The following is a 66,268-nucleotide window of genomic DNA, read 5'->3' as shown; positions in this document are numbered from 1 at the left end:
ACGAGTGAGACACGTTTCATTTAACATTTAACCATGCTTGACTACACAGAGTCACACACATTGAACCACCGCCTCCATCACTCACTGTGCAACAGTCCACAGGCAGATCTGTGTAGGCTATGCGCATGGGAAGTGAATGGGCATGTCGAACGAAGTTAGGAATGAACTATAAACTCACTCCACAGCTAGCTCGAAATGTTGCGGATGGAGCCATTCAGTTGTTACCTTTTTGGCGGCTCAACCCGTTGGAACGTTGTCAAGGAGGGCAGTCACGTTTGTTACGAAGCAGAGGATCACTGGTTTTAGCCCAGTATGGGGCAGTCGAACAGTGGAGGAAGCTAAGCTGTTAGCAACACACTGACCCCTCCGTGACACATGTATGCGCTTAACAATAAACACATCAGGAGACAATCGCATCATTTTCGGAGACATGTTATTTATTTTTTTAGCAGCTTTACAAACATAGCTCTAAGATTATTTTCTCTTTCATGAGATACAGACAGTTGCTTTGCACCATCTCATTTTGTAACTTTTTTTTGTGTAAAAAAAAAATCTTTATTTCATATTCAATAGGCTTGTTTTTTTTCTTCTAGTTTTTGGGATCAAAAGTGTTGATTAACATCAATACAATACATTATATCACAAATGACTGAGAATTGATTTGATGGAATTCACAATAACAAGAATATCACATTGTTCAACCCTTCCACATTTCATTTCAATGCGTCTTCTCCCTTTTTAGTTTAGTTCGAACTTGCCTCCCAGGCGTTAGCTTCTATTACAGTATTAAGATAACATTCTATAATGACCGTATACCCTATGGATAGAAGTTCCACCACAGACGTTCCTTTTACTCAAGAGTCTACGTTTAAAAATGGTTTAGTGTTCTTATAAAAATGTCTTTCAATTAAAAGCCACAGATTATGCTTCAGGATGTTAAACTGGTGTGGCCTCCTAAAGAAAATACTGGGTGACATCCTATGTAGGGCTACGTTTCACATCTTTTCTTTTTGCATTACCTGTAGATGGTGAGGAGTGACGTCACTTGACCGGGTTGAGCAGTCGTGCTGGCCATCTCAGAAGGGGTGGACGGCAGGGGGTGATCTCTCATTGTCCTCGTGTCTCTGGCTCCTTCTGGGTCCACGTTGGAGGACCGTTCACATATATTAACCTCGCTCTCAGGAAGAAAAGAGTCGAAAATTGTCTTCTTTTTTTGCGCTCTCACTCTCCTCGCCCGATGACTGTAATGGTCTCTCTCAGATTTCTTGTCTTCGGCCTTCTGCTGTTTTTTCATTCCTGTTCTGCTGATTCTTCACTGGAAACTGCCTGTCTTAGGAGTGGCCATTTTTATCACATAAGGTGCATTTTTGCTGGTGTTTTTATATTCTCTGGCTTTGTGGCCAAGGGATCCACAGAGCCAGCATTTGATGGTTGTACATTCTTTGGCTTGATGCAAGGTTACAGATGAAGCAGCTACCTGTCTGGTGTAGAAAACCCTACCACTGTAGATGCCCAAAGCGATTGCATTCGGCACCTTTAACAGCTCTCCTGTCCTTCACCTCCACCCTGTACTTTCTCACACCGTACCAGATCCCATACTTATCGACGGGCTTCACAGCTGGCTGGTAGAATGGTGCGATATCTTTTGATGAAGGTTCTTCTCACCGATGTTCATTGAGGATTCCACCTGCCAGTGCTTCCACTTCTCATCCTGTGACTTGGTAGCATAGATTCCAGGAAGCGGTGCAAAGACGTCTCTGCTTTGAAAACTAGTTCACGTTCTTTCCTATTAGCTAAGGCTATGAAACTATAGATGTCACTGGCATTAATCCAATAAATGGAACAAAAAATAATACAATTGTGCCATCTGGTTTGCTTAATATAAGGAATTTGAAATGATTTATGCTTATGTATATTTAATCAATTACATTGATTTTTGATACTTAAATATATTTAACATTTTTCTCAAGTAGTATTTTACTGGGTGACTTTCACTTTTACTTGAGTCATTTTCTATCAAGGTATCTTTACTTTTACTCGGGTATGACATTTGAGTACTTTTTCCACCACTGAGAATTAGTAGAATGGACATCCCCATTCAGGTCAATTATGCCATGATGGGTGGACTGGTGGCCATTTTGAGTGTCCCCATAGTTTTTCTCATTCTATTTCTATGGTGAAACCCAAGTGCAAACATCTCAATGTTCTCAATCAGAACTCTGTGGTTATTGGCTGGACATTCTCCCACATGTTGAGGCTCATTTCCAGCTCAGCATCGGAGCAGAGTATCAGGCCAGAAATGAAATGACAGCGGTTTTCCTCTGAGATGGTTAGGCTGCATCCCAAATGGCACCCTAATTCCCCAAGTGTGTGTTGGTGGACGATGTAGGGAATAGGGTGCCATTTGGGACATATCATTTGTCTCTTATGCTAAACCTTTCAGCAGCTACTCTCACAGACCTCCTCCTCGTTCTAATGGCGGTGTTGAAAGCTCTGCAGTCCACTCCGTTGCATAATGGTCAACGAATCAATCGTGTGGTCAATCCTGGACTGATGGATGTTCCTTAGTTCATTCGTTCCCCGCCCTGGGGGATGTGGAATACATGGAGCCAGACCCAAAGCCAGTCTGTCAGTCTGCTTTTCTGCCTGATGTTCCAAGAAGTTAAGAACCCTTGGCCTTGAGTCCACCAACACACACACACACACAGAGTCGAGTTCCGTTTGAGTTCTCCAACCAATATGGCCTGGCGAACGGAGCGTCGGTCCATAGAGATGATTACTGTTTTACGAGACACTTTATATTCTCCACGCGGGCCGAGGTGCGAAAAGTTCATCCAAGTAGATGGGGAAAGAAGTGGGCCACAGGCCTTGAGGAGGGGAGGGATGCCAGGTAGCACACGAACAAACACTAGTGATGTGTGGATTGACACATAAAATCCGCAGTCATATCGAGGCGGGCGTGTTTGGGGTCATGAAATACTATGTGGATGAAGGGTGCGTGGGTGGGTGGTTGAATGAAGAGGAAATAATAAAAATGTCCATAAATGTCAAATTCTTGTGAAATGTATATCTATTGGCTACATTGAGGTTTTTCTTTAATTCTTTTTAGGCTATCTGGCATTAGTGCCTTTAAGGTTTAGGGCCTAAATGTACGCGCGCCAAATAGCTTACACTTCAAACGCCAAATGCTTTTGGGAACGGGCAGAAAAAGTTAATGTCGATCCACTGGGGGGAAAAGCATAACATCAGAGTTGAATTCAATAAAAGAAAATCTGCAAAATGGAAAATAATGACAGGGGGGGGGGCAGAAACTTAATGTTTGGGAAAGATTTGGTGAGGTGGTAAAAGAGGATGATAGCAGTGTTATGTATGATGATGATTATTTTCATTATTTTCCGTTCTCCATTTCGCAGCTTTACTTTGAGGATTTCCTGCTTACCTCCAGAGCATTACTTGAGCAGCTTGCTCCTACCTTTCCGATTTGGTCCTACATACCTACACGTACGCTACAGTCACAAGACACTGGAGGCAGGGCTTTCTGCTATAGAGCTCCAAAACCTGCTGTTTTCAACTCTCTAGAGACAGCAGGAGCGGTAGAGATACTCTGAATGATCGGCTATGAAAAGCTAACTGACATTTACTCCTGAGGTGTTACGCCAAGCCCTGTACAACCACTGTGATTATTATTATTTGACCCTGCTGGTCAGCTATGAACATTTGAACATCTTGACCATGTTCCGCTATGATCTCTACCCGGCATCGGCATAAGGGGACTGGCCACCCCTCATAGGCTGGGTTTCTGTACAGCACTTTGTGACATCAGCTGATGTAAGAAGGGCTTTATAAATACATTTGATTGACTGATTGATTGTGAGGCGCTATACAAATCGCTGTACAAATTCAACAGTCACAGGACGGGGACTTCAAATAGGCCTTATGGCACGTCAAGGGAACTGTAGCTTACTGAACAGGTGGGTTAATTTGAAACTGAAATCTGGACACTGACTGAAGCTCTATAACCTCTCACATAGCCTTAATATTAACTTCTGCAGAATTAAGCATTTCTTGCAGTAAAATTGTACACTAAATGTAAAGTTCTGACTAGGGAACAGGAGTGGAGAAATAGGATTTCATTCTTTCAACATCTGTAGAGCTGCTATCTTTATCAGCATCATAAAAAGCTGATAGTATATCAACCACATAAAATGTACATCCAAGCTGAACTGAAATATGATCAGAAAGATGTCATTCCCACAGCTTTTTATTTCCTTACAACCGATCAAACTGATATCATTTGGAAATGGTTAGAATGAGGTCAGCTATTTTCTTTTATTATTTTGAATTGATCAAAATTGAGGTATTTAGAATACCATATAGGTACAGACCATTGAACAGAACAAGGCTGATGCAGATAGAACAACAATGCAGATAGAACCTTATCATCCCAAGCTCTTGAAATAGCCTACCAAAATGTTGGAGATTATAAGCAGAAACATATCTAAATTAGTGGGTTAGGGTCAGGTGCGGGCCTCAGATTTTCACATATAGTCTGGCGGTTGTGGATGGATTATTAGCAATTGCGGGCGGGTGCGGGTGAACGAACACCTGACACGCGCACCACTAACACACACACACACACACAGAGGTAGGGAGTGAGATGATTGGTGAAAGGGACAGTACCTGGACCTGAAGGTAGGAGCTGGCAGCAGTATGGAATATCTGAGGAAGCGTTTATCTGTCACGTCTCGTAAATAGCAAAGACATATGTGGAATTTGGACATATTGTGCTCGAAGGATGTCCTGGGGCCGCGCCTCAATGGATGTTCTGGGGCCGCGCCTCAATGGATGTTCTGGGGCCCACCTCGATGGATGTCCTGGGGCCCGGCTCGATGGATGTCCTGGGGCCCTGCCTGGGAGGATGTCCTGGTGCCCCACCTCAATGGATGTCCTGGGGCCCACCTCAATGGATGTCCTAGGGCCCGCCTGGGTGGATGTCCTGGGGCCCTGCCTGGCTGCGCGTTTATTTTATTACCGTGCAACCAGGGGGGCCCCAGGACCGAGTTTGGGAAACCCTGCCCTACGGTACTGCCCAGGGATATAGAGATTTATGGCAGGCACCTGTCACAGAGAAATGCATACGCCAGCTGGTTGGCAGAGCGCCGGGCCATCTCATTGCGCTTGTTGGCGTCCTCCTCCCACTGGAACATCAAACTCCTCCACTGTGTGACCACCGTTGTCCAGGGGAACATTTGGATGACTACCTTCAAATTAACTCTCATCTGACGCATCAGGGCTGTCCCCTTTGTGTGTCCTAAATTGTTTACACGGAGGTGGATGACTATGATATATTCACGGTCAGAAAATATTTCAGAACCCTTCCGCTGAGAACAGCTCATCCATATTTCACACTCCTGTAGTCATCTAGCCAGCTACATTGTATAACTGTGTAGTAAGTATTTGCTTCAGTATTTGTTTCCTTGCTCTCGCCAATGATCAGTAGGATTATGAGCTGGGATTTTAACAATCAACGCATTACATTGTGAGTGTTCAAAAGCTGTTGCTGTATTATATAATGTATAATAATGTTGCATAATCATCCTTCCGGTGTAAAAACCATGGAAATTAAAAATAAATGTTAACACTATCTTTTCACCTGTGAGGAGAATAACAAATCAAAGTTTATTTGTCATGTGCTCTGAATACAATAGGTGTAGACCTTACAGTGAAATGCTTACTTACATTTCAACCCCACATTCCACAATTCCACATCTGAAAGTGAAGTTTTCACAGTTGGAGTTTTCTTAAATATGAAACTGCAAATTAGATTTTCACTTTCAAATGCGAGATTACATGTGAAAAACAATCACATGTAAAAAACTAAATTTGCAAATGTTAAATTTACACGTGACTGATTTTCAAACGTGAACTTGCAATGTTTTTCACATGGATATCTGATTTTCACATGGAAAAGTTGTTATTAACATGTGAAACTACCAATTTCACATGTGAAACTGCAATTCACGTGTGAGGTGAAAACATGTTATTCTCCTCACATGTGAAAGTGGTGTGAACTCTAAATGTAATACATGTGAATATGTGGTTTTACGTGTGAAATTCAAGCTTAAAATAGCTTGTTCACATGTTGTCACATCCTGACCATAGAAAGCCAGTATTTCCTATGGTAGGGTAGGTCAGGGCGTGACTAGGGGTGTTTAGTATAGTTTATTGTTTCTATGTGGGGTTCTAGGTTTATTTTTCTATGTTGGTGTTTGTGTATGATTCCCAATTAGAGGCAGCTGGGAATCGTTGTCTCTAATTGGGGATCATACTTAAGTTGCATTTTTCCACCTGTGGGTTATGGGATATTGTTTATGTTTAGTTGCCTGATCGCACTGCATTGTCGTCACGGTTTGTTTATTCTCTATTTGTTTTGTATTTACTTACTTTTAATGAATAAAGTGAAACTTAATGTGGAACTCAAAGTACGCTGCGCCTTGGTCCGACGAACATCGTGACACATGTGAAAATGTGATTTTAACACGTGAAACTACAAATTTAACACGTTTTTTGATGTGCTTCTCCAAAAATGATTGTTGGAACTTCAATGTCTCCCTCCACAATTGGCTTTTTTTGCCACTATTTTTCCACACTTGCAATCCCCCCATCTGTCTCCTTCTGCAACTATTCCATTGTAAACAGGAGGGGAAAGAACAGGAAAAACCAGAGACAGTATTTCAAGCATGGAAAATGGATGGAACACAGTGGAGCAGAAAATTATAGATATCTGAGAGAGAGAGAGAGATAGATATCTTAGAGAGAGAGAGATCGAGAGAGAGAGAGAGCGAGATAGATATCTGAGAGAGGTATCTTAGATATCTTAGAGAGAGAGAGAGAGAGAGAGATATATATCTTAGAGAGAGAGAGAGAGAGATATCTTAGAGAGAGAGAGAGAGAGAGAGAGAGAGATATCTTAGAGAGAGAGAGAGAGAGAGATATTCTAGTGCCGTCATAATCTCCTACATTGTATGCATACATGTCTTATACATGACATGATCAAGATTAATCAGCTTCTACAATGTGATGGTTGTGGGAGGGAAAGGTTGTGTTTAGTGTGTGATATAGAGTGTGCTGCATTCAGGAGGGAGTGTATTTACAGTGTGTGGATTGAATATGCAGATGGGGAAAACAATCTGCCCCAAATGGCATCCTATGCCCTATACATTGCCTTGCAAAAGTATTCAACCCCCCTGGCGTTTTTCCCATTTTGTTGCATTACAACCTGTAATTTAAATAGATTTGTATTTCATGTAATGAACATACACAAAATAGTCCATATTGGTATAGTGAAATTAAAAAAATTACTTGTTTCAAAAAATTATAAAAAATACAAACCGGAAAAGTTGTACATGCATATGTATTCATCCCCTTTGATATGAAGCCCCTAAATTAAGATCTGGTGCGACCAATTACCTTCAGAAGTCACATAATTAGTTAAATAAAGTCCACCTGTGTGCAATCTAAGTGTCACACGATCTGTCACATGGTCTCAGTATATATACACTTGTTCTGAAATGCCCCAGAGTCTGCAACACCCCTAAGCAAGGGGTACCATGAAGACCAAGGAGCTCTCCAAACCGGTCAGGGACACAGTTGTGGAGAAGTACAGATCAGTGTTGCGTTATAAAAAAATATCAGAAATGTTGAACATCCCACAGAGCACCATTGAATCCATTATTTAAAAATGGAAAGAATATGGCACCACAACAAACCCGCCAAGAGAGGGCCACCCACTCAAACTCACGGACCAGGCCAGGAGGACATTAATCAGAGCGGCAACAAAGAGACCAAAGATAACCATGAAGGAGCTGCAAAGCTCCACAGTGGAGATTAGAGTATCTGTCCATAGGACCACTTTAAGCCGTACACTCCACAGAGCTGGGCTTTACAGAATAGTGACCAGAAAAAAGCCATTGCTTAAAGAAAGAAGTAAGCAAACACGTTTGGTGTTCGCCAAAAGGCATGTGGGAGACTCCCCAAACATATGGATGAAGGTACTCTGGTCAGATGAGACTACAATTGAGCTTGTTGGCCATCAAAGACAGCGCTATGGCTGGCACAAACCCAACACCTCTCATCATCCCGAGAACACTATCCCCACAGTGAAGCATGGTGGTGGTGCATCATGCTGTGGGGATATTTTTCATCGGCAGGGACTGGGAAACTGGTCAGAATTGAAGGAATGATGGATGGTGCTAAATACAAAGACATTCTTGAGGGAAACCCGTTTCAGTCTTCCAGAGATTTGAGACTGGGATGGAGGTTCACCTTCCAGCAGGACAATGACCCTAAGCATACTGCTAAAGCAACACTCGAGTGGTTTAAGGGGAAACATTCAAATGTCTTGGAATGGCCTAGTCAAAGCCCAGACCTCAATCCAATTGAGAATCTGTGGTATGACTTAAAGATTGCTGTTTTTTTTGTCTTGTTTGTTAATACAATAAAAAATATTTTGCATCTTCAAAGTAGGCATGTTGTGTAAATTAAATTATACAATCCCCCACAAAATACATTTTACTTCAGGTTGTAAGGCAACAAAATAGGAAAAATGCCAGTGGGGGTGAATACTTTTGCAAGCCACTGTATACTGCACTTATTTTGATCAAAGCTCTGTGGGCCCTGGTCAAAAGTAGTTCACTATATAGGAAATAGGGTGCCATTTGGGACACAAGATACAGATGCTGTGGGGCTGTGGGAGGGTGAATGGGAGTCATTTCACAGAGCCAAATCTTTGGGTCTCTGTACTACCTACCACTTGTATTGATGAAACTAGCTGCTTAAGTGTGTGTGTGCCTGCACATGCGCGTGTGCGTGTATGTGTCCGCACGTGCCTGTCTTCTATTTCTTTTCGGGAGTTCCTATGCTGATTATTGGCTGCAACCAATTAGAGGCCTGAAGAGAGGAGAGGAAGGGCGATGTGAAGGTAGAGGAACGGGGGATGACTTTTACTCCTTTGTTTAGATCTAGAGTAACTGTCTGAATCCCATTACAGCATTAGCAAACCCGGGGGAGAACAGCTGAATAAAAGGCAGAAAGAGACATCCAAAGGGATGGAAAGCAGGCGAATGAAAGACAGATGTGGAGATAGATGGATGGCCAGATGGCACGGAAGAGAGACTATACGATAAAGGTGTATCAACCTCACGTCACCATTACAAAAGGATCTAGACACTAAACTAGAAGCCCAAAGATCTATATCGCATGTCAAACTCTCCACCGATTGTCTGCGGGATTTCACCACTCCCTTGTTTGATTGATGAATTAAGGTCACTAATTAGTCAGCAACTCCCCACATCTGGTTGTCTAGGTCTTAATTGGAAGGAAAAAACAAAAACCTGCAAACACTAGGCCTTCCATGGAATGGGTTTGACACCCCCTGGTCTATATAATCGAACAGGAAGACTCCAACAATATTGATGGACTGACCAAACTGTCCTCCTGGACATTTTAGAGTATAGAGCCAATGTAAAGACTGTGAAGACAAAGTATAGACCAAGTTGTAAATAAACCTCTAGAAAGCTCTGAGAGTAAGCCCCAATGATGTTTATAATTATGTACATAAACTGACTATATGTATAATATAGTTCTTCAGAAAGGAAACACCACGTGCACGTTTAAAGATGCACTATGGAGAAATCGCTCCGCCGTTTCCTGGTTGCTAAAATGCTAATAGTTTGCCTAATTTCAGTTTATGTGACAAACAAGCACGTAGGCTATAGTGTAGAGAATCATTGTGCCATCTAAACCGCTGTGAAATATATTTTCCATAGCCAAAAATTTATTTTCAGCTGTTCCAAGTTTGTGTACAAAACCGAAAGTAAAAGACGCAAAAACAAAACGTAAGAACTGGAAGCATTGAAATAGCGCACAAAGAAAATATATACCGCTTCTTAGACTTGCTTTCAATGAGAATGACAGATCTATAACACACATTTCTATGTGAATTTGGTCAGGTTGCCCAAAAAGTTACATATTGCAGCTTTAACCATTTATTAGGAAAGATTACAATACATAGTCTTGGCGTTGAGTCTCTGCTCCTTCAGGGTAGCTCACTGCCAGAGCGACGCGTGATATTCAAATAACTACAGGCAGTGAGCACAATATGTTATACCAAATCCCCTGAAAAGAAGAAACACAGAACCCAGACAGGTGGAGGTTGTGGTAGGATTTCAGAAGAAAACAAGCATAGTGAGTAACTGCTAGTTATAGCTAGTTAGCAGCAAGAGACACCAGAACTGGTCAGGTTAAGTAGACTGCATATACAGTGCCTTCAGAAAATATTCATAGCCCTTGTCTATGCCCAATTTTTGTGTTACAGTTTGAATTCAAAATGTATTACATATATCTCACCCATCTACACTCAATGCCCCATAATGCCAAAGTAAAAACATGTTTTTAGACATCTCCCATCTGGTGTTCCCAAGTCTCCCAAGTTTTGCCTGTGCTTAGCTCCAGTCTGTTTATTCTTTATCCTGAAAAATGTCCCAGTCCTTAACGATTACAAATATACCCATAACATGATTCAGCCAACAGTAATGTTACGAAGAAGTAATGGATAAGAAGTTAATGCTTTACTGCGTTTTATGCAGTATTACTTTAGTGCCTTGTTGCAAACAGGATGCATTTTTTTGAATATTTTTTATTCTGTTCAGGCCTCTTTATTTTCACTCTGTCAATTAGGTTAGTATTGTGGCGTAACTACAGTGCTGACTGTTTTAAAGTCACCATTGGCCTCATGGTGAAAGGCCTGAGCGGTTTCCTTCTTCTCCGGCAACTGAGTTAGGGAGAACGCCTGTATCTTGTAGTGACTGGGTGTATTGATACACCAACCAAAGTGTAATTATTAACTTCACCATGTACAAAGGATATTCCATGTCTGCTTTTTTATTTTATTTTTTACAAATCTACCAATAGGTGCCTTCTTTGCAAGGCATTGGAAAACCTCCCTGGTCTTTGTGGTTGAACCTATGCTTGAAATTCAATGCTCGACTGAGGGCTCTTACAATTATCTGTATCATTGTAGTCATTCAAAAAAGTCCATGCAACTTATTATGTGACTTGTTAAGCAACTTTTTACTCCTGAACTTATTTATGCTTGCCATAATGAAGGGGTTGAATACTTACATTTCAGCTTTTCATTTTTTATTCATTTGTAAACATTTCGAAAAGCATAAATTTCACTTTGACATTGTGTATTGTGTGTAGGCCAGTGATGACAAATCGAAATTTAATAAATTTTAAATTCAGGCCGTAACACAACAAAATGTGGAAAAATGAAAGGGGTGTGAATAGTTTTTGAAGGCACTGTAAGTAGAATGTGAATTCAATAGGTGCAATTCCCGCTAACGCGATCAGCTGATGCCACCACACTCAGGTTTCCCTACTGAACCGGCTTTGCTTTATTTCCTGCCAAAACCAGCACCTGGATCTAGATGCGCTGCTGTTTTTTGTTTTGCACTGAATATATACATGTATTTGAATGTACTTTATGATTAGCCCTCCTCGTAGGCTATAACCTGGGGTTGATTATCGTACGCGTCATCGAACTGAATGAGGGAATGAACAAATTAAATAATGAACGAATTAATGACTGATCCAAAAAAAACAAAAAAACAACCAAGAAATGAATGAATAGTTTATTTAATGGTTTATGTCAAGTCGACTTTAGCTACCCATTCCTTACGTTCTATCATGAGGTTTTGAACAAGCTAATTCATCTTTGCACAGGTTGTATTGCTACATAGGTGAGTGGTGTGTTTTGTATCAGAAATATGTTCACGTCTGTAGGCTACGAGAGGTGACAGGAGGCGGCAGAATGTTCAGACCAATGTTCCATCTGGTGCCAAGATGTGTGTGTGTGTGTTCCAGTGTGTACGGTACATGTTCCACATACAGTCCACATACTTCTAATATCCAGAGTACATGTAGGTGAGCGCTGACATAATTCACTTAATTATGATGATGATTGTGTTTGCTTATGAGTGGAGGTGGATAATTTGGCTGTGGTTGAATGAGAGTGTTGTCAGTGGGAGCCCTGAGCGGAACAGGAAGAGACAAGGAAAGAGGGAGAAGGAGAGAAAGGGAGTGGGGTGAATAGTGCTCTGTTAGGGAGGGGAGAGGGAGACAAGAGAAGGACTCTTGTGGTATTTTTTACACGTCAGTGTGGTTCCAAGACCGAGTGATAATGTGTGTGCGCTTGTGCCTGTGCGTGTCTGTCCATCCGTCTGTCTGACAGTGTCTCTGTCTGTGTGCCTCTGTGTCTGCATCCGTGTGAGTCTGCGTGTGTTTATGTCTTGAATTGCTGGGTTCTCCTCTGGTGTATAATTTATTCCAAACCGTTACGCCTAATGTTCTAAATGTCACCCGGTGATTGATTATGGCTTAATTCTCAGTTCATAATTCAACGGACGTCCTTAGAAATGTCTGGCCTATGAAAACAAGCCGAGGTGCGTTTAAAGGCCCAGTCCTGCGTTTTCCACTATTTTGACTTACTATGGGACAAAGTTACAGGTAACTGCCAAAATAATGTAAATGAGGGATACAAAGTATATTGAAAGCAGGTGCTTCCACAAAGGTGTGGTTCCTGAGTTAATTAGGCAATTAGCATCCCATCATGCTTAGGGTCATGTAAAAAAAAATGGGCAGGCCATTATTTTGGACATTATTTTGGCTAGCGTGGCTATGCCCTCATAGGATGACAACGCCCCCATCCAAAGGGCACGAGTGGTCACTGAATGGTTTGAATAGCATGAAAACAATGAAAACCACATACCATGGCTGTCTTACTCACCAGATCTCATTCCATTTGAACACTTATGGGAGTTTCTGGAGCGATGCCTAAGACAGCGTTTTCCACCACCATCAACAAAATAGCAAATTATTTAAGAATGGCGTCGCATCCCTCTATGTCAAAGTGCATTGAAACTGTTCTGGCTCGTGGTGCCCCAACATGACACTTTATGTTACCTGTACATACTAACACTCTCCCACAGACCTTGTAAATCTAAGCTGTATTTGTCTCATTAGTGCTGGTTTTGGATGGAGAGACTGGGGCCGCATCCCAAATGGCACCCTATTCATTATTTAGTGCACTACTAGTAACAACAGAGCCCTATTGGCCCTGGATAAAAGTAGTGCACTGAATACGTAATATGGTGCCATTTAAAACACAAACAACAGGGCTAGCCGACAAGAGGTGTCGTCAAAATAGAGAAAGGCCATCTTGACGAACTTTCAGGAAATTAAACGTAATTACAGAACAGACATTACTCTGCAATTACCCTATCTTAAGAGAAATCAATGTGATTTTCAAACATTACATTTACCATGCTTTCATAGCACTGCCATCATGCAAAGAAAGCATAGGCTACATACATATACCATAACTGATAATACGTTTTGCTTTAAAGGTTTTTATCAGCAAATAGCCCATCTCAGGCCAACATACGGGCTTTGAAGTGAGGTTAAACAATGTGGGAACAATTTATGTTGTTGAGCAGATTTGAAAGTTTCCTGAGTCCTGGAAGAGCTGTTTCTCATTATTCAACAGCAGAGAGGAAAGGGGAAGGAGAGGGTCGGAGGGAGAGAGGGGGATGAAAGAAAGGAGATTGAGTGAAGGAGGGAGGCTAATGGAAAGAAACCAAGGCGCTATACAGAGCATCAAAAACACTGAATGGACAGCGAGCGGTTTTGTTTGTATTTTATCTGGAAAATGTAGTGGTTGCAGTATGTAGCGATACAAGGTTAAATGGAAGAGAGATGGGGGGGATATATAGGGAAGGGGAGAGAGAGGGGGGAGGGAGAGATCATGCAGCGCAGCGCACAAGAGAGGAAGAGAAATAGATGTATCAGCAGAGAGAGAGGGAGGGGGAGAGAGAAGGAGGGAGCAAGAGGGGGAGAAAAAGAAAGAGAGTGAGAGAGAAAGTGACAGAGATAGAGAGAAGCAGCAAAAGAGAGAGGCAGTGAATGAGGGAGAGGGAGAGAGATTCTGTTCATCTCACATTACAGTCAATGAAACATTAAGTGTGTCAGGCAGCATAGTTTATTGTGTGTTAGTGTTGGGATCAGTTTAGCCTGTTACTGAATAATGAATATGATTACATGGACAGGGGTGACTTGATACTAGATCAGCACTACTACTCTGAGACACTCACTCTGGGCCCTGGGTTCAAATAGCATTTGTTTTCCTTTCAACTATGTCAAGCGTTTGATTGCTCGGAGTGCCAGATGAGATGTGTTGCTTTTGCACTTTTGGGACTATTCCATTGGTTCCTTTGCACCAGCCAAGCTCAATCAAGCACAGCACAAAACATTTGAGAGAAAACCCGTCCCATTTGAATCCAGGTCTGAACACAACAGAACAATATTAATCCACCCTGTGTCACTGATCCCTCTCGCCATTGACATCTCCTTCTCTCTTTCTCTCTCTCACTCTCTCTTGCTCTCTCTCTCTCTCATTCAGATCTACTTTCAGAGAACAGCAGCGTGATGCCAATCTGAGGAGGGAGGGATGTGTACAGTATCTGTAAATGAATGTGTTTATGATGACTGTCCCATAAACCCTCAGGGAAATATGACCCCCCTAGTTCCCAGGCCAGGGTGTTTGTGTGTGTGTGTGTGCTCACACATGCTTATGTGTATGCGCACGTGCGAGCATGTTTGTTCCCAAGAAAGAGAGGTCCAACTGAGGATATAGGGTTCAGATCCTGTTAGGTCCTGGCTGTGATGGAAAAGTACCCAATTGTCATACTTGAGTAAAAGTAAAGATACCTTAATAGAAAATGAGTCAAGTAACAGTGAAAGTCACCCAGTAAAATAATACTTGAGTAAAAGTCAAAAATGATTTGGTTTTAAATATACTTAAGTATCATAAGTAAATGTAATTGCTCAAATATACTTTTACTTAAATAAAAGTAAAAAATGTAAATAATTTTTAAAATCCTTATATTAAGCAAACCAGGCGGCATGATTCTTGTTTTTTTCTCCAATTACGGATAGCAAAGGGCACACTCCAACACTCTGACATAATTTACAAACAAAGCATTTGTATTTAGTCCGTCTGCAGATCAGATGTGGTAGGGATGACCAGGGATTGTCACGCCCTGACCATAGAGAGCCCTCGGGGTTCTCTATGGTGTTTTAGGTCAGCGCGTGACTAGGGGGGTTTCTAGGTATTATATTTCTATGTTGGTGTGTGTGTATGGTTCCCAATTGGAGGCAGCTGATGATCGTTACCTCTAATTGGGGATCATACTTTGTTTTGTGTGAGTGCCTATGTGCGCCACGTATTTCACGATCGTTATGTCTTTGTTGTTTTGGAAGTCTCATGATCATTAAAATGTGGAACTCTACTCACGCTGCGCCTTGGTCCAATTATTCATACGACGGTCGTGACAGATTTTCTCTTTAAGTGTGTGAATTAGACAATTTTCCTGTCCTGATAAGCATTCAAAATGTAACGAGTACTTTTGGGTGTCAGGGAAAATGTATGGAGTAGAAAGTACATTATTTTCTTTGGAATGTAGTGGAGTAAAAGTTGTCAAAAATATAAATAGTAAAGTACAGATAATAGGATAATAAGATAGTACTTTACACCACTGGCTATGACCAGGCATTATGTCCTCAGGTCTAACAGTGAATTGTTTGTAACTGTGCATGATGTCTCCATGGATATTTGTAGTCACATTTAGAGTTGGGGGATTCTCTGGTGGTAAACTGCTCTCTGATTAGAGCTGTGTCCGAAATGGCACCCTATTCCCTACATACAGTAGTGCACTACTTTTGTCCAGAGCCCTATGGGAAAAGGGTAGCTTTTCAGATGAAGCCTAGGCCTTGTATTACCAGTAGAGCTGGAAAGTGAGCTCACAGACACAGTTAAGATTTGATTTGATTTGACTTACACACACACATTGCATGCAAGCATGCAAACACAGAAGTGGAAACAGACACGCACACAAACACACGCACACACACACGTCAATAAGGATAGGATGAGCTCCGGGGCATCCTTTTTCCTTGAGATGTTCCTACAACTTCGAGTCCACCTGTGGTAAATTCAATTGATTGGACATGGTTTGGAAAGGCACACACCTGTCTACATAAGGTCCCACAGTTGACAGTGCATGTCAGAGCAAAAACCAAGCCATGAGGTCGCAGGAATTGTCCTTAGAGCTCCGTGACAGTACTGTGTCGAGGCACAGATCTGGGGAAGGGTTCCAAAACATTTCTGCAGCATTGAAGGTCCCCAAGAACACTCCATTATTCTTAAATGGAAGAAGTTTGGAACCACTAAGACTCTTCCTAGAGCTGGCCGCCCGGCCAAACTGAGCAATCGGAGGAGAAGGCCTTGATCAGGGAGGTGACCAAGAACCCGATGGTCACCCTGACAGAGTTCTTGGAGATGGGAGACACTTCCAGAAGGACAACCATCTCTGCAGCACTCCACCAATCAGGCCTTTATGGTAGTGGCCAGACAGAAACCAAGCCTCAGTAAAAGGCACATTAGCTTGGAGTTTGCCAAAGGCACCTAAAGACAAAACAAGATTCTCTGGTCTGATGAAACCAAGATTAAACTGTTTGGCCTGAATGACAAGTGTCACGTCTGGAGGAAACCTGGCATCATCCCTATGGTGAAGCATGGCGGTGGCAGCATCATGCTGTGGGGATGTTTTTTCAGCGGCAGGGACAGGGAGACTAGGCAAAGATGAAGAGAACAAAGTACAGAGAGATCCTTGATGAAAACCTGCTCCAGAGCACACAGGACCTCAGATCAGGGTGAAGGTTCACCTTCCAACAGGACAACAACCCTAAGCACACAGTCAAGACAATGCAGGAATGGCTTCGGGACAAGTCTCTGAATATCATTGAGTGGCTCAGCCAGATCCCGGACTTGAACATCTCTGGAGAGACCTGAAAATTGCTGTGCAGCGACGCTCCCCATCCAACCTGACAGAGCTTGAGAGGATCTGCAGAGAGGAATGGGAGAAACTCCCCAAATACAGGTGTGCCAAGATTGTAGCGTCATACCCAAGAAGAGGATGTAATCGCTGCCAAAGGTGCTTCAACAAAATACTGAGTAAAGGGTCTGAATACTTTTTATTTGTGATAAATGGGCTAAAAACAATGTTTTTACTTTGTCACTATGGGGTATTGTGTGTAGATTGATGAGGGGGGGAAACAATTTAATAAATTAGAATAAGGCTGTAATGTAACAAAATGTGGAAAAAGTCAATCTGTAATGCAACCAGGTCATTAAAGATTGATGTCGAAATTGGACGTCTTTCAAAACCGGCTAGTAGGGGCAACAGTGAGCACTATTACATCAAGTATGCCTGGGATTTGTTAGGGCGTGGTGGATGGGTGTACTCCCATGACTCTGGATCAGAAGTTTGAGTGTTCAATCCCAGTCATGGACACCGTTTTTTAGTTTTCTTCTCTATCCCAAATACTGACCTTAACCATTCGGTACGTGTGCCTGAACTTAACCATTAACTTCTAAATTTGATGTTTGGAGAAATGGAATGACACTGGGCAGCAGGAGCAACAAGAATAGTTTGAAATTTGATGTTTGGAGAACGTGGAGGAACGTCTAAATCTGCAGTGAGACTGTGAGAGCTTGTTGAAATATGTGGCTTCGTGACCTTGGATTAGCTGTTCTCCCTGTGTGGATCTGAAGAGCAGAGCAGTGGAACTATAATAAAAATAGAACTACGAGAAATGACAAAGCCATCATGGCATATTGATTTGAACGGAGATGTCCATTCTAGTAAATCATTTTCTTATGGGAACTACTGCTGTGTGTCTGACAGTTGTAAAGTAGTTTTTCTGTCTGTCTGAATGGCCCAAGCTACAGACTGCCTGGAGGACTGGGCTGTTCTAAATATAAATGTGGTTGTTATGATTATTGATTATTGATGGTTACTTATGCACATTGAGCATGGGAAATGCACTCTACAAATGAAATATTATTATTATTAGACAGACAGACAGACAGACAGACAGGCAGGCAGACAGACAGACATGGAGAGACAGACAGACCTGATAGATATATCTGTTGTTTCAGACGTGAGACAACTTGCTCACTAAACTGCAGACACAATAACAAGATTGGTATTGCTATACTGTAAGCCTAATCTGCTACTGGAAGGATGTCCACAGTCATGCAGTATAGTAAACAGTCTATTAGTGAGAACATTATGTCATGCTAAGTTAAGCATGTAAGCAGTTAGCATTCATATGCTGTAATGCGGCAGTCATGTAACAAGACCGTTCAGATAGGCATGTATAAGATGTAAGGCTGACTTAACACAAGTCAAGATAGAATGTCAGTCACTGTGGTATCTGGACAGTTCCAGACTGAAGAACCAGAGGTTAGGAAACCTGCAAAGTGATGACTCAGTGGTAGGCCTGTTTACCAACAACAACGATACAGCCTACAGGGAGGAGGCGAGGGCCCTGGCGGAGTGGTACCAGGAAAATAACCTCTCCCTCAACGTCAACAAAACGAAGGTGCTGATCGTGGACTTCAGGAGACAGCAGAGGGTGCATGCCCCTATCCACATCGATGGGGCCGCAGTGGAGAATGTGAAAAGCTTCAAGTTCCTTGGTGTTAAACATCACTGACAATCTAAAATGGTCCACCCACAAAGACAGGGTGGTGAAGAAGGCGCAACAGTGCCTCTTTGACCTCAGGAGGCTGAAGAAATGTGGCTTGGCTCCTAAGACACTCACAAACCTTTACAGATGCACCATTGAGAAACATCCTGTCAAACTGCATCACCTTCTGGTACAGCAACTGCTCCGCCCGCAACCGCAGGGCTCTCCAGAGGGTGGTGCAGTCTGCCCAACGCATCACCGGGGGCACGCTGCCTGCCCTCCAGGAGATCTACAGCACCCGGTGTCACAGGAAGGCCTAGAAGAGGACCTTAGCCACCTGAGTCACGGCCTGTTCACCCCGCTATCATCCAGAAGACAAGATCAGTTCAGGTGCTTCAAAGCTGGGACAGAGAGACTGAACAACAGCTTATATCTCAAGGCCATCAGACTGTTAAATAGCCATCATTAGCCGACCTCCACCCTGCCCTGAACTTAGTCACTGTCACTAGCTGGCTGACACCCAGTTACTCAACCCTGCACCTTATAGGCCCTATGAGTATAGACATGGAACACTGGTCACTTTAATAATGTTTACTGTTTTACCCATTTCATATGTATATACTGTATTGTAGTCAATGCCATGCTATTCAACTATTGCTATACACATACTATTCTGTCCTACGTATTTTTCTGATATACTATCCACATACTGTCCATAATGTCTATACATCACACACATATATATATATATATATACATTACTCGTCCTAATATTTCTATATTTCTTAAATCCATTCTTTTACTTTTAGATTTGTGTGTATTGTTAGATACTACTGCACAGATGGAGCTAGGAACACAAGCATTTCGCTAGGCCCACAATAACATCTCTAAATATGTGTATGCGACCAATAAAATGTTTTTTGATTTGACATTAGCTTTTCATGAGGCATTCCAGCAGCCGGTGTGTGTGTGTGTGTGTGTGTGTGTGTTTTTGAGGCACCCCAGCAGGGCAGGCTAGTATTAAATGCTTTGCCTAAATAATAAAGAGACAGGGAAAAAATGAGGGGAAGGGGATGAAATTAGACTGTGGGTCTTTGTGTTTTCAAAGCCCTTGTCTTTTGCTACGGCTCGTTTTAGTGGTTTAGTTGAACAGGGATTAAGCCAAATCTGATAAGCATAATAATACAAAATCCCCATCAAAATGTGTCTGTTTAAACTAGAGATATCTTCGTTTTTGCATGAGTTGTGTCTCAATTCTGCAACAAGCTCTCACAGTCCCACTGCAGAATTAGATGTTTATCCACGTTCCTCCAAACATCAAGTTATTCCAAACGTCAAATGTTGAAGTGATTTTCACACCCTTCTCCTGCTCAGTATTGTTTCCGTTTCTCCAAACATCAAATATCAAAGTTGCTCCAAATGTCAAATTTAGAAGGTTAAGTGTTAAGTTTTGGGATAGGGTTAAAACAAAATGAAATCAAACAAATGTCCAACTCTGTGATCGAACACTTAACCTTCTTATCCAGAGCCATAGCGATCACTGTTACCCCTAGTGGCCGGTTTTAAAGGAATTTCCGAAGTCCTCATGACATGGATAGACGTCCGGTTTCGAAGTCACTCTTGAGCGATCTGCCTGGTCAATCCACACCTTCACTGATGTCGGCATTCTGCATCTGTTGTGGAAGGCGACAGAGCTACAGAGGTGTTTGTCAGACTACTGTCTCCATGACTCTTGAGAGTTAACACCTCTGTCAAATATCATGAAAGGTTCAAGAACTGTTCTAGAACTGTGAAATAAAGTTCCAGAAGTTTATTCAAATATATTTTCAGTGCCCACTGTTCTAGAACTGTTAAAGGAGTGGTTCACTTTTTTTAACCGAATCAAAAACATTTATGTAAAGGGCACGTTAAAGAAGTGTGCAGACACTGTTTTTGCAATCTCACTTGGTTTTGAGAAACTTATTCACCATCAATAGACTTCATCATTGCGCATTCGGCAGTATGTGGGCCAAGGAGAAGCATGAACAAAGCCCCCGAAAACACCCCAATAAGTCCTTTTAGAAACAGCAAAGCTCTCAGTATAGTGATGCGGGTCTTCAGATGTTGTTACACATGAAATTGTGTAATTCTGATATCTGCAAGGTTATATTCCCTTTTTGTCGGACTCAAGCAATACTTTCCCATGTGCGAGCAGGCCCGTGCTTTCTCGTTACCATTGTGGCGACACGAGAAATGCCATGTTAACGATAAAATGACAAACAAAATAAATATGTAGGTAAGTACATTGTGGAGTCTTTTCTGTCTCCTTCTGGCGGTGGTGGGAATGATGGAAAACTGTAGGCAGCAGCAGTAGAGGTCTTCACGGAGCCACCTGTACCCGAATGATAGACTGATATGATTGTCATGGGTCTCAGGTATGTGTCATTTTAACTGACTTGTCCAGCCATATCGATCTGAACACGACTGCTGCAGTAGAGAGAGAGAGAGAGACGTTTTTAGTCGTTTATGCTGCTGCTCTTTGTTTGTTTGGCTACAGTCATAGAGTGAGGCAAGAGTGGGGCAAAAGTTATGGGATATCTAATCAATGGAAGATGGAATTAAAAGTTAAAGGAGAAAGATAGGCTACAACAACCAAGAGCCAGCAGGTTGGGTGCTACTTTATATTCTGAATGGAGCTGTTGTTGTTTGTAACTGTTTAGGACGAAAAAGAGCACGCAGCCTCAATGAGCTCTGAAGTAGCTTTTCCCAGTTTGATGCAGTCGAGGCAGGTACTATGTAATCCTATTGGATGATAAATAACCACCTGTAGCTATGGCAGCCATTAGTCTACTATAGTGGGAGTCGGCTTGGTGGGTTGCTGTTTCTTATCTCTCCCCCCTTCCTCCCTGTTCCACGTCACTCGCTCACACTCACAGTAGCCTACATACACAGCACGGCCCCTGCTAGAGTGTCGCCTCTCTATACCTTCTCTCCCTCATGCTTTATCAGTTCTGATGAATAAAGTAGCTTCAAAATTGACTTTTCTGCTCACAACACGGACATTGATGAGCTTAAATGTCACTGTGTGGCAGGCACATAGATGCAATAGGCATGTAATGTAATGTATCTAATGACTAATGTTATGGCTGTAATTTCAGTGAGGCTGGATGTACTACCTGTCTGCTTAACAAGCATATGAAAGACAACAAGGCCAGATACACAGACAGATGTACAGTAGCATGCCTCAATATACTTTAACATGTCAACTTCACAGCCATGTCCCAGGCTCCCAGCTGCTCCATTAGTCAGTGGTTCCATCATCAACTAGTGGAAAAACACCTGGGATTTTGGGAGACAACAACACCAAGAAAATAACATGCGCTATAACTCCTCTCTCCAGGTTCCACCACAGCCCAAACCGAAATGGCAAGACTTCAGTTGAAATGCTCCTTACAAAGAGTGACTGCTTATGGGTTATTGTGTGTTAAATTCAGGCTGTAACACAACAAAATGTGGAAAAAGGTAAAGGGCTGTGAATACTTCCTGAAAGCACAGTATGTACCTATTTTAATATTTTCTACTTACTTTGCTTTCAGGCCCATGGGGAAGGGGTGGGGTTGGAAAAACACCCTAGTTGCTAGGAGGGTGGGAGGGGTGGAAAAACACGGTTTCCGGGTGCGTGGTTGGAGGGCGACCTTTTTAATGGGTGGGGTTGGGGGGAATGGGGTGGAGGCTCACTTCTTTTTTTCTCTCTCTCATTACATACTAAATGTATCGTTACTTTTGGATCTGTGACACGAGCTAACTATTAAATGATATGAATTTGTGTATTGTGCGTGTAGCCCCCACAAGAAAAATGAAAAAAAAAGAAGCAGGTCAGAGCAGGTATGCACTAAAGCAAGACAGATAGCCATTCACTAGTGTACACTCTGTACTAAATACTCACTAGTACACTGACCTGACCTGGCCCCTTTAAGTGCTGGGTCACAGTAGGCATGTACTGTAAGACAGATCGTCTCAACATCAGGTATGTACTGTAGTAAGACTGATAGGTAAGATGGATAGCCTTCACAGCAGGTAATGTTAACATAATACGTTGTCTGAATCATCTTAGCACCAGATCACAGCAGGTGTGGACCAGAACTCCCCTTTTTAAGTGTATCTCTACTACAATTGCTACTGTTACACTGTTATTCATTTAACCATGTACTGGCTTGGCTTGGCCTGGCTCCTCTTTGGTGCTGGGTCACAGCAGGTACAGTTGGGGCAAAAAAGTATTTAGTCTGCCACCAATTGTGCAAGTTCTCCCACTTAAAAAGATGAGAGGCCTGTAAATTTCATCGTAGGTACACTTCAACTATGACAGACAAAATGAGAAAAAATTCCAGAAAATCACATTGTAGGATTTTTAATGAATTTATTTGCAAATTATGGTGGAAAATAAGTATTTGGTCACCTACAAACAAGCAAGATTTCTGGCTCTCACAGACCTGTAACTTCTTCTTTAAGAGGCTCCTCTGTCCTCCACTCGTTACCTGTATTAATGGCACCTGTTTGAACTTGTTATCAGTATAAAAACACCTGTCCACAACCTCAAACAGTCACACTCCAAACTCCACTATGGCCAAGACCAAAGAGCTGTACTTTGCTCCGTTCATCTTCCCTCAAACCTGACTAGTCTCCCAGTCCCTGCCGCTGAAAAACATCCCCACAGCATGATGCTGCCATGACCATGCTTCACCGTAGGGATGGTGCCAGGTTTCCTCCAGACGTGACACTTGACATTCAGGCCAAAGAGTCCATCCTAGTTTCATCAGACCAGAGAACCTTGTTTCTCATGGTCTGAGTCCTTTAGGTGACTTTTAGTAAACTCCAAGCGGGCTGTAATGTGCCTGGAATGGTTTCCGTCTGGCCACTGTACCATAAAGGCCTGATTGGTGGAGGGCTGCAGAGATGGTTGTCCTTCTGGAAGGGTCTCCCATCTCCACAGAGAATCTCTGGAGCTCTGTCAGAGTGACCATGGGGTTTTTGGTCACCTCCCTGACCAAGGCCCTTCTCATCCGATTGCTTAGTTTGGCCGGGCGTCCAGCTCTATGAAGAGTCTTGGTGGTTCTAAACTTCTTCCATTTAAGAATAATGGGGGCCACTGTGTTCTTGGGGACCCTCAATGCTGCAGACATGTTTTTGGTAACCTTCCCCAGCTCTGTGCCTCGACACAATCCTGTCTCTGAGCTTTACGGACAATTCCTTCGACCTCATGGCTTGTTTTTTGCTCTGACATGCACTGTCAACTGTGGGACCTTACATAAACAGGTGTGTGCCTTTCCAAATCATGTCCAATCAACTGAATTTACCCCAGGTGGACTCCAATCAAGTTGTAGAAACATCTCAAGATGATCAATGGAAACAGGATGCACATGAGCAAAATTTCGAGTCTCATAGCAAAGGGTATGAATACTTATGTAAATAAGGTATTTTTTAATTATATTTTATTTAAAAAATCATTATGGGGTATTGTATGTAGATTGATGAGGAAAACAATTAATTTAATCAATTTTAGAATAAGGCTATAACTCAACAAAAGTCGAGGGGTCTGAATACTTTCCGAATGCCCTGTATATTAGAGAGAGGCTATGAACATCTTACTGAGATAAAAACTTTAAGCTGTAGTCATAGCAAGAGGAGAAAAATAATCAAAGCTGTGTTTTCTGGTAGATTTACGGAAAAATCAGTTTTCATCAAAAGCACTTGAGAAACGGTGCACCTGGAGAGAATGAGGGAGGAAGGAGGGAGGGCAGACATGCAAGAGAGAGAGAGAGAAAGACAGAGAGTCCCAGGAGGATAGTATAAGAGTGGAAAATATCAAAAAGAAGAGGGGAATGTGATGTGAGGGGAATGGTCTGTGTGGCAGCTACCATGGGAAGAAAGACAGGGGGGAGAAGAGGAGAGGTGGAAATATGTCTACATTCTGGACTTGGTTGAGAATGTTTTTTGAAAATCTGATCTATAAATGTCCAACCTTATTTTGGGAGGATTAGAAGGATTGCAAGGGTCTTTTAATGTGACAATATTTTCTTCCCTAATAGCAGTCTAGACAAGCCCTTGACAAGGCGAGGAGGCTGAGGTAGGCTACTCCCGAGACCGGGATGAGACCTCACATACGGAGAAGGTAGCAGACCTGGGTTCAAAAACTAATCAAAATCTTTGTAATTACTTTAACGTTGGCTTTAGCCTGCCTTGGGTGCCAGGTGGGCGGTGTTTTCAGTTTGAACTTTCTATTGGTTCCATTGCGTCAGGCTATAGGTCTAGATTCAATCAGATCAAGCGTTAACTGGCGATTGCCGACACACGCATAGCTGATGTGTCATAGGTGTAACTCTGTTTGAGCTGTCAAATCGGTGAGCAACTGCTCTTGATCATTGTCACAAAGCCACACCCGTCCCACTTGCATTAGACGTTCAGAATGAGAAAGTGTAGGCTATATGGAAATAGTTATGCTCAAATAGAAAATCATTAAACAAAATAACGATGATCACTATCATCCTAATCGAGGTGTAGATTACGTTTCACATTCTGGTGTTTGAAATGATCAACAAGGCTGCATGAGATTTCTCTTAATGGACTCCATGCAGCCAATGGCAATGTCCGGTTTAGGTATGATGACAGGAGACGCTTGTGGATTTGCTTGTGGATTTGACAGCTCGAACACAGTTCCACCTCCAAACTGCCAAAACAACCGCTATGTGGATCTGATTGAATCGAGCCCTTCGTTCAAGCAAGCCCAGTTAAAGTATTTGAAATGATTTCACATAGTATTCGAACTTGGGTCTGCACGAGGTAGTAGATGGGAGACAAGATCATTTATCACCAAGACATTTCATCAACGCCCCCAAGGAATGTGGTCTGTTGTTTTAGTAACACCTGGCAGTAAAAGAGTAAAATAAAAATAAAACTAGGGGTTTGACTGAATAAGTGGGGGACTGATGGGAGGCGCGGAGCTGGCACCATGCCATGGGGTAATTATGTTGGGATGGAAGCCACAATGACATCACAGTCATGTTATGTAGGTCATCTCTGTGTGCATTTCTTGATGTAATGCAGCCTTGGCATTTTCCCCTGAATCAAGCCAAGAACCCAGGAGGTAGAACACTTGTGAGGGATGGAGGAGGAGGAAGAGGGAGGAATAGTTTGAAAGAAGGCACAACAGGTCAACAGGTCCAAATCGAACAAGCATCCCATCAATATCTAATCAATCACCCCCATGCTTCCCCTCTCTCTCTCCCTTCTTCGCTTTCTCTATTTCTCTCTCTGTCTCTCTCTCCCTCCTCTCTCTTCCCCCTCTCTCTACCCTTCTCTTTCTTTTTAGTCTGTCTATTCGTCCGGCTAATGATCGCTGAGGTTTAACCCCTAATGATTAGCAGCTGCATTTCTCCATGGTCCGCAGAGGTCTATCCCTTCTAAAGGAAAACAACTCCACCATTTTGACATGAAACCAAACAGAAATAGCACGTAGTTAGTCTGATGCCGCTCTCCCACCGGCTTCGCAACCAGCCAGGAGGCTTTCAGCCAGACATTAAAGCCCAGAGAGAGCTGACTGGGGAACGAGGGGGTGGAGGCGCCCACTCACCCTGCGGACGTGATCCAATAACACCCCAGCTGGTCTCATCTGTTCCCCTAAAAGAACAATGATCACCTAAGTCCTCTGACAGCTCTGATTACCAGTGCCGGGGCACAAGAGGCCAGAGAGCACGGCCCAGTGTAGGATATACACACGTGGGATACATTTCCCTGTGTGAGTGCGTGTGTGTGAGTAGGGGTGTGTGTATGTGTGTCATCACAACACTGACATGTTGATATCAAATTACACTGTGTGTGGCACATAGATGCAATAGGCATGTAATGTACAGTATGTAGCTAATTACCAAGTTATGACTGTGTGTAATATCAGTGAGGGAACATATAGGATCTCTATAGGGGGAAACGCCCGCTCGACCCTCTTGCTCCTGTCCCATAGGGGCTTCCATGGAGCTCAGGAGATAAGAGGAGAGATCTATCTACAGCCAGTGGAAAGAGTCTCCCTAGGTGGTAAGCCCTGGTGGAATCCCTGCTGACACACACACACACACACACAAGTAGAGAACAAACCCATAAACTCCCTCCCAATGACAACAGCAACAGATGTAGAATCAAACTTCAGTCAGCTGTTTCCTAATCCCATTACTGTACAGTTGATCTGGAGTAGAACAGTAGTAAAAAGTTATATGTACAGATATGCCACTTAACAGACACTTTTATCATAAGCGACTTACAGTACAGCAAGTACATCATTAATTTGACGGCATTGCAGAAAAGTGATCCTGCAACAGTGTGATCGAATTAAAATCCTACATCTGTAGGGCCAAAAAGAAAAACTGTACTGCATCAGACACCAGGAGTGAAGTGATGGAGGGAATAGCTGACCCCTGACGTATTGTAACGTACCTAAGCCATGTGGGTCTGAACAGGCCTACTAAAAAGAGCAGCAGATGACTGGAGCCAGCTGTGGTGGGCAACGGCCTGATCGGACAGCCCGATTGATAACTATCTCCTGGAGAGCAGCGCTGAGCCGCGTTCTTTGAGTAGTGAGAGAAGATCAAAATTAGAACGAAGGAACACACACACACACAGGAAGGGAAGAACTGGAACGCAATCACACACACACAGCCATGTTGCACAAACAAGCTCACACATTCACGCACACTAATTTATGGCCTGAAAATGACCTGTACGAACTTGGATTACGATAGATAAACAGAGGGAGAAATGAGGAGATATAGCCGGAGGGAGTTAAAAGAGAGCAAGAGTTATGTCAACTAACATCATCATGTTGAATATCATTTCCATATATCACTGTTAGGGTCAACCTCTAAAACCAACACTTAGTTTGTCATGGAAGAAAGGAGTCGGTTTTCAAATACAAGAGGATGACAGAGACAGGAGAGAGATATGAGGAGAGAGAGAGAGAGAGAGATTGAGAGAGACAAGATATACATTTGCCACAAGGGTGGGAGAGAACAACGAAGGGTATTTGGGCCTCTTGTCAGACCAAGGAGATGGCCAGAAGGAGATGAGTAAATTGAGAGCGCTACAGAGGAGAGAGAAAGGAAAGCGACAGGAGAGAGCGATGGAAGGCAGAGAGAGATAAAGAGAGAGGGGAGGGAAAGAGTAGGGAAGTCTGTCTGTAATTAATAAAAGGGCTGAAATGAAATCCACACTAACCTGCTTGATTTGTTTCCCAGGCAACTCCAGTGGCTCTGCTGGAGGGGTTATGGGCTCAATCCCTGTTGGTCTATTGGATGATAACACATGGAGAGAGCTCGCAACCTTTCCATCAGGTGTCTGTTCTCTTTTAAAGCTCTTTCCCTCTACAGATCATCAAGTATGAGTTCCTACCACATGAATCACATGCTAGCTCCGGCTCAACCACAGGGACATTAAGGGGGACGATTTATGGGGGAGAGAGAGGAAGAGATTGGCGAGAGAGAGTGGTTTAGGGGAAAGAGATGTGAGTGAGGGGGAGAAAGAGGGAAAGAGTGCAGGAGAACAAACCAGCATTAGGGGAGAGGGAGGTATGACTGGATCTATAGGGGAGAGAGGTGGAGGAGTTATTGGGGAGAGAGGGGAGAGGTGGAAAAGGTATGGGGGAGGTAGAGGGAGAAGTGGAGAAGGTATGGGGGAGATAGAGGGGAGATGTTGAGAAGATATGGGGGAGAGGTTGAGACGGTATGGGGGAGATAGAGGGGAGAGGTTGAGAAGGTATGGGGGAGATAGAGGGGAAAGGTTGAGGAGGTATGGGGGAGAGGTTGAGAAGGGATGTGGGAGATAGAGGGGAGAGGTTGAGAAGGTATGGAGGAGATAGAGGGGAGAGGTTGAGAAGGTATGGAGGAGATAGAGGGGAGTTGTTGAGAAGTTATGGGGGAGATAGAGGGGAGAGGAAGTATGGGGAAGATAGAGGGGAGAGGTTGAGGAGGTATGGGGTAGAAGTGGAGAAGGTATGGGGAGATAGAGGGGAGAAGTGGAGAAGGTTTGGGGGAGATAGAGGGGAGAGGTGGAGTTATGGGGGGGGATCAGGGGATAGAGCTCAGCGCAGGAAGCACCGACCAGCATTAGGGAAAACAACGTGGGAGGTATGGTGGAGAGACAGCGATGGAGGAGAGAGGGGGAAGAGGGGGGACTGGGGGAAGGATCGCAGGGAGCATGATGCAGTGATTAAGAGCTTGAGGGAGAACATGGGGAATGTGTTGAGGGGAACAGTCAGAGGGGGGTGAGAGAGAGTATTGAGCAAAGACATCAATCTAAAATGAAGGAGAGAGAGCAAGGGGAGAGGGAGGTATGACTGGATCTATAGGGGAGATAGGTGGAGGAGTTATTGGGGAGAGGTGGAAAAGGTATGGGGGAGATAGGGGGGAGAGTTTGAGAAGGTATGGGGGAGATAGAGGGGAGAAGTGGAGAAGGTATGGGGAGATAGAGGGGAGAAGTGGAGAAGGTATGGGGGAGATAGAGGGGAGAGGTTGAGGACGTATGGGGGAGATAGAGGGGAGAGGTTGAGGACGTATGGGGGAGATAGAGGGGAGAGGTTGAGGACGTATGGGGGAGATAGAGGAGAGTGGTTGAGAAGGTATGGGGGAGATAGAGGAGAGCGGTTGAGAAGGTATGGGGGAGATAGAGGTGGAGAAGGTATGGGGAGATAGAGGGGAGAGGTTGAGGACATATGGGGGAGATAGAGGAGAGCGGTTGAGAAGGTATGGGGAGATAGAGGAGAGCGGTTGAGATGGTATGGGGGAGATAGAGGGGAGAAGTGGAGAAGGTCCGGGGGAGATAGAGGGGAGAGGTGGAGAAGATATGGGGGAGATAGAGGGGAGAAGTGGAGAAGGTCCGGGGGAGATAGAGGGGAGAAGTGGAGAAGGTCCGGGGGAGATAGAGGGGAGAAGTGGAGAAGGTATGGGGAGATAGAGGGGGAAGTGGAGAAGGTTTGGGGGAGAGGTGGAGTTATGGGGGGGGGGGGATCAGGGGATAGAGCTCAGCGCAGGAAGCACCGACCAGCATTAGGGAAAACACTGTGGGAGGTATGGTGGAGAGACAGCGATGGAGGAGAGAAGGGGAAGAGGGGGGACTGGGGGAAGGACCGCAGGGAGCATGATGCAGTGATTAAGAGCTTGAGGGAGAACATGGGGAATGTGTTGAGGGGAACAGTCAGAGGGGGGTGAGAGAGAGTATTGAGCAGAGACATCAATCTAAAATGAAGGAGAGAGAGCAAGAGAGAGTATTGAGTACACACACAATGAATTTGAGTGGGGTAAGTCTGAGCAAATTGGGCTGGAGAGGATGTACTCATAACATAAATCTTAAACGACAAACGAAAGAAATGCAGAAGAGTGTATAAGCCAACTTCAGGTCTTTGCAGACCAAATAAGTGATGGAGATGGCGATAGAGCCAAAATACACCAGAGGGTAATTCCCGACCCACTTCACACACCATATATCACTCATCCAGTCCTTCAGTCGCTCCCCAGCGCAGCGTTCCCTATGTACCTTACATTAAATCTTCTTACATGAAGTCACTCCATAAACACGTTTCTTTATTCAATATGCAGATGAATAAATCGCAGGGAACAACTTTCCCACAGAATCCAAACAGTTGGGGAATTGGCCAACAGTGGATAGGGGTCAGGGGTCTCTGTCCGTTCTGAAAGGGGCGGAGTGAAAGTGATTGTTTAGACAGTACGTCTGGCCCCATTGTACACCTGATATACACCATGTTTTAAACAATGGTTGTGATACAACTGAGAGTTTGTCTGTGCAAAAATGATTACACAACCATTCTGCAGTGTCTCGGCGAAGCTTTTGTGATTATTTTTGTGCAGAAAAACTCTCTGTTGTATCCCAACCGTTGTGTCGAATGTGTTGTATATCAGTTGTGCAATCTGAGTGTGTATGGAGCACTGATTAATTGGACAGGGGTCTCTGTCCTCTCGGACTGCAGAACCACAGGGGTGGAGTGACTTTGATGGCTGGGCCAGTACCTCTGTGTACATTGTGCCGGAGGTCACAATTATTTAATTTAATTTATAACAGTTATTTGCACATCGATCAACATCACTGTAAATGTGCCGGATGTAGCGAGCCTGATCATTTTAATCTGGAATTCCTGATGCAGTGTGTGATGTCCATTACTAGGTTCCCAATCCCTAGAACCTATACTCTATGCCCTTGGGTCCACCCGTAGACCCCTATGCCTTATGCCCTTGGGTCGTCCCCTAAACCTTACGTCCTATATCATTGTGGAGATCTGAGAGGATTGGATAGTTTTAACTAAGGTCTCGATTCAATCAGATCCGCTTTAGCCAACATTTGCATAGCGGTTGTTTTGGAGGTATGGGGAGGTGGAACTGCGTTAGAGCTGTCAAATCCACAAGTTGCTCCCGGCATTATACCTAAAGCGGACCTTGCCATTGGCTGCACAAGGTCCCATTATGAGAGATCCTATGAACACTGGAATGTGAGATGTAATCTACACCTAGTGTCACGTCCTGTTCCTTTTTATGTCTCCATTTTGGTTTGGTCAGGGCGTGAGTTGGGGTGGGCATTCTATGCTTTTCATTCTATGTTTTGTTCTGTGTGTTGTATTTCTATGTTTTTGGCCAGGTATGGTTCCCAATCAGAGGCAGCTGTCAATCTTTACCATACTTAGGTAGCCTGTGTTTGTGGGTTGTTGTTTTCTGTTTTCTGTATTGCACCTTGCGGAACTGTTAGTTTGTTTTTGTTCTAGTGTTGGTATTTATTAAACGTATTATGAATAGTTACCCACGCTGCGGAGGGTTGGAAAATGTAGCATCTTTCACCAGAACCAGATTTTTCCTGCAATCTAGAGCCATAATCATTAAAGGTATATTTTTTCGGTATAATGAGCTGATTGGTGGTTCTTAATTATTATTATTTTTTTTATAATAATGTGTGTGTTCAGCTAGCTAGATAGTGTTCTGCAGGTTTGCCACATGCCTTGTCTTGACTAAGACTTCCTGCAACATTTCACACCTTTCTCTACTGCTCAAAGTGTTTCAAGCCTGTGCCGTTTCCTAATCCCAAACGCAGATAATTACAGTGTAAGATTTCTCCTTGTCAAACAGCTAATAATGGGATGCATATGTTGTTGGAGCACAGTGTACCGAAGACAGTGCGGGACATTTCAAGAACGGGACAGACCACAGCTGACTTTTCTGTCCAGCTTCCCATTGACAACATGACTAGCCCAAACCTAAAAACAGAATCTTCCCTAACCCAAACCCTAACCTAATTTTAACCAATTCAGAAATGAAAAATAATTTGCACATCAGCCATGTCCCATTAGTTTCCCCCATCCAGAACATACAGTCCTCCTACAACATAGGACACAAACATACTGCATCCTCTCTGTGAGTTGGTGTTGCCACCTAGTGAGCAAATGTCTAACTGCAAATATCTTCTCAGTATCCAGTACAATGTGAAGTACAGACGTACAGTAACATGGGAATATTCTGAACAAATTCAACAAACATTTATTCAAACAATCATCAGATCCAGAAAACGATATAAAAATAGCAATACAACATTTAAAAGTTCATCGTTATCAGTAGCTCAATGACTCACAGACAGGAGATCTTGCTGGTACAGGTTAAAAATGGACATTTCATCTGATAAAAGTTGATAGAACATATGTCTTATAGGATCTCTATGATAAAGACCATATGGCCGTTGAACGTTCGTAATTATAGGCCTACCCAAACATGAACCGTGAACTGACCAAATCAGATAGTGAGCGCTTGTCTTGGTGTTGGCATTGCACACATTGGGCATAGAGGGCCTCCATAGGCCCATAACCACAAGAGCATAGAATACAAACAGCACTGATAATAGTGTACAAAATAAGTTTTGATATACCAACTCAATCTGCCATTGACTGTGTAGCATTGAAAGTCACTGGGGTCACTGGAGTGTGTCACTGTGGTTCTATCAAACACAGCCTGGTCCCACATACAGATCTGGGATCAGGCTAACCAAAAAAAAGGCTTCACAGTGGAAATCAAAACCTGTCTGTCCACTTGCAATAGCAAGAATCCCCTTAAAGCTTACAATCCAATGCTTTTCAGTTCCATGGCGGGGACTGTGCAAGTGCACACTTTGGGAAAAGTGTGGAGAATGGGGACGCAGCCCTACAGTGAAAATCAGATTGGGGGTCATTGGGGTGTGTTGTATCAAACACACTAACAAAAGGCTTCACAGTAGGAGTCAAACCCTTTTGTCTGTGACTGTCCACTCACAGGCTTCACAATGAAGGCTGCTGTCTGAGCAGACTCATACAGTACAGTGAACTGACTGCGGTTCCTGTAACCCAGCCATCTGTAATCCCACTGTCAAAGGCTGCTGTCACAACCTGTCATCCTACACTGTGTCATCTTGTCTAAGTCTCTTGACTCTTTCGTCTCTCTCCTTCCTTTCATTCCCTCTCATTCATTTATTCATCCATCGAGCCATTAATTCTTTCTGGTCCCCTCTCTCTTTTTACCAGTCCAGTTGGTCAGATCTAAACAGGTCTTTCCCTTCTGCGCCCGACCCCTCCTTTCTTCTGCTCTGGAGGAGGTTTGGAAGAGCGGGACGAGGTGACCGGGGGGGTGGAGGAGGATGGAGGAGGGAATGATTGTCGAGCGATAAGCTCCTTGAAGACAGAGCTCATCTGGTGGCAGACCTCCTGTGAGATGAAAAGAGGGAATACGGGAGGGAGGGAGGAGGGGGACAATGATGAAGGGAAGAAAAAAAGAGAAGAATAGAGGACAGAGATGTTTTTCTTCACTGGACCGAAGTGGAGTCCCTCTAGCGTGGTCGCAAACCTCTTATTATGCACGCTTAGTGAGTTCAAAAATGACAACAGTAATTGCAACAGCTGCTGCCGGTAATTACAGAAATAAAATATTAAATATTAGCTTAATGAAAAACATGTCAGACCTTGTCAACCTGAACTGTTATATCTTCACTGGATGACAGGTCCTGGACTCTGTGAAAAACAGAGACGGTAAAGAGAGGGTAGAGAGAGAATTTCAGTTCCCCCGCTTAAGCTTATTTAGGTCACTACAATTTATGACATTGAGTGCTAAAACAATACAACAATAACTAGTAAAAATACCCTGTGAATATCAGAGTAGATGGTACATATTACTACCAAAGTTATGGCTACAGCAGTGGATGCAAATAATTGACTAAAACAAACTATTTTGCAATGAAGGTCTACAGTAGCCTCAACAGCACTCTGTAGGGTAGCACCATGGTGTAGCCGGAGGACAACTATTTCCGTCCTCCTCTGGGTACATTGACTTCAATACAAAACCTAGGAGACATGGTTCTAACCCCCCTCAATAGACTTACACAGTAATTATGATGACAACTTCCGGGGGACATCCTCTAACCGATCAGAGCTCTTGCACATGAACTTAAATGTTGTCCACCCAATCAAAGGATCAGAGAATGACTCTAGTACAGAAAGCATAAGCTACAGCTAGCGCTGCAGTGCATAAAATGTGGTGAGTAGTTGAGTCAAAGAGAGAGAAAGACAATAGTTGAACAGTTAAATTAATTTCTTCCTAAATGAAGGAAAAGCGAGAGCGAAAGATAGAGATTGTGAATTTTTCTCACTTTCAGTTTCACTTACTTTGCAAATGCAGCTAGGTAGTTTAGCCTACTCAAAAACCCTGCTCAAACAGAGGATGCTATGAAAGCTAGCTGGCTATGACTATCCAACACAACACTGTATCTGGTTTTCCTAATGTATTGCCTCCGGGGCCCGCCATTGTAAGTGCTAAACTGCTTACTGACTGTACACTGTAACGTTACTGCATGATTGTAGTGAGTTTACTAACGCGTTAGTTCTATTATCTATGTTGACTATGATGTTACTTTAGCTAACATGGTGAAAATGATGTAGGCTGTGTGTAGCGGTTATGATATGGTTTGGCTTGGAGAGGTTTTTTCGCCCCATACTGCTGATGTGTTGTGCATTGAAGTCCACAAGCGAAGGAAAAAGGTGAGAGGTGGAGATCACATAGATGCGAGAAGGAATACAATCTGGCTGCTATGAAAGTGAACTGGGTATTCATTCCGCTGACTCTGCTGAAAAAACGGAAGCAAACGGGACAAAATTGGAGTAAACATACCTGAATTTGTCCAATAGAAACTCATTTATAACTGTTGGATTAATGATTACACCCTATATCATCTAGACGCAGGCAAGAGTGTGCAAGGCGGTATTGAATGTGTCACTGTTTGTCACCTCAAATTTCCCTCGACCTGTGTGGGACTACGTTGTAAACTTCATTCATAGGCTAGGTTGTAGCAACCTCATGATGGGTATAGGGAAAATTTGAGTATTATGTAGTAGCCTAAACGTATTACTGTTACATTGAACTGGGTGAATGGAATTTGAATAACAGTATATGCTGTAATAGAAAAAAGGCCATGCTCATGGAAAAAAGTATTCCTCTCTCATCTTAAACGGCACTGACCGCCACTGGGCTACAATGTGGTTTAAAGTCTCAGTGGTACAGGTACCACAGTAATAGGTGAAATATCTTTGATGGTACTTGTGGTGTTATTTGCATATTGCATCCTGATTGGCCATATACTGTGGGAATGTAGGGGTTCATGAGGAAAGCATATCTCTCTCTCATGTGGCTCGTAATGTGAAGCAACATGAAGTTAGCAATAAATGTGCCTTCATAAAGATGCACCGTTAGTAGTTATATTACTCACATGCAGACAGGTTTGATTACGCTACATGGTGTTAGAAGTGGACTAGAACGGCTTACTAACAGAGTTTAGCTTACAGCACCTGGTTGAAAGCTTTTGGGGGGAGAATCGAGGAGGCTAATCAGCATGGAAGACATTGTGGGAGAATCTTCACAAATCTATCGAGGAGAACCAGGTAAACACTCTCATGTACTGTATGAGAGAGGACGTCTTGTAAGGGTCTAAACCTAAACAAACTCGAGCAAAAGCAGTATGGACAAATAAGAGATTTCATGCATTCTTTATTGTGAGACCACTTTAAAGCGAGACCGCTTTAACATGTGGAGACCGGGGGGAAAATGAAACAGTGGATTATTTTGTCACAGCCTTATATGCCCTAGCAGAATATTGCAACTATGGACTTTTGCATGATGAACTAATTAAAGACAGGCTAGTCATTGGGTTAGCAGACGTGCGTCTGTCAGAACGTATGCAGCTAGATACAGATCTCACACTAGAGAGAGCCATTGAGATGGCAAGGCAAACGGAAGAAGTGAAACAGCATCAAAGTTGCCTGCGAGGTGACACAGTAACAACAAAAGAATGAGCTAGAGCGCAGGAAAGGTTTTCACCAGAGCGGAGGAGCCCACGGACTGGTGCGCCGGCACGGTGGTTGTCCCAATGAAGAAGAGGGACGTGCGGATATGTGTTGATTTCACCAGTCTCAATGAGTCAGTGTGTAGAGAAAAATACATACTTCCCACTGTCGAGCAGAACTTTGGCTCACTAGCCGGGGCGAAGATCTTTCACAAGCTCGAACTGAACATGGGCTTCTGGCAGATCCCGCTAGCCGAGGAGTCGGTTAAGCTAACAACCTTCATCACGCCTTTCGGACGTTACAACTTCAACAGTCTGCCTTTTGGCATCGCTTCAGCACCTGAACACTTCCAGAACAGAATGGTGACAGAGGTCACTGAAGGCCAGGAAGGTGTGGTCTGTCACATGGATGATCTGTTGGCCTGGGGCCAAACTCAGGAAGCGCATGATGCAAGACTTCATGCCGCATTGCAGAAGATGGAAAAAGCCAGCTTAACTCTGAACATGGGCAAATGTGACCAGTCAAAGGAGGAAGTGAAGTTCCTGGGCCACATTATATCGGACAAAGGAGTACAGCCCGACCCAACAAAGACAGAGGCTGTCAGGAAGTGTGGAGCCATCCAACACTAGCAAGCTACAGAGTTTTCTAGGATTTGTGAACCAACTGTGAAAGGTCATCCCTCTGCTTGCAAAAAAGGACGAGACCTACTCTCAAAGATAAAAACCACTGGTACTGGGGGAGCCTTCAAAGAGCTGAAGGAGGAGCTGACGTCCACACCCGTGCTAGCCCTGTACAGCCCAAACAAAGAGATCAAGGTGTCAGCTGATGCGTCTTCCTACGGACTAGGAGGAGTGCTGCTGCAGAAGAAGAGCGAGGAATGGAGACCCGTTGCCTACGCCTCCTGGTCTCTCACAACGACCGAGCAGAGATACGCTCAAGTGGAAAAAGAAGCTCTGGGGCTGACATGGGCATGTGAAAGTTTCAGAGACTTTTTCATCGGTCAACACTTTCAGCTGGGAACTGATCACAAACCGCTCCTGAGATTTCTGGGGAACCAACCCTTGGACACCCTTCCTCCACCAATCCAACGCTTCAGAATGAGATTATGAGATATTCCTACAAGATTTCTCATGTCAGTGGAATGTCTGTGGACTGCAGATACGCTGTCATGTGCGCCAGTCAAAGCCAAAGCTACTGCTGCAGAAAAGGAGCACATGGAGAGCACAAATACATATGTGGATGCCATCATGGAACAGCTTCCAGCGAGTGTTTCCTACATGGACAATCTGAGAGAACAAATCTAAGCCGACAGTGTGTGCTTAAACATCATGACAATGTGTCAGGAAGGATGGTCTGAGTTCAGCGGATGCGAAGGACCGCTGAAACTGTACTGGGCAGAACGTGCTTTTCTCACAGTGCACGGCGGTCTTGTGTTTAAAGGAACAAGACTTGTCACTCCATCAGCCTTACAAAATGATGACCTCACTAAGCTGCACGAGGGTCATCAAGTGCAAAGAACGCACACAACAGGCTCTATGGGGGCCTGGACTCAGTCAGCAAATGAACAAACTTGTGCTTAAATGCAGGACATGCATCAAAGAGCGCACAAACCACACAGAACCACTCATACCGTCACATCTTCCAGAGAGACCCTGGCAAAGACTGGGAGCGGACTTGTTCACTCTGAAAAGCACCACCTACCTGCTAGTGGTGGACTACTTCTCAAGGTATGCGGAGATCGCAAACCTGTCGCTAACAAAGTCTGCGGGCGTCGTAGTTCATCTGAAGTCCATCTTTGCCCGCCATGGGGTACCCGAGGTCCTGCTTACGGACAGTGGGCCTCAGTTCCCCGGAAGATCCCTTTCCAACTTCGCTGCCGAGTATGGATTTTGCCATGTCACCAGCAGTCCAGCAGTAGAAAGCTCAGACGGTGAAGAACCTCCTCAAGAAAGCAGCTGACCCTTACCTTGCTTTGCCGGCCTATCAGTCAACTCCACTCCAGAATGGCAACTGCTGATGGGACAAAAGCTTCAAACCACAGTGCCAACACTCCCGTCACTGCTAGACCCATTACTCGCAAACATAGCTGAGGTCAGCTCAAAGGAAACGGAGAGAATGAGTGCAGTACAGCAAGGTTTCAACAAGAGTCACAGAGCCAGCGACCTCAGCAGACTCCCACCTGGAACACAGGTGTGGGTGACTGACTCAAAAGTCACAGGAACAGTGCTGAGGGAACATGGTGGAAGTTCCCCCACGGGTATGTCCGCAGGAACAGACATCACCTCCTCCCTATGAATGGACCTGAGAACAACAACGCTACGCAGGAGAAGATTCAAGTGTCTTCACCACTCTGACACACTGCATTGTACCTTTTACACCCAGAACAAGGTATGGGCGAGCAATAGTTAAACCAGAAAAGACTGGATTTATAAGCCAGAGCAACAAGAACAAAAGACTGAGCTCAAAGTTAAAACCAATAAATAAGACAGAACAACAGCTGTCAAGTTGTTATAGTTCTAACTTACCTGTGGGGTAGATTTATGTTTAAAGAAATTAGACATTTTGGGTTAAAGTTGACAGAAAATATATTCATGACTATGTAGAAATGTTGTAGAATAACTAGGCAGGAACAGACCTACTGACATAAGAGCAAAATAATCCCTTGAGGTCTATTGAGACAAAGGAAGTCCAATCTTTGTTCTCTGAAAAGGGAAGATGTGGTGTTCTGAATATTGCATTCTGATTGGGCATTTGCTAATGAGGGCCTGTGGGATTTTAGCGGTTCGTGAGGAAAGCATCTTTCTCTCTCATGTGGCTTATAATATGAAGCAACTTGACTTTAGCAATAAATGTGCTTTCATGAGGATACACCGTTAGTAGCTATTTTACTCACATCCAGACAACTTTGATTACACGACAGTACTTACTCTTTGCGTATGTAGCGGGGGGAGCGGGGCCTGCCGTGTAAGGCGGGGCCTGCCATGGGGATCTGTATGGTGAAGTTTTCTCCAAGGGACACACTCCCTCCTGCTGGGGATGGTCTGGAACTGCAGCTGCTATTGGATCGAGATCGCTCTCCCTTTGACTCGGACTCTGGATCACAAAGAGTTATCACATTTTTTGGACTGGGACAATGCACATCAATCAAGATTTCAGGTTAATGTTTCTCATAAAGCATAGATGGAAAAACAATATCCCTTTGTCAAATGACTGGTTCTCAAACACACATGAAGTTAGCAGCCGGCCCCTTCTCACCTTTACTGAGGATTTCTGAATCCCCTTCTCCCTCCTCACTGCAAAATAAACACAGACGATCAACATCAAGTGTATGTGCCTGAGTATGTGCTTGCGTGTGTGTTTGTCTAGGTCGCTGTCCATTTATCTATGCGTTTTCTGTCACCAGTCGTCTTGCTCCAGCGTCATGCATTTCTCATACACCGGTCCCTGTAGCTCGGTCGGGCTGGGGAAGATGCTCTCGTGCTGCAAAATGAGGCCCTTCACCAGAGAGTTGATCTGAGGCTGCAGAGTAACAACATCCTCATCCTGCAACCCTCGCACCAGACTGGGGCCGAAGCACACGGCTAAGTTATAGGGCTGCATCATGTTCTCATCGCTGTACTGGGATACACTGGGGGAAGAGGGGGAGATAGAAGGGGAGAGAGGGAGGGAGGTAGCGCGAGAGAGTGGGAGAGAGAAAAAGAGAGAAAGAGAAAGCGACAGATAGAGAGGAGGGGAGGGAGAGAGAGGTGGGGAGGAAAAGAGAGAAGAAGAGGGGGAAAGAGGGAAGGAGACAGAAAGAGAGAGAGAGAGAGAGAGAGAGAGAGAGAGAAAGGGAGAAAGAGGGCAAGAAGAAGAACATAATAAGACATCTGAAATTTCACAGTTCAAGCTCTTAGTGCTGAACCAAATGGCTCCCTGACCCTTTGAAGAACCCTTTTTGGTTCCAGGTAGAATCCTTTTGGGTTCCATGAAAAATTCCTTTCCACAGAGAGTTCTACCTGGACCCAAAAATAATTCTACCTGGAACCAAAAAGGGTTATCCTATGGGGACAGCCGAAGAACCCTTTTGGAACCTTTTTTTTGTAAGTGTAGTGCACCACTTTTGACCAGAGCCTATATAGGGAATAGGGTGCCATTTGGGAAGCAACCTGATTGTGTTTTTAGAAAAGAGCTATCTCATCAAATGGCTGCTTCTCTCTTCTTTGAGCAGAGGGTTTTCTTTGCAATACTGACATTTGCAAGGGCTTTGTGGTAAGTCTGGTAAGTGTATGGTTAGTTCCTCTTGACAATGACAGTAAAAAATCCCAAATAAGTGTTTGTTGGTGGACAATGTTTTAGAAATAGAACAAAGATACTTACTGATGGAGGAATGCAAAGAGGTATCTCATGACGATGATGACAGGTGGAGGATAGGAGGAGATGACCGATTTGAGTTGAGCTGCTCTCTCTGTCTCGTTATCAATCTCTGGAAGGGTTGGGTGCAACAAGGAGAAAGATTAAGGAAAAGCATATGAAAAGCTACCCAATACACACATATACACACTCAAACAACCCCCACCTACCCACCCTCACACATACAATCACCCAACCCCCCACGCACACACTTACCTGCGTACTCCAGGAGCTGACTGGTGCTGTCCTGAGGAAAGAGAGGGTTCTCCAGGGTTCTGAAGTAGAGCTTCAGTACTCCTGCAACTAAGTCCATGTCACACCTGCTGTCTGCCAGGGGGTCCTCTCCTACAGGGTACACCAAGGGCACATTGCCCACCATTATTAATGATCAATACTACAGCGCTGGACTACGGCTTCCATAGACACCAGACCTAGGTTAAAATAATATTAACTTTCTATCTAAATGCTCTGACTGTTCAATTGAGCCTGCCTGAGCTTGCCGTTTTGGGACTATACCATTGGTTACATTTAGCCCAATGCCAGCTTAATCCAGTAAAGACAAATGATCTGAAACAGATACTTTGAACCCAGGTCTGTACTAGAAGCAGCTAGAGCAGCAGGCAAGGAGCAGGTTGATGTTTATTGGGATGAATATTGCCCTGGAGGCAGCGCTGAGCAGTTTCTGCCAGATGGGCTAGCCGCAAAGTCAAAATTGGCTATATCGTATAAAAACAAACAATTAAGGTTAGGGTTAGACAAGGTTAGCAGCGTGGTTAAGATTAGGGTTAGGTTTCAAATCTGATTGTATTACTTTGTGGCTAGGCCAACTAGTGACCACCCTGCAGAGCTGCCTCCCGGACAAGATTCATTCCAATAAATGACCAACCGGCAGACAGGGACAGCAGACGGGCCTACCTCTCTCAAACGCATCTCTCAGACTGTTGACCTCGGCCTGAGACCCTGGTACTCTGAAGATACCCTCATGGTGGAGACCTACAGTTTAGGATTGATTGACAGACAGACATGAAGACCTTCATAGATACACGCTTACAGTCCATTAGCTGTTTGTAATATACAGCATCAATATGCACCAAACATGCACAACAATGGCTCACCATTGAGGTTGATGAAGCGAATGCAGCTTTCCACAACCACTGGGATCTCTTGGCCCGATGCCTGAGAATATTGGGAGAAGTTGAATGAAATCAGGATACCAAGGAGGAGAATGAGATGTAGACAGAAAGCAACAGTAGGCTGGCACCTTTATGAACGAGAGCATGTCTCCAGTGAAGAGTTTGTGGGTGAACTGGATTATAGGTTGACCCTCCATCCTCGCACGAACAGACTTCCTGGAGTTCCCACTACAGGGGGGAGAAGACACACTAGTCAGTTGACTATGAGACAGTGCCCTAAACTGCTATGTTACTCTTATGAGGCAGTTATAAAGGTCTTACAGAGGAATGTAACTTGACCTGGCTTGATGACCATTGGTTGCTTCAGCTAGGAAGGGAAGAAAAAGCAACAATTAGGATAGCTGTAACAGCTGCATTACAGGAAATGAAGAGCCAAAATGACACTTGGGCAATTAAGGAACAACAATGAGTGTACTGTATATGAGGCTATACTACAAAGTCATGCTGAACTGTTGTGTATGTATTCAAGAGCTTGGAACTATTAGGTTCTATCTGAAAAAATAGGATTCTGCCTTTTAAATGTTCAGAACCCTCATTGGGTTTAAATGCTGTCCGCTATTTTTGTTCTTTTATTCTTTTGAACTTTACAACATAAATTGGGGCATTTAGAGTACTGTAGAGACCATTGAACAGAACAAGGCTGATGTCAATAACTACATTTGGACAAAAATGCAGATAGAAATGTATCGTCCCAAGCTCTCGTATTGTAGAAGTGGTTAGTGCTGTACCTTTCTCTACAGCCACTTTAAGCAGATCATGTTTAGCCTGTAGTTTGGACACCAGAGAGCTTTTACAGAGATACTCCTTCACTTTCTGAGAGAAGAATCAAACACAATTCAAAAAAGTCATCATCATCACCACCGTCATTTCCTTGTATTTCATTTTCATCATTACCGTAACCCCCACTATTATAGTGCACTACTTTTGGCCTGACCCTTATGTGTAAGTCAGTTTAATAATGACTCACAGTACAGTAGAGGATCTCAGTCTCCTGCAGGTTGGCTCTGCGTCTGGCCAGACTAGGTCTGCCACTGCTGCTGGCCAGGCTTTCATTGCTTCCCCCCTGACCTTGGCTCTGAGACGGGGACTGAAGATGGACCTGGGAGCCCTGGGTCTGGCTGCTGGAGGGTGGAGGATCTAGGTCATCATCGCTGATACCTTCCAGCAGGGTAACGCGGGCCGCCCGTAGAGTCTTATCTGCCTAGGAGGGAGAAAGTGTGTAGTGAATATATTGGAATCCATCTTATCCACTACAAGGTCGATTTTAAGCTTTTGAGGGAGTCATGGCCCGGTTACTGTAAAGCATTTTGTGTCAACAGTTGATAAAGGCTTTATACATTTGATTGGGTGGACTGGACTTTACCTCCTCCGTTTCCTGTTTGAACCCGGTGAGTTTAGATTGTAGCTGTTGGAACCTGGTCTCCATCTCACCCCTAATCTCCTGCTCTGCACTCACCTCAAACACCTGAGAGGAACAGGGACAGGGAAGAATCAGGGGATATCAGACAGGTGGGAGCAAAGACATGTGACGTCGAGATACACAAGCCACACACTCTACCTGGTCTCCGTCGTGTGGCTGGAAGTGGAAGCGGAGGGGCAGACAGAAGCTGTTGGTGTGTGTCTGTAGCAGGTTGTCTCTGTCCTGACTCTGGTCCAGTCCAGACACAGCACTTTGGAGCTGCTGCAGCCCTACACTCAAGTTCTGCTGATCCCAGGACCGGCTGGACAGGTAGGCCAACAGCACACGGGACAGAGACAGGTGGTAGCCCACATCTGAACACTGAGAGAGACACAGAGATGACACTGGGATAAGACGATGTGTTTATGTCGTAGGCAGGGTTTGGGTCAAATACATTTCAATACAGTCAATTCAGGAAGCAAACTGAAACATTTGAATTGGAATACGTCATGCTAGTGACACGTTCCTACGTAATATTCAAGATTCAAGATTATTTCAAGAAATCCATGAAAATGCGGTCAAATAAGGTACACTACCGGTCAAAATTTTGAGAACACCTACGCATTCAAGGGGTTTTCTCTAGAATAATAGTGACGACATCAAAACTTTGAAATAACACATATGGAATCATGTAGTAACCAAAAAAGCGTTAAACAAATCAAAATATATTTTATATTTGACATTCTTCAAATAGCCACCCTCCGCCTTGATGACAGCTTTAAAAACTCTTGGCATTGTCTCATCCAGCTTCACCTGGAATGCAGTCTTGAAGGATTTCCCACATATGCTGAGCACTTGTTGGCTGCTTTTCCTTCACTTCGCGGTCCGACTCATCCCAAACCATCTCAGTTTGGTTGAGGCTGGGGGATTGTGGAGGCAAGGTCATCTGATGCAGCACTCCATCACTCTCCTTCTTAGTAAAATAGCCTTTACACAGCCTGGAGGTGTGTTGGGTCATTGTCCTGTTGAAAAACAAATGACAGCCCCACTAAGCCCAAACCAGATGGGATGGCGTATCACTGCAGAAGGCTGTGGTAGTCATTAACCAGCTTAACCATGCTGGTTAAGTGTGCCTTGAATTCCCTGATTACCAACAACGATGAGACAGCCTACAGGGAGGAGGTGAGGACCCTCACACTCAACGTCAACAAAACAAAGAAGATGATCGTGGACTTCAGGAAACAGCAGAGGGAGCACCCCCTATCCACATCGACGGGACAGTAGTGGAGAGGGTAGTAAGTTTTAAGTTCCTCGGCGTACATATCACGGACAAACTGAATTGGTCCACCCACACAGACAGTGTGGTGAAGAAGGCGCAGCAGCGCCTCTTAAACCTCAGGAGGCTGAAGAAATTTGGCTTGTCACCAAAAGCACTCACAAACTTTTACAGATGCACAATCGAGAGCATCCTGTTGGGCTGTATCACCGCCTGGTATGGCAACTGCCCCGCCCACAACCGTAAGGCTCTCCAGAGGGTAGTGAGGTCTGCACAACGCATCACCGGGCGCAAGCTACCTGCCCTCCAGGACACCTACACCACCCAATGTCACATGAAGTCCATAAAGATCATCAAGTACAACAACCACCCGAGCCACTGCCTGTTCACCCCGCTATCATCCAGAAGGCGAGGTCAGTACAGGTGCATCAAAGCAGGGACCGAGAGACTGAAAAACTGCTTCTATCTCAAGGCCATCAGACTGTTAAACAGACACCACTAACATTGAGTAACTCTGGGTCTTCCATTCCTGTGGTGGTCCTCATGAGAGCCAGTTTCATCATAGCCCTTGATGGTTTCTGCGAATGCACTTGAAGAAACTTTCAAAGTTCTTGAAATGTTCTGTATTGACTGACCTTCATGTCTGAAAGTGACTGATTGACTCAAACGCATTAAGAAGGAAAGAAATTCCACAAATGAACTTTTAAGAAGGCACACCTGTTAATTGAAATGCATTCCAGGTGACTACCTCATGAAGCTGATTGAGAGAATGCCAAGAGTGTGCCAAACTCATCAAGGAAAAGGGTGACTATTTGAAGAATCTCAAATATAAAATATATTTTGTTTAACACTTTTCTTGGTTACTACATGATTCCATATGTGTTATTTCATAGTTTTGATGTCTTCACTATTATTCTACAATGTATAAAATATAAAAAATAAAGAAAAACCCTTGAATGAGTAGGTGTTCTATAACTTTGACCGGTAGCGTAAATCTAAAATTATATTTTTGTTTATGGATAAATGTACTTCTGCCAGACATCTTTTATGACATTTTTGTGCTGAAGAGCATTGCGTTACATATTTGCCCATTAAAGGCTATTCAAAAAGCATACAAAAATTCCAAACTACTTGCCGCGTCACTTTCATGGCGTATTTCAGTTTGCTTCCTGAATTTAATTTAATTGAATGGACTTGACCCCAACCCTGCTTATAGATAACATGTTGGATGCACATTGTATTGTAAAGTATTGTAGTAACCTTGGCTTGTGTGAGCCAGAACGGCTCATAGAAGCAGGAGCCTATCTCTTGTTTCTGTAGTGTGATGTCCAAGTACACCCCTTGGACAGGACGCTAGTCTATTGCAGAGCCTTACCCTTAATCTATCTCCTTAATGCTTAGTGCCAGGCAGAGACGCCTCGGATCCCATTTTTACAATCTCTCATATGACTCGGCCGTGGATCGAACTTCCATCTTTCCAATCTCAGGGCAGACACTCTTACCACAAGGCCGCTGAGTTTGCATCATTGCATTGCAGTCATTGTGTATTATGGCTGGTACTTTTCAGTACAATCCAGTGTCTTCCCTATTGGCGCCAGACAGCAGCTGTGAAGCACCACTCACATCTATGAGTGAGGAGATGTCCTGGAGATAGTACTTGTTCATGGAAGCGTTGGCTGCAGCTAGGTTGAGGAGGTAGTCGTTTCGAGCCTTGGTGCACTTCAGCTGAATCTCCTGCACTTTACACTGTCTCTGGAAACACACATCGGAATGAGCCATTACACACACACACACACACACATTTTGAAAAAAGGGATGTGAGCTGTTCTTTACTTTCTCTATCTTCTTAGAAGCGCCTTGTTTCTGTTTCTCTGCTTCCTTCAGCTTTCCCTCTGCAGACACATAATCTGAATGGTACTGGTAGTAGGTCCTCCATGCCTGCAAGCCAGGAGAAACACACACACACAAACGTTGAAGCACACACGCACACACACAGAGAGAGAACCTCCATCAACACGTCATATCATGCAAATACCAAGACGACTACTTTATATCTCACAGTGTCCTATTTTAAAAAATATGTCATACTTTGTTTCTTAACTGGTGTCTGTTTCCCACACATGTTGGACTTACTGTCTGTAGCTCTGTGGTGACTTTCAGTAGACCATCCTGTAACTGGGTACAGACATCTTTACTCTGGAAATAAAGAGATCAACCAATAAATGTGTTAGATGACTAGAGAATGAAACAGAGGCCGAGGCAAAGATAGAGGCAGATTAGAGATGGAGAGAGAGAGATTAGAGATGAAGATAAAGACAGATTAGAGATTGAGACGGAGATAGAGACAGATTAGAGATGGAGATAGAGACAGATTAGAGATGGAGATAGAGACAGATTAGAGATAGAGACAGATTGGAGATAGAGACAGATTAGAGATTGAGAAATGTACAGATTAGACATAGGAATATGACTCCCCAGGACTCCCTGTAAAATAGTGCAAATGTTACTGAGCGGACTATCCTGGCTGAATGAATCAAATGAAGATGGAGCAGTACCCTCTTGGCCAGGCGCTGTGTGATGTCCAGACAGTGAGTAAGGGGCTCGGTTAGGGTGGTCCTACAGATTTCACTCAGACCACTGTGGTCTCTGCTCTCCTGTCTGGTCTGAGCCAAGAGCACCAGCCAACACTGGGCCACAGACTGGCCACTACAGGGCTCCTTCCTGAAAGATAGAGGCACAGGGAAAGGGCCATGGTTTAACCATACATTTACTAGAATGGAAAATACTAGAATGGAAAATTAAAAAACACTGTTTTTTAGTTCTGGAATGGGCTTAATCTGTGTCTGGGAAACATGTCATTTGTAGAGTGGATTCAGAGACACAAAGACCACTTCAAATCTAGCCTGATCCCAGATCTGTTTGTGACGTCTTGCCAACTCAATGACCATAGGACTAACAGACATAGCACGAACAGAGCTTGGAGCAATTTACCTTTTGATTTTGGAGGTGAACCTCTCAGACAATTTGTCAAGCGAGCGTGCATACTCCCCTTCTATCTCACTGCGTCTTCGCAGGTAGTCTGTCAGGTCCTGAAGCTGCTGAGATTTCTGCTCCAATTGCAGGTCCAACACCTTCAACTGGTCCAACAACTGACAACGCACCTCTTGGGGAGGGAGCGGGAGAGTGGGAGGGAGGTAGGTGAGAGAGAGAGAGAGAGAGAGAGAGAGAGAGAGAGAGAGAGAGAGAGAGAGAGAGAGAGAGAGAGGGAGGGGGGGGGGGGGAGAGAGCGCGAGAGCGGGAGAGAGAAAGAAAGAGGGAAGTGGAGAGATATACAGAGGGATGCCTCCATTTTGTTTACTGACTTTGAATAGTGACTGAGTTCTACACTTCCATGTCCTGTACATGTAGACCTTCAACCAAATGCTGAAGGTGACGGTTGTGTTGTACCTTTGAGTCCAATGTGTTTACAGTCAATAAGCATTTAATATGGACTCAGTCTGTGACTAGACAGACATGCATGGAACTAGAACTATGATGTACCAACCGGAGGGCGGAGAGAAGAGAAACATTAAATATGAGCAGTACAGTAGAGTAACGTTAGAGGGTAAAAACAGTAGCGAGGAGTTCCCTTACCTTTGATTTGTGTGTCATAGTCTAGAACACCCACTTTTCTCAGCTTCACATTTGACGTCATTGTTGCTCTGGCAGGGTGAAACCCTGTTGCAAAGAGATGGCAATAATTCCACAAGGTTTTCTGCGATAGTTCAACCTGAAACCTTACAACCAACCTGCTACCTAGTTCCTGGCAAAAACCCTCACTGTACCCATGCTTCTTAGAGAGTATATGTATGTGTGCAGCTAATGACCCTTCATCCGGGACAAAGTCCACTTGATTATTGACCTAACTCTTGAAAACCTTTCTGTCTATACTTGTAGTGTACACTACCCTGCTGCGTCTTGATACATTCTGTCCTAAACACTTAGTAACAACGCTCGGTGACACTCTTTGTTTACAATGCAGACCGACGGACTCCACAGTATCCACGTATTAGAGATAGACGGCCTGGGATAGACTGACTGAAATAGAGTGACTGTAAACAGTATTCTCTTACTGTAACACATCTAGTTCAAGCCAGCCTAGCTGCGTAGAAAGCCAGTTGGCATGTAACGCGCCGCTCAGCTCCCGCTGCTGCATAACTGTCGTATGCTGTGCGAAAAATAGCAACAGAAACATTTCAGCTGCTCTATAAATAATACTTTGCCACCGCCACATGGTACACAGCACTGTCACCGAGGGGATGTTCGTTTTACAAGCTACAGGTGGGTTCACTAATAGATTTAGTAACTGTAACCAATGTTCCCTCTCATTTTTTTCGGCACCGAGCACATTTCAGGTCTGCTGAGCGCAAACTTGAACGGCGTGAAAATTCTATGCGTGCGTTTACTGTGAACACTGAGGATGTACCCACTTTAAGTTACAGTTTTAACAGTGGCCTTGTAGGCTATTGTGGCTATTTGATCATAATGTAGGCCTACCAAAGTGGCTTACCATCAAAAACAATGGAGAAAATGCATCCCATAACATTTTAACATGGAAATAGCTGTTTTATCATTCAGTTTACAGTAGCAACAAATGTGTGGTGTTCAATATCTTACATTCCATGAGACTTTTGAAAATAAAAAAATAAAAACATACAGGGCTTGACATTAACCTGTTTATCCACTTGTCTGTCAGGTAAAGAGGTGACTGAAAATGTTGTTGTGTTGTTTGATGCAAGAAACTACATTACAAAATAAAACAAATTATTATTCCCATAACATTATTACAGAGGATCAGACACATCGTGCTACTGTACCCTCTGCCTATTAGCTACTTAGCTTATTCAAGTCTGTCTCAAAATACAACAAAAAAAGCTCTATCTGACTCGCTTTTCAAAGATGTCTAGTAATTTACACGTTTGTGCTCTTGTTGAAAGCAATCACTCCCCTATTGCTGAATACAAGTGATCTATAACTGGGCTAATAACTCACTTTTTATTTTACCTTTATTTAACTAGGCAAGTCAGTTGTGAACACTTTCTTATTTTCAATGAAGGCCTAGGAACAAGTAAGGGATATTAACTAAATGTGCACACGCAGCTATATGCAGCTCTCACTTTGATCTCAAAACAAGCGCATCTACTCACGACTGTAAACACAGTCCAGTTCAATGTACAATGCATTCGGAAAATGTTCAGACCCCTTGACCTTTTCTACATTTTGTTACGTTACAACCTTATTCTAAAATTGATTAAATCATTTTTTTCCCTCTGTACTTTGCTCCGTTCATCTTTGCTTCGATCCTGACTAGTCTCCCAGTCCCTGCTGCTGAAAACATCCACACAGCATGATGCTGCCACGACCATGCTTCACCATAGGGATGGTTGAGGTTTCCTCCAGACGTGACGCTTGGCATTCAGGCCAAAGGGTTCAATCTTGGTTTCATCAAACCAGAGAATCTTGTTTCTCATGGTCTGAGTGTCTTAATGTGCCTTTTGGTAAACTCCAATGTGCCTTTTGGTAAACTTTGGTACGCTTCCCCAGATCTGCGCCTCGACACAATCCTGTCTTGGACCTCTACGGACAATTCCTTCAACCTCATGACTGGGTTTTTGCTCTGACGTGCACTGTTAACTATGGGACATTATATAGAAAGGTGTCTGCCTTTCCAAATCATGCCCAATAAATGGAATTTACCACAGGTGGACTTCAATCAAGTTGTAGAAACATCTCAAGGATGATCAATGGAAAAGGGATGCAGCTGAGCTCAATTTCAAGTCTCATAGCAAAGGGTCTGAATACTTATATAAATAAGGTGTTTCTGTTTTTTTATTTTTAATACATTTGCTAAAATTAAAATTAAAACTATCTTTACTTTGTCATTATGGGGTAGTGTGTGTACCCCATCATTTTAGAATAAGACTGTAATGTAACAAAAAGTTGGAAAAAGTCAAAGGGTCTGAATACTTTCTGAAGGCACTGTAAATGGCCGCACCAGTCTATGGGCTGAGTAGTGTGTGTAATAGAATCCTTCTCGGATGTGTTCTGCCTACAACAAAATCTCTTGCGTAGTTTGTTTTGTTTCGGTATGTTGCGTTGAAAGTGGCTAATATGGCATCGATTCGATCACAATTGCCACAGTAAAAGGAGACGTTGATAGTGTGAACTGGGACAACTTGAGAACAGTGGTCACCAAACTTTTCTGAGTCAAGATCACTTTAAATCAAAATGCAAGCCGAGATCTACTGCTGAGATTTTGTTTTATACATGACTTAAAAAAGGTAAGCCTATGCAACATTAACCAATCAAAAAACAGTACTGTAGCAATGAGGTTTGTGAAGTAAGCTATAGGCCCAATATATTATCACCACATATTGGCTTTGCTTGAATTGCCCTGCCAATTGCTGTTCGGGACATTTTTTTCAATTATCTTTCAACATTTGAGGTAGACTATATGATCACAATGGTAATAGTGTGATCATATAGTGAGCATACATTTAAATCATTTGCTTTCTATTTGTATTGGGCTAATGGTGCCTGAATCTGATGGTCAGTCTCAGCTGATGGAGAGAGAGCAGGAGACTGAGGGTTCGCCTCTCATCATCCCTCCGCTCTCTCTTTCCTCCACTGACACTGACCAAGAAGGGACACAGTCTTCCAGCTGGTGGCGAAACTCAAGTCACAATCTCCTGTTTCTCTCTGTGGGTTGATATTTCTGCGTGGCAGTCCCTGGGGGAGCTGCGCGGCAGTCTCGGGGCTACTGCCGCGCACAGCCAGACAAGACACAGCACACATAATCCTTCAATTCTAGTTGACATGATTTGCAGATTATATCAGTTTACAAACTATTAACTACAGTTACTGGTTTATGACTATATAATTTCATGACAGTCAGACCCAGCCAGCCAATGTTGCTTTTCTGTTCAATAGCATAGGCCTGGTGTTGTTGGCATAATAGTGATCTGATGATCCAACATAATTTTCCATTCTTCCTCTACGTTGGATCCAGAGTCATTAACTTGTCCAGTGGATGAGAGAAAAGAGAAGTCTTTATGGATTTGTGTTGTTTGTTATTCCTTATGTTAGGCACTGTTAAAGGCCTGAGAAGTAGTGGATCAATTAACTACAGTTCAACCGCCATTTATGAAGTTAGTATTATTGGTAGACTAACAGTGAAAGGTTTACTGAGGAGCCCTTCCCAACAATGCAGAGGAGAAAAAAGAGAAATAGAAAAATGAGGACATGGGGAATGCGGTTACCTTTAGGGGAACGATTTGATTGAGAGCTTAATCAGTCAGTACATGATCACTGCCTGGACTTATGGTTAAGAACTGCATTTGAATTGCCCTTCATGAAGTTAGTAGTTCATATTATTGGCATCTGTCCTGCCTCTCTGTTTCTCTGTTGTCTGTCTGTCACATAGAGACACCTCTAGTGATCTTTTGAAAGGGGAAGACAGGGGTGGTGTTTCCTGTGTCAGGGGCACACACACACACACACACACACACACCCACCCAAGAGCAAATTAGGACTCACTTGACCTCCCTTAACCAGTCACTTGACTTCTCTCTCTGTCTGACTTATCACTCTCTCACTCTTCACTGGCAACTAACTTCCTCTTCTCTTTTCAAAAATGTCACACAGCTGTTTTACAGTCTTCCCAATTTCACTCCCTTTCATTTCTTTTAACAAACAAAACAACTTTTGCCTGTGATTTCTTCAGTCCATCTAGATAGGCATGCCTATTGGTTGATCTATGTATGTGCCTGTAGGTTCCCCTATAGGTCTATTGCATCTCCATTTGGAATTTGTAACACATGTCGTCTCGCTTAAGAAAATGCATTTTTAGAAAGCAGATGTTGTACATGCAGCACGTTGTCTTCACAGCTTTGTCACCCTTTCCTTTCTCCTTCTCTCCATTCCTTCACTATGTGATCATCATTGAATCACCCAACAGGAATTGGAGTTTATTGCCATCATCATCAGGACGTAAGCAGGGTACCAATTCTTAACTGACGTTCACTGGTCAGTTTTTAACTGGAAGACCTTGTAGTTGCTGTATCTGATCGAATTAGATTTGATCTAAGGCTCACGCTTCGAACACAGCATCATCTGGATATGTGTGCAACAGAACTTCAACATTCACCTTCTGCTACCATTTTTGTCATGCCGTGTCGACGCACACAGTGTGACGCATACGATCGATAAATCAAATTGACGCACCACACCGAACACAATGCAACTGCCTCTGCAACGCAATGCTGCAAGGCAAACGCAGCTTTTCATTGGGAATGAATGTCATAGTTACGTGTATTGCCATATGTACTAATTAGGTGTTTCCCAGGTTATGGTCCAACCACAACCACACATAAAGGTCACAGTGGGGAGAGATGCAAATTGAGAAATACAGTATTCATAACTGTCAAACAGCAAATAAACCACATTCACAGGAAGTAGAGAAAAAGTAACCTCACAAAATGAATTAAATGGCCTAGTTATTCTGTCATGAAAATGTGATTCTTACCTGGCTGAAATTAGTTTTAATACTCTTCTTTTCCACAGTGAGTAACATTTATCTCCAAACGATAGATCCGAACTTCTCTCTTCCTCCTCCTTACGTTAAATACACACACCTGGGTGCTCTCTCTCTGTCACAGACACACACACTCTGTTCTGTTGCCCCCTGACACACACTCGGAGACATCCTGTGACAGCTTGTGAAAGAGTTGTGAAGAGTGAAAGCTTCTAATTCAAGCCACACCCCCTCCTCCTCATCACCCCCCTCTTCTCCCCTCCCTCGTCATTCCATCCACTTTCCCCTATGAGTTCATGTGTATAGAAGTAACACACACAGCCTGAGTAAGAGTAAGCGCTGTCATCTATAATTACCGTATTTAGTCTTACCACCGATTTCTTACTCTGAGTAACTAATATACTTGATGAGAGCATTGCACTTAATTGTGTAACACGTCCTAAAATGGTGGTGCCAAATCCACCCACCATGTCACATTCATATCATCTCACTGAACGAGCATGTTCTCCACATATAACATGATATAATCCTGATACTATGCATGACTAGAGAGCAGTAGTTTGCTTACTCTTATAGCTAATATTGTTTACCAGAAACAATGGTGCAGAGTGAAGTGACAGTGTTGTCATGCCTTTGCAAGGTGTGAAGATACCAGATAATGCGTGAAAACAGAACTGTATGCCTGTGGTTAAGAGAAGGGAAGAGTTTTACTGAATGTCTAAAAAATATTGTTGTACAAGCTGAGAACTGTCAAACACTCTTATTTCTCACTTCTAACTTCCTGTGTATTTCCTTCCCTGCCTTCCAACTAAGACACATTAAATAGCGGACTGTTAACTGAAAGTGGCTTCTAACTGATCTATATTTTGTTTTGACTAGTTTTCGGTATAAATGTTATATGGTATAAATGGTGGTTTAAATGTTGACGCATTGCTAAGTTTATTTCTTCCCCTTTCTCAAGAAGTCTATCCTTCTTTAGAGTTTAATTCTGAAACTGTAAGCTACGCAACATTAAACCAAATTTTCATTTTGTGCACAATTCCAAAAAAACTTCTCAAAATACTTTTTATTTCCATGAAAGAGAGTAGTCTTTTTCCAGTTTTCTGAGAAAATGTACAATACCAGTCAAAAGTTTGGACACACCTACTCATTCCATTGTTTTTCTTTTTCTTTCTAAACAAATCAAAATGTATTTTATATTGGCCAGGGTTTCTCTCAACCAGCTTCATGAGGTAGTCACTTGGAATGCATTTCAATGAACAGGAGTGCTATGATAAAAGTTAATTTGTAGAATTTCTTTCCTTCTTAATGCATTTGAGCCAATCAGTTGTGGTAGGGGTGCTATACAGAAGATGACCAGAAGATAACCTTACTTATTAAGTACATATTATGGCAAGAACAGCTCAAATAAGCAAAGAGAAATGACAGTCCATCATTACTTTAAGACATGAAGGTCAGTCAATTCGGAATGTTTCAAGAACTTTGATTCTTCAAGTGCAATCGCAAAAACCATCAAGCTCTATGATGAAACTGGCTGTCATGAGGACCGCTACAGGAAAGGAAGACCCAGAGTTACCTCTACTCTAGAGGATAAGTTCATTTGAGTTACCAGCCTCAGAAATGGCAGCCCAAATAAATGCTTCACAGAGTTCAAGTAACAGACACATCTCAACATCAACTGTTCAGAGGAGACTGTGAATCAGGCCTTCATGGTCAATTGCTGTAAAGAAACCACTGCTAAAGGACACCAATAAGAAGAGACTTTCTTGGGCCAAGAAACACTAGCAATGGACATTAGACCGGTGAAACTCTGTCCTTTCGTCTGATGAGTCCAAATTTGAGATTTTTTGTTCCAACTGCCATGTCTTTGTGAGATGTGTTGTGGGTGAACGGTATTTCCCACAATGAAGCATGGAGGAGGAGGTGTGATGGTGTGGGGGTGCTTTGCTGGTGACACTGTCAGTGATTTATTTAGAATTCAAGGCACACTTAACCAGCATGGCTATCACAGCATTCTGCAGCGATCTGGTTTGGGCTTAGTGGGACTATCATTTGTTTTTCAACAGGGCAATGACCCAACACACCTCCAGGCTGTGTAAGGGCTATTTGACCAAGAAAGAGAGTGATGGAGTGCTGCATCAGATGACCTGGCCTCCATAATCACCCGACCTCAACCCAATTGAGATGGTTTGGGAAGAGTCAGACCACAGAGTGAAGGAAAAGCAGCCAACAAGTGCTCAGCATATGTGGGAACTCATTAAAGACTGTTGGAAAGCATTCCAGGTGAAGCTGGTTGAGAGAATGCCAAGAGTGTCCAAAGCTGTCATCAAGGCAAAGGGTGGCTACTTTGAAGAATCTCAAATATAAAATATATTTAGATTTGTTTAACACTTTTTTGGTTACTTCATGATTCTATATTTGTTATTTCATAGTTTTGATGTCTTCACTATTATTTTACTTTGTAGAAAAACCCCTGAATGAGTAGGTGTATCCAAACGTTTGACTGGTACTGTATCTGTTGTTTAAATGTATCTCAGGACATCCTGTTGAAGACATCATGTTGGTGTACTTCAACACCTTGTAGAATGTGAGAGAGATGGTACCACAGGGCAGGCTAAATACAACAGTGTGTGAGGGTGATGGATGCTTCGGGTATGTATTACCTTGGTATCAGTTCAGTCTGTGATGTTAATTATTCTAATGATGATAATGATGTTACCATGGTATCAGTCCAGTCCTGGAGGTCAATTCTTCTAATGATGTTACCATGGTATCTATCAGTCTGTGCTGTCAATTGTAATGAAGACAGGAACAGAGTTACTGGCTCAGGGGCTCATTTAGAAGGGAGCAACATTACAGAAAATTCAAATAGAAATGTGTACAACAGGAATGACTGTCAGATAGAATTGTAAGCTCTATATATCACATTTCCATCTGCAACATTTAAAACAGCACTAGTGTGAATCAGGGTTTTCGTTCAGGAAATGTGGCCCTGAACAACAGATTTTAATTTAGCCTACTGGCCATTTGAGAAATTTGCCGGATCCATATAGGGCGTCCGCCCGCGGTGCTCAGAATGACAGAAATCACATTTAGATTATGGTAATGCATATTAACAGAACATGCAACTCCTGTAAGGAAGCAGACCGTTTTTAAACCTTTGGCAAAATGCAATTTGCGGGAAAACCCCATTCTAAAAAAGTGCACCTGATAACGCAGTTCCATATGCGACGGAGATGAAAACGGAAAACGAAAGAAAGTTGATATGAAAAACAATAGAGCAGGAGAGAAGTGGCATAGCTGTGGGTCCAATAGCGAAGTTAATGGAAATACATTTGCCCAAATTTTATAATCACTCCTATCTATCGTCTTATTTATGTCTGTGTGTGTGCAAGTAGAAAAAACATGTTGATTCACCCTAGGTCTGCTTCTAGAGAAATGCCAAAGCCATCCTCCTCTCTTTCATATTGATGAAACAAACGGTCTGCTACCGGTGGCAACAATGTCCTACTCTTTTTGACCAGACAGCATCAATCAGGTTGGCTACACACACATAGACAGAGTGGTGCTGTTTTGCTCGCTCGGGTGCTTTATTAGGTGAGAAGCATTCAGCCTCTTGCGAATTGAAAGAAAATTATGACGCAGAGTTTTTTTCTTGGTCAATTATTTGGGCAAGTCCTGCTTCCCTTGGCATCCACGAATAAAAATTTTGAGACAAGAAGGGGAGGAGTGTGTGGCGAAGACATAGGAGTCTGGGATTAGCTGTCTCCCGCCAATTCTTGCACATTCATTGTTTAATTGTGTGTATTGTTTATCCTTTTATTTTATATAAATTCTCCATTACATATGTCACCAGTAGTAAGTGTACCACTAATCACAGTCATTTGGTTACATACAGTACATTTCTGTTAATGCATGTATTAATTAGTAATTTACTGTTCTCATTCTCAGAGTGGAAACGTTGTTTGCAGAGGTCACAACCTGCTACATATGTGAGAAACAAGTTTTGTTTTATTTCATAACTATCATTTACAATATTTGTCCATTTCTTTCATTGTCTTTTGTTTGGATGATCCATGTAACACATGTGAGTAATGAGTTTTTTTTTTAAATATTTTAAAAAAAATTCATGACAATGATTGAGAAACTAAAACATTGAAATGAAACTGTTCTATGAAAATGTGCATATGAAAATCAGACATGGTACAAGGATAAATTGTAAGCTTCCCCAAACTTCAAGCTCATGTTGCCTATGTGGTCAATAAAATAATTACCTCCATGTTTAAATGGTCATATTTTGCCAAGGGAAGAAATGCCTCATAACATGAAATAAATATTCAGGTTTCAAACAATTCCGTATGTTTTCAAAATGCATACTGCCTAATTTAGCCAGCTAACTGAAACCCTGGTCTGAATATGTCCCTAGTCTTATTACTAGTTGTAAAGTCTCACTATTGTAAGCGTTGTATGCATTCTACTCACAACAGTACGACCTAGTGGCCATTCTTAGAATTTCAACCTTAAATAGTTGCAATTTCAAACCTAGAAAAAAAGAACGCCTCTACAAAAAGTATTACTTGAAACTTTTATTTTCAGCATTTTGAAGAATACTTCACAGATCTCATTAAGTCACACCCAAAAACAGAGGTTATTTTTTTCAAAATGTGTTGATTTCATGGGTGAGTGGGGGTTGAAAACAGTAGTAGTGACAGCATCAAGCCCAAAACAACCTTTAAAGAACCAGTTGTGAATTTGAGCTCAACATCAACTTGTCATTTCAGTTGCAAAGTAATTTCTTTCAATCACATTGTATCACTAATGTCGAGAGAGAAATTCTATTTTAGTAAAAAAAAAAATCTATTTTTACTTTACGCTGTAAAAGTAACAGAAGTGAATGGAGAAGCTGACTGCCACTGGGTATCATTTTTCCCTTTATGTGAGATAAAAAGTATAGTAAGTATCTTTGACGGCAAATTTAAAAATGGCTACTAAAGATGGCTGAGTCATTGTGAATCGGAGGATGAATCTTTGACGTCTGTGCTCTCTGTGGCCTCACTAACTTCACTGAGGTCTTTGTTCTCTCCTCCGCTGTCCCCCTCTCCCTCTTTCTCCTGGTCACTGGGTGTGGTCGTAGCTGTAGGTGCCTCCTGACCCAGGGCCTTCATTCCTGGCTTCCTCAACTGTGGGACCCATAGACAGAAACAACAGACAAAACGGTCAAAATTCAGTTGACAAAAAGGAAAGGTTGACCTTAACCCTCAGGTAAAGAGAGTGGCTCATGACTGCGTTACGATTCTCTACCCTTCATCCAGAAGTGTGCACTTGTTCACTCCAGTTCATGCATTTAAAAGCAAGCACGGCGGGAAGGAGTTTGCACCATACTGCTCACACCAGTCTATTACTTTTAAATCCATGAGGGAGAATAGAATATAGGACGCACCCTTCGGGGAGAAGCGTAAGCGACTGTATGCAAAACACTGGGTGAGACGAAGGTGGTCATAGCGACTGTATGCAAAACACTGGGTGAGACGAAGGTGGTTGGATTACGCCCCAAAAAGCCATGCTGCTGGATAAAGGGAAAGAGTAAAACAATTAAAAAATTCACCTCATCAGCCATGTGGGCTAGGTCTCTCTTCATGGCATAGGCATCCTCCCCATCTGCATAGTACTTGGGCTCTATTTCACTAATCCTATGAAAGAAAGGAAATGATTAGTAAGTGAGTGACCAACAACATATTATACATGTACATTGCATCACTGCAAACAATACCTGGTTAAATAAGAGCAAAAATAAATGAATTTGAATGGGGGTAGGAGGAAGAATGTACAACTGTGGGTCATTAGGGAATATGACCCAAAGTTCCTGAATAAACATCGGTTTGAATAGGAGGCTGAAATGGAACATCTATATTACATATGCATTTGCATTAAGAGGGTTTGTTTTCACAAGGATAGAAGGAGATCTTACTGGAATTTCAGTGTGTTTGAGTACAGGTGCAAGGCCGCTCGGTTACTGCAGTAGGAGAAAATTAGATGGATGCAATTCAAGTTATTTGTGAACAAACAAATACCATTTAAGAAGGATCTGACACGAACAATGTCTCTCTGTATTTAAATGATCTTCTAGCTACACTTCTAGAGAACAGAAGAGCAGCATTCCATTACAAAAACTTATGTGGAAATTCTCATCTAAGAGTCATATAAAAACGACTCAAAATAGAACCATCTCATTGAAGTCCAACACAGACATCCAGCACACTGCACTACCTTTTCCGGACATGAAGCGAGACATATTTGGCGTTGAAGTTTTCAATCATAGCTCGACTGGCTTGGTCCATCAGCTTCTGAGCTAGTCCCAAACGTCTGTGAGAGCGCTTGACAGCCTGAGCGACAGAGACAATCCAAACCGTTGTTAATAATCCTTCCTGTTACTCAACAATCGCACCTAAACAACCTGACAAGTGCTGCAGATGATAGCGCGCACACGCCACACCCTCTTCAATTAAGTACTACAATGAACAATACAGAACCAAGACTCACCAGGGACGTGATGTGACCATGGGGGACATCATCTGGATCCTCCTCCCTGCATACCACATAAAGAGTGAGGGCTTGATAGAGACTGACAAACAATGGCATGAGATAAGATCTGTAGTTCAGGTATACTCACATCTTGGCCAAAACATATCCCACTATTTTGCCATTCTCATCCTCTGCGATGTAGGAGAGCTGAAAGATGAGCAAAGACAAGGTGATGTTAGAGATAGATACACTGAGTTACACAGACATCTAGTAACAACTAGGCCTAAATCGAACCCGTCATTCCTTCTGAGGAGTTAGATTCAATTTGTGACTGATTGAATGCCAGGACAAAGACTTGAGTCAAGTGGTGATGGAGTTATCTGCTGAAGAGGAAGCCATGTTAACCTGCGGCCAGGACAGTCCGTGGTAGAAGTAGTACTTCATCTGGTAGTTCTCTGGGAGACACAGCAGGTTGCAGTGCTGCATGTTCATAAGGTCCTCCGGCTGAGGAAACAGAACAAGGAATGTCAATGCTATGGATACTGACTGAAACAATTACTTTAACGTACGTTAGCTAGAACACTTCAGAAAAGGGACTACAAGAAGAGATATGTGTCCCCACTCCAGACTCAGTCAAAATATCACTATTGACGATAGTAAGCTAACGTTAACTACACTTCTCCTGTTTACTTTGTTGATAGTTACTGTATAAGCAATCTATTTAAATAGTAGCTAGCTAAATAGGCTAGTTGGCTCACAGTTTGACATGGCATGCATAAGTGGAGCTATCAGAAACCCTTGGATTGTTATTATTAGCGATGGGTGGCTATCTAGCTAAGAAGGTAAACTAGCACAGTGTTGCATGGTCGACAGTGCTTCTCACTTACCCTTGCGTTGCGAATATTCATGTTTTCTTCGACCGTCACACGTTCAGATGATGAAAAATATAAATAATGGGGGTAAAGTGTTCAAGCTATGAACTCCTAACGTTGTCTTAGATTATGTTTCAGGAGTGTTAGTTAGCTAGTTAGCAAGTTAAACCGAAGAGGAAGCATGCGCTTAACCGGAAGTTAATGAAAGGTAAGTCCCGCCTCTAGGGTCATGGCTAGAAGGAATCCAGCTTCATCTTCGGTGGAGTTTATCGGCAGATGGCATCTAGCATTATGGTGCATTATCGCCACCTACTGTACTGGAGTGTGATCCAGATACAAGGAGAAACGACATCCTACCTGCCAGCCCCTTCTTTACTCTTAAAAATTATAAAATATTTGGGACAATATCTAATGACGTTCTACTCAATATACTCTTTAAAATAATTTCCTGTATGCCCTCTCCCTCATATCAGTTCTCAGCCTCTCTCTTTCCCTATGATACTGCCCACACTGTTGCAATACATGCTCCACGGTCTCTGTTTCCTGGCAATAACCACCATATCGCCCCCGGTCTAGATGCTCCTACCCATCTCTCCCTTGAACCTGTATCTACCTGGACCAGCCTCACTGCCTCAGCATATGACACCCTTCTCTGCACTCTTACTCTCACTTTTACTCTGCACTCTTACTTGCACCTCCACTGCCTGCTTCATTGCCTCACACCCACTATATGCCACACTATGAGCACCCCCACAGCTGCAACCCTTTGGTTGTACACCATCCCCACATTTCCCATACTCATGCTCCCCTCCACGTCTTGCACTCCTCTCTATCTGTTTACAGGCTGCTGCCACATGCCCAAACCTCTGGCAGTTATAACATCTTAAAGGCGTTGGTACATAAAGCCCTCACACAATAACTCATATATCCTATGCTTACTGTATTTGTCAGTACCCGGTCCTTGACGTGTAACAGAATAGACTGGCTGTCTACCCTAACCCCACCCCTTGTTTCTTGCAATCTTTGAGCATCCACTAGGACACCTCCTCTCATATGGTTGCTTACCGATTTACTGCTGACACCCACAGGCCCTCCTGTTATCCCCCCTTTAATCCACTGCTTCCCTGCTTTTTAAAATGTCTTTTATTTCACCTTTATTAAAACCAGGTAGGCTAGTTGAGAACAAGTTCTCATTTACAACTGCGACCTGGCCAAGATGAAGCGCAGCAATTCGACACATACAACACAGAGTTCCACATGGAATAAACAAACATGCAGTCAATAATACAGTAGAGAAAAAAAGTCTATATACAGTGTGTGCAAATGAGGTAAGATAAGGGAGGTAAAGCAATAAATAGGCCATAGTGGCGAGGTAATTACGATATACAGTTGAAGTTGGAAGTTTACATGCACCTTAGCCAAATACATTTAAACTCAGTTTTTCACAATTCCTGACATTGAATCCTAGTAAAAATGCCATATCTTAGGTCAGTTAGGATCACCACTTTATTTAAGAATGTGAAATGTCAGAATAATAGTAAAGAGAATGATTTATTTCAGCTTTTATTTCTTTCATCACATTCCCAGTGGGTCAGAAGTTTACTCAATTAGTATTTGGTAGCATTGTCTTTAAATTGTTTAACTTGGGTCAAACGTTTCGGGGAGCCTTCCACAAGCTTCCCACAATAAATTGGGTGAATTTTGGCCCATTCCTCCTGAGCTGGTGTAACTGAGTCAGATTTGTAGGCCTCCTTGCTCGCACATGCTTTTTCAGTTCTGCCCACACATTTTCTATGGGATTGAGGTCAGGGCTTTGTGTTGGCCACTCCAATACCTTGACTTTGTTGTCCTTAAGCCATTTTCCCACAACTTTGGAAGTATGTTTGGGGTCATTGTCCATTTGGAAGACCCATTATTTTGTGAAGTACACCAGTCCTTCCTGCAGCAAAGCACCCCCACAACAGTTTAATTTATTTTTATTTTACCTTTATTTATCCAGGCAAGTCAGTTAAGAACAAATTCTTATTTTCGATGACGGCCTAGGAACAGTGGGTTAACTGCCTGTTCAGGGGCAGAACGACAGATTTGTACCTTGTCAGCTCAGGGATTTGAACTTGCAACCTTTCGGTTACTAGTCCAACACTCTAACCACTAGGCTACCCTGCCGCCCCATGATGCTGCCACCCCGTGCTTCACGGCTGGGATGGTGTTCTTCGGCTTGCAAGCCTCCCCCTTTAACCTCCAAACATAACGATGGTCATTATGGCCAACAGTTCTATTTTTGTTTCATCAGACCAGAGGACATTACTCGAAAAAATATTATCTTTGTCCCCATGTGCAGTTGCAAACAGTAGTCTGGCATTTTTATGGTGGTTTTGGAGCAGTGGCTTCTTCCTTGCTGAGCGGCCTTTCAGGTTATGTCGATATAGGACTCGTTTTACTGTGAATATAGATACTTTTGTACCTGTTTCCCCCAGCATCTTCACAAGGTCCTTTGCTGTTGTTCTGGGAATGATTTGCACTTTTCGCACCAAAGTACGTTCATCTCTAGGAGACAGAACGCGTCTCCTTCCTGAGCGGTATGACGGATGCGTGGTCCCATGGTGTTTATACTTGCATACTATTGTTTGTACAGATGAACGTGGTACCTTCAGGCATTTAGAAATTGCTCCCAAGGATGAACCAGACTTGTGGAGGTCTACAATTTGTTTTCTGAGGTCTTGGCTGATTTCTTTTGATTTCCCCATGATGTCAAGCAGAGGCACTGAGTTTGAAGGTAGGCCTTGAAATACATCCACAGGTACACCTCCAATTGACTAAAATTCTGTCAATTAGCTAACCCTATCAGAAACCCTATACTAACCCTATCAGAAACTTCTAAAGCCATGACATCATTTTCTGGAATTTTCTAAACTGTTTAAAGGCACAGTCAACTTAGTGTATGTGAACTTCTGACCCACTGGAATTGTGATACAGTGAATTATAAGTGAAATAATCTGTCTGTAAACAATTATTGGAAAAATGACTTGTGTCATGCACAAAGTAGATGTCTTAACCAACTTGCCAAAACTATAGTTTGTTAACAAGAAATTTGTGGAATGGTTGAAAAAATAGTTTTAATGACTTCAACCTAAGTGTATGTAAACTTACGACTTCAACTGTAGCAATTAAACACGGGAGTGATAGATGTGCAGAAGATGAATGTGCAAGTAGAGAGATGCAAAGGAGCTAAATAAATAAATACAGTATGGGGATGAGGATGAGGTAGTTGGATGGGCAATTTAAAGACGGGCTATGTACAGGTGCAATGATCTGTGAGCTGCTCTGACAGCTGGTGCTTGAAGTTAGTAAGGGAGATATGAGTCTCCAGCTTCAGTGATTTTTGCAGTTCGTTCCAGTCATAGGCAGCAGAGAACTGGAAGGAAAGGCGGCGAAACGAGGAATTCGCTTTGGGGTTACCAGTGAAATATACCTGCTGGAGTGCGTTCTGCGGGTGGTTGCTGCTATGGTGACCTAGCAAAGACTTGTAGATGACCTGGAGCCAGTGGGTTTGGCGACGAGTATGAAGTAAGGGCCAGCCAACGAGAGCGTACAGGTTGCAGTCGTGGGTAGTATATGGGGCTTTGGTGACAAAATGGATGACACTGTGATAGACTGCATCCCCTTTGTTGAGTAGAGTGTTGGAGGCTATTTTGTAAATGACATCGCCGAAGTCGAGGATTGGTAGGATAGTCACTTTTACGAGGGTATGTTTGGCACGAGTGAAGGATGCTTTGTTGCGAAATAGGAAGCTGATTCTAGATTTAATTTTGGATTGGAGATGCTTATTGTGGGTCTGGAAGGAGAGTTTACAGTCTAACCAGACACCTAGGTATTTATAGTTGTCCACATATATTAAGTCCGTCCATTTAAGAACCGTCCAGAGTCGTGATGCTGGACGGGCAGGCAGGTGCGGGCAGCGACCGGTTGAAGAGGATGCATTTAGTTTTACTTGCATTTAAGAGCAGTTGGAGGCCACGGAAGGAGAGTTGTATGGCATTGCAGCTCATCTGGAGGTTAGGTAGCACAGTGTCCAAAGAAGGGCCCGAAGTATACAGAATGGTGTCGTCTGCGTAGAGGTGGATCAGTGAATCACCAGCAGCAGGAGCGACTGAGGTGACCAGCTCGGAAACCAGACTGCATAGCGGAGAAGGTACGGTGGGATTCGAAATAGTCGGCGATCTGTTTGTTAACATGGCTTTCTAAGACCTTAGAAAGGCAGGGTAGGATATATATAGGTCTGTAGCAGTTTTGGTCTAGAGTGTCTCCCCCTATGAAGAGGAGGAGGACTGCGGCAGCTTTCCAATCTTCGGGATCTCAGACGATACGAAAGAGAGGTTGAACACGCTAGTAACAGGGGTTGCAACAATTTCGGCAGATCATTTTAGAAAGACAGGGTCCAGATTGTCTAGCCCGGCTGTTTTGTAGGGGTCCAGATTTTGCAGCTCTTCCAGAACATCAGCTATCTGGATTTGTGTGAAGGAGAAATGGGGGAGGCTTGGGCGAGTTGCTGTGGGGGGTGAAGGGTAGTTGACCGGGTTAGGAGTAGCTAGGTGGAAAGCATGGCTAGCCATAGAAAAAAGCTTGTTGAAATTCTCAATTATCATGGATTTATCAGTGGTGACAGTGTTTCCTAGACTCAGTGCAGCGAGCAGCTGGGAGAAGGTGCTCTTATTCTCCATGGACTTTACAGTGTCCCAGAACTTTTTTGAGTTTGTGCTACAGGATGCAAATTTCTGTTTGAAAAAGCTAGCCTGTGTATATTGGTTCCTCTAACTTCCCTGAAAAGTTGCATATCACAGAGGCTATTTGATGCTAATGCAGTCCGCCACAGGATGTTTTTGTGCTGGTCAGGGCAGTCATGTCTGGAGTGAACCAAGAGCTATATCTGTTCCTCGTTCTACATTTTTTGAGTGGGGCATGCTTATTTAAGATTCATTTTTTATTTATCCGTTATTTTACCAGGTAAGTTGACTGAGAACACATTCTCATTTCTCCTGGGTCAGACTACACTCAATTATAGGACCTACTGAAGAGATGAGTCTTCAATAAAGACTTAAAGGTTGAGACCGAGTCTGCATCTCTCACATGGATAAGCAGAACATTCCATAAAAATGAAGCTCTATATGAGAAAGCCCCGCCTCCAGCTGTTTGCTTAGAAATTCTAGGGACAGTAAGGAGGCCTGCGTCTTGTGACCGTAGCGCACGTGTAGGTATGTACGGCAGGACCAAATCGGAAAGATAGGTAGGAGCAAGCCCATGTAATGCTCTGTAGATTAGCAGTAAAACCTTGAAATCAGCCCTTGCCTCAACAGGAAGCCAGTGTAGAGAGGCTAGCACTGGAGTAATATGATCACATGTTTTGGTTCTAGTCAAGATTCTAGCAGCCGTGTTTAGCACTAACTGAAGTTTATTTAGTGCTTTATCCGGGTAGCCGGAAAGTAGAGCATTGCAGTAGTCTAACATAGAAGTGACAAAAGCATGGATACATTTTTCTGCATCATTTTTGGACAACGTTTGTGATATTTACAATGTTACGTAGATGGAAAAAAGCTGTCCTTGAAACAGTCTTGATATGTTCGTCAAAAGAGAGATCAGGGTACAGAGTAACGCCGAGGTCCTTCACAGTTTTATTTGAGATGACTGTACAACCATCAAGATTAATTGTCAGATTCAACAGACAGACAACAGATTCAACAGATCTCTTTGTTTCTTGGGACCTAGAACAAGCATCTCTGTTTTGTCAGAGTTTAAAAGTAGACAATTTGCCACCATCCACTTCCTTATGTTATTATTTTTCTGAATGACATCACCAAGAGGTAAAATATATAGTGAAAACAATAGTGGTCCTAAAACGGAGCCTTGAGGAACACAGACATTTACAGTTCATTTGTCAGAGGACAAACCATTCACAGAGACAAACTGATATCTTTCCGACAGATAAGATCTAAACCAGGCCAGAACTTGTCTGTATAGACCAATTT

The 66,268-nt window shown here is 43.2% G+C and overlaps 2 protein-coding genes across 10 annotated transcripts; both read right to left on the bottom strand.

Annotated features, from left to right (window-relative positions):
- Positions 1-32,179: 32,179 nt before the first annotated feature.
- Positions 32,180-56,410, bottom strand: LOC109869298 (SLIT-ROBO Rho GTPase-activating protein 3). Of its 8 annotated transcripts, XM_031803506.1 has the most exons (23): positions 56,269-56,410; positions 55,571-55,638; positions 47,913-47,996; positions 47,271-47,442; positions 46,835-47,000; positions 46,413-46,475; positions 46,113-46,217; positions 45,903-46,031; positions 43,163-43,384; positions 42,968-43,069; positions 42,572-42,805; positions 42,333-42,417; positions 41,884-41,911; positions 41,673-41,772; positions 41,527-41,587; positions 41,327-41,404; positions 40,628-40,756; positions 40,379-40,484; positions 39,420-39,647; positions 39,275-39,312; positions 38,947-39,112; positions 33,649-33,697; positions 32,180-33,394 (listed from the first exon to the last, which is right to left on the bottom strand). In XM_031803506.1, exons 3-23 carry the CDS (start codon positions 47,971-47,973, stop codon positions 33,230-33,232), a joined length of 2,487 nt encoding a protein of 828 aa, XP_031659366.1. In that variant the 5' UTR covers positions 47,974-47,996; positions 55,571-55,638; positions 56,269-56,410; the 3' UTR covers positions 32,180-33,229. The 8 variants fall into 8 exon arrangements, 7 of the variants coding, with proteins under 7 accessions (XP_031659366.1, XP_020314946.1, XP_020314943.1 ...); XM_020459357.2 differs by having other exon boundaries at positions 41,866-41,911; positions 52,843-56,410; XM_020459354.2 differs by having other exon boundaries at positions 41,866-41,911; positions 45,903-46,217; positions 56,269-56,391.
- A 1,012-nt stretch (positions 56,411-57,422) lies between these two features.
- Positions 57,423-60,463, bottom strand: LOC109869300 (N-alpha-acetyltransferase 10). 2 transcript variants are annotated; one of them, XM_020459358.2, is made up of 8 exons: positions 60,261-60,463; positions 59,779-59,877; positions 59,522-59,580; positions 59,392-59,437; positions 59,119-59,234; positions 58,820-58,867; positions 58,457-58,541; positions 57,423-58,040 (listed from the first exon to the last, which is right to left on the bottom strand). In XM_020459358.2, exons 1-8 carry the CDS (start codon positions 60,279-60,281, stop codon positions 57,855-57,857), a joined length of 660 nt encoding a protein of 219 aa, XP_020314947.1. In that variant the 5' UTR covers positions 60,282-60,463; the 3' UTR covers positions 57,423-57,854. The 2 variants fall into 2 exon arrangements, with proteins under 2 accessions (XP_020314947.1, XP_020314948.1); XM_020459359.2 differs by having other exon boundaries at positions 58,820-58,864; positions 60,261-60,460.
- Between the last annotated feature and the right edge of the window lie 5,805 nt (positions 60,464-66,268).

The sequence above is a fragment of the Oncorhynchus kisutch genome, linkage group LG24 (genome assembly GCF_002021735.2).
Source record: "Oncorhynchus kisutch isolate 150728-3 linkage group LG24, Okis_V2, whole genome shotgun sequence".
NCBI classification, from domain to species: domain Eukaryota; kingdom Metazoa; phylum Chordata; class Actinopteri; order Salmoniformes; family Salmonidae; genus Oncorhynchus; species Oncorhynchus kisutch.
The sequence above is the reverse complement of the archived record's forward strand: the minus strand, read 5'-3'. Positions and strand labels throughout refer to the sequence as shown.

What these genes read in the sequence shown, in the direction of transcription:
- LOC109869298 (XM_020459355.2), bottom strand. Translation starts at nt 47,973, where the DNA reads ATGACGTCAAATGTGAAGCTGAGAAAAGTGGGTGTTCTAGACTATGAC. An exon ending in TCGCTTCATCAACCTCAATG is followed by an intron (nt 41,405 to 41,526) that starts GTGAGCCATTGT and finishes CCTAAACTGTAG; the next exon opens with GTCTCCACCATGAGGGTATC. An exon ending in CCCCGCTACATACGCAAAGA is followed by an intron (nt 33,698 to 38,946) that starts GTAAGTACTGTC and finishes TGTTTTTCACAG; the next exon opens with AGTCCAGGACCTGTCATCCA.
- LOC109869300 (XM_020459358.2), bottom strand. Translation starts at nt 60,281, where the DNA reads ATGAATATTCGCAACGCAAGG. An exon ending in ATGGTCACATCACGTCCCTG is followed by an intron (nt 59,235 to 59,391) that starts GTGAGTCTTGGT and finishes TCTGTCGCTCAG; the next exon opens with GCTGTCAAGCGCTCTCACAG. An exon ending in TAGCCCACATGGCTGATGAG is followed by an intron (nt 58,041 to 58,456) that starts GTGAATTTTTTA and finishes TTCTGTCTATGG; the next exon opens with GTCCCACAGTTGAGGAAGCC.